Source organism: Sinohyriopsis cumingii, unplaced genomic scaffold, assembly GCF_028554795.1.
Source record: "Sinohyriopsis cumingii isolate HCF-2022 unplaced genomic scaffold, ASM2855479v2 utg001176l, whole genome shotgun sequence".
Classification (NCBI taxonomy): domain Eukaryota; kingdom Metazoa; phylum Mollusca; class Bivalvia; order Unionida; family Unionidae; genus Sinohyriopsis; species Sinohyriopsis cumingii.
Window position 1 is genome coordinate 4,282,354 of NW_028315968.1, and position 72,089 is coordinate 4,354,442.

General features: G+C 40.0%; 1 protein-coding gene and 1 long non-coding RNA gene across 2 annotated transcripts; one reads left to right on the forward strand and one right to left on the reverse strand.

The window, feature by feature from the left end:
- Nucleotides 1-1,127: 1,127 nt before the first annotated feature.
- LOC149772794 (uncharacterized) lies at nucleotides 1,128-3,577 on the forward strand. The gene is made up of 2 exons (XM_089947295.1): nucleotides 1,128-1,295; nucleotides 2,258-3,577. The coding sequence occupies exons 1-2, from the start codon at nucleotides 1,223-1,225 to the stop codon at nucleotides 2,758-2,760; spliced, it is 576 nt and encodes a 191-aa protein (XP_089803421.1). The 5' UTR covers nucleotides 1,128-1,222; the 3' UTR covers nucleotides 2,761-3,577.
- A 12,235-nt stretch (nucleotides 3,578-15,812) lies between these two features.
- On the reverse strand, nucleotides 15,813-49,071 carry LOC149772795 (uncharacterized). The gene is made up of 3 exons (XR_016417593.1): nucleotides 48,989-49,071; nucleotides 39,976-40,150; nucleotides 15,813-16,165 (listed from the first exon to the last, which is right to left on the reverse strand). It is a non-coding gene; the product is annotated as an uncharacterized LOC149772795 (long non-coding RNA).
- Between the last annotated feature and the right edge of the window lie 23,018 nt (nucleotides 49,072-72,089).

A 72,089-nucleotide genomic window follows, 5' to 3' on the forward strand; every position in this document is an offset into this window, starting at 1 on the left:
TTTGCTAAGCGTGACGAGTCTTGATATTAAGTACTAAAAGAATTAGGCCAAGTCAACAGACTCCATGTATTTGGATAATATATTGTACACACGCAGGGTTCTACTTTATGTGCACTATTGGTTATTCGAACCAGAGACATAGAAGTATGGTATGTACACGTCCCTGTACATACCTAGCATTCTACTTCTTTTATACCTGCCTTCCAGTCCACATACCTACCTTTCAACCTACGTATCTACCTAATTATAGTCAAACAAATGATACATGGGTTGGCTAATTGCAGATAGTGTAATATATGAGTTTTATGTTAGTTTTGTCGAAATGAACTTGTTACTTGGGAATGGAAAAGGTATTGCATTTAATTTAGAAAGGTCATTTCTGAGAAACAGGTCATGAGATTAATAGAGTATATTTTCTTAAAGGCACGTCGTACATGTAGGTTATAATCATCTGAGAGGTGGTCAAATCATTTAAGAGCATTACGTGTCTTATCACAATGTGTCTTCTCCAGATGAAGATATGATTGAATGAGTTTGGATTAACGTCGTTTTCGATCTTTTGGTCATGTGCGACTAGTTAGAATTGGTTGTGTGCACGGCGCACTAATTATTTCGCTGTGAGGTGTTACACAAGGTCCGGTGCAGGCCAAGTTTTACAAAGGCATGTCCAGCTGCGCAAATTTAAGCGGCAGGGTCATTATTTTAAGCGCCAATGCTGTATATTTATATCAAATTCCGAACAGTTGTCCTAGTCGGTTTAGTCACATATTTTAATTGTAATAATCTATACTTCGAAATTTACATAATTTATTCCCACAATTTATTCAAAATCAAATTGTAATAACTTCCAATTTTTTTCATCCCATTTTTGCGAAATTTTCTGTTTATGCTAATAATTCAATTGTGCTGTTAATGCAATATTTTTCCATAAAATATACCTGACTTTACTTAAGTGGCTAATTCTAATGGGTGGGCGTAGAAAGTGCTTTGGATATCGTTAGTTTATTTGATTTATAAATCTTTTAGAACTTTGCTATTTAATAATTTGTTATAATTTTTATATCATTTATAACATCATATTTCCAGTCACGTATAATGCGTGGATATGCATGCAAACAGCTTAATTGCTTTCAGTAATTACCGCCTCACGACAATTAAGATATCCAACTGCACAAGAGGAATGAAAACCGACCACACCTTGTGTCACTGTTGAGGTAAAAAGATGGAGGCAACATTTAGTTGGCTTGGACTGGGAACACTTTTAATAACGGCATCTTTTCTCACAATAACTGAAGGTAGGTATATGTTAATATAAACATGCTGAAAGACACAATCGATAGCAAATACTAAAAGGTTTTCTTTGTTATCTTCAGCGTTTATTCGCGAACGTTCTCAAACTTATATTTTCTCATCTTTAGTTATGTGTTTTCTCTTCTAATTCGCTTGTCGATTCATTAACTTCTTATAGAACCGTGTCTCTGTAATTCAGAATACCAATTTCATTCAGTGTTTTGCAACACATACAGACTTGTATTTTAATGCAGCTTTCACGCCTTTAATTATTTCAGAAAGATTGAAAATTAAACACCGTTTGTGCTCTACGAACATTTGCACAGTTATCTTGCCTAAAACCTAAAACTTTCTTGGAATACAGAAGTCCGTAAATTATGGAACAGTTAAAATCGTAAGCGATTGCACCCTTTATTTACAGAATGCTGCACATTTACGCAAATGCTACTAAAGACAGCATATGCTATGATATCCCGCACTGTTTTCAATCTCGATCTCGAAATTTTTAGTCATCCGCTAATATACCGTAAAAGAACAGACCTTCTTAAAACTGATGTCAGGGTGCTTTTAAAAAATCTCACTATATCCACGATCATTTTGGTAATTAATCCAGGTTAGATAACTCCTTTCAACGTGGAATCTTGCTTTGACATCTGTTTTTATGTAGTTACTAATCTACCGGCTGTCTATATTATCTACAAAATTTTATTTTATAAGTATTTAGTACTAATTTATACCACAAATGTGTTTGGAGTGAGTGTAAAAGCTCAGGAGAGGAGAGTGACTTTACTGTGGCCAAACCGAATGATTCAGAATCTTTGATGGTTATGCCACATTGTTAACACTGCCGTTATTACATATCCTCTTGGACTTAGTGCTCAGTTTGTTAGATATTTGTATGCTAGCTGACACGTACTGTAGCTGTAACTTAAATAAAAACTTATTTGCATCTCTTTTAAATTTCCAGCACAGCTTAACCTTCAAGATCCTCTTGTACTGCAGATATTGGCCATCCTTAGGCTACATTTACATAACAGCAACACAGCAGGGGGCACAAGTAGTCATGGAGGAGGTCACACTATATCTGACGCTAGGGTTATAACGCCCCAGTCATACAGCTCTTACCATCCGACATCACACCAAGATCCGTTTAGTACACATTCACAGGCACATTCAGGATACGAAAGGGGCAGTGAAACGATTGGCAGAGGTGGTGAAAGAGAAACAGCTGGACAGGGGACTCCCAAGCACAGATCAGCTCAGGATAATATGATAACGTCCTCTACAGGCCAACAAATGAGACCATCCAAGGTTCAACCCGACCCTTGCCCTCAGTACATTCTTGACTTGGAATGTCATTGTCTACCAGAGTGTACATACATGATGGGATTCGAGGAGACTTCAAGCTGTGGACCCACTGCGGAATTCGTCATGTGTTGCCCCTCACATCTGGCTGGAAGATGCTGGTAGACGGTTACCGTTGCATGGAGCCAGGCAGCACATGTCTTTTCTTCTACAGTGCTCTGTGGAAAAAATATCGGTAGATTCTGAGCCGATATGTATTTGTGTAACACGTATTTGATGTAACCATATATTAAAGGCTTAAAGATTCCAAGGAACAAATCATATTGAAACATCATAGCAACTGATTCAGGGCAGACTCAATGCTATAGTTAATTCGAAGTTGTAATGTCCGAATTTCGATTCTTCTGTGAGATATATTCAAAGAGTGTGTACACCTGAATAACTTAATAAAAGTTTAACTTCCATGATGGTTGGCTAAAAATGAATAGAAAGAAACGCAAAATGGTCATATGTTCCATCACTTGTGCACTAAACTTAATACAGAGACTCGATTCTTTCAAAGTAGATATATTCTGTCAGGTGAGTAATGTTATTAGTTTCACCCATATCTTATTTGTACACGGCAAGTCAACGTAAGCAAAATGTTCTTTAAAAGACATTGTAGGTTAGGCTCTCGTTACCGTGTTTCTATCGTAAAAAGAACATCCGATTTCAAACTATTCAATTGTTGTATCAGCTATTTATATGACGTAACTATTGTTAAACCATATGATGGAACATTACGTTTAATATTGTTTCCTGTAACACCACTTGGTCTGTTTCGAAATGTATGCTCTGTAACGTACCTAGGAGTGATAGTTGTACACTTCGAAAAGGAAATATTAGCATATCTTCACGTACAAATATTTCAAGCAACACATTTTAATGTCTTACTACGAATGGTTGACAGACGATGTTTGAATAAATTACCATTTTTGATTGACGCTGCCTCGTTTCTTTCTGTTTACACGGCCATCTAATCAAGAGAATTGGCGTGTTCTAGTGTTCAAGTATTCGCGACATTTTATCTTTCGTTTTATGACACGACATACTATGACGAAGCAGCACGAGACTGATTACACATGCGAGTATTTGAAGGAAATATGCCAGACAGGCGGGTGTGCTATAATTATCAGTGACGAAGATTATTTATCTCAAACTAGATAATGCAGATACATTTTATACAGCGATTTTTTTTCTGTTCTCCTTCTGCGGTTAGTCGACAGATTCTTTTAACCATGGGTCATCTAGCTGACATTTTCCCGACATGTATTAAGTATATCAGGTAATATTTAGAAATGTTATTGTGCTTTTGAACAATATTTTGTTTAAAGCAGAAAAACAACCTTGATACAAAAACAATTGCTTGCGGTAATTTGTTTTTCTCGTATCTGTTTAATTCATGCCTCGTAAATTAAAATATATGCAGGTAATGTAGTTCCAAATACACGATACATAAAATTAAAGTATCTTAAAAATCTGCCAGGAATCTTTTATGATCAATATTATTTAATATATTTCAAAATGATTTAATTGCATTTCCAATTGATTTACCTTCACGTCTTGGGCACTTCAATGATATTCATCAACGGCTGTAAAGAAAGGCGATATGTGAAAAATTAGCTATTTACTTTTGAGTTTGAAATCATTTTAAATGCTGCCATTACCGTTATGCTCTGGATCTTCCTAAATGGATCGTGCTAATATTATCTTTTATATCGCTGGAAAAGCGAGGTGGGAGACGTAAGAACTTGCATGCGCTTTGCCATTTCCTTCTTCATTTCTCAAAACAAATCTGAGCGTTCAGGTATGCCGCATATTACCTGAAGATTTGGGGAGAGAATAAATTCAGTGATTGGTCTAGGGGCGGGGACTGAATTAGGTGGTTTGTGGAACTTTGGTGTCAAAAGGACACATAACGGCAAGTCAAGTGCCAAGATTTTAATTTAGTGTAACAAATAAGCACAGCAAGTTCATAAAAACTGCCCGGAGAATATAAACTAAGTATATCTTACACTTGTGACCACATTAACATATCACATTGTCAACAAGAGCGAGTCAAGCAAACAACCCTAATTAACCTACATAATGCGGGCACTTACCGTGGGAAGCACACGAAAATTATATTTATAAAACAGAAGGAAAAGAATTCGACGATATACAAAACACGTTTGTGTAATATAAACGGAAGGCCAAATTGTTACATGTATCACTCACCTGGCATATTTTACTGCAGATTACAATGTAATTATGTGTACGTTTTCAGTTGTTATCACCTTGAAATCGTTCACTCTTACTGATATCAGAAGTGTCTGAAGAAAAGCTCTATCAACAGACAGGGTCAGTGTTGAAGATAGATTCAGTACGATGTCAATGACTACGGTCCATTACAGTGTTGACGTTTCTGTATGGCATACATAATCAACTTCAGTTTTACTCAGTTTCAAAATCAGTGATGCCTTTGTCGGATAAGCTTGTAATTATTGTTTATTTTCATGAAACGTTTATCTCTGATAACAAACTCGATCTGTTCAACATTAGATCGTCTGATTGATATGATTGTCAAACTCGTGTGAGATTTTGATGATACAAGTTACAACTAATTATGTTAAGCAACAAAGCCCGCTAGAATGGTAACAAATAAAAATATCAGACGCCATATTAATCAGAAATAGGTGCACATGTGACACGTACTCTGAGATATCGCTCCGATTAAACATTAAGCCCAACAGCGGTAATAAACAAGTGTTAACAGACCTACGATGGATGATAGACGATGGTAGAAGGCAATACTGAATCCCTTCACTTTATCCCTTGTGAGTAAAACACATTATCAAGAGGACCAAGTGAGTCTGAGATAACTCGCCTGGCCGATATCTGCATAAACGTGGACTTTGAGAACAGCTGACCATGAAAATCTGAATTAGTAGGGTTCTTTCTGAAATATTTCTTCAAATTTTGTCGGGTGGTTTTGAAAACAGATGTTTGAAGGTTTATACATGGTTTTATTTATATTTGATATAAGATGAGCATAATTTATTAAAAAAGAAAGGCCGAATGCCAGGATACTTTCTGTCCGGTCTAGTGGATTCTGCTGATCTATTTATGAAAGAGTCATTTAAAGGGGTTCTATGTTTGGTAGTGAGAGCCATATTAGATGGCATATCGGCAGTTTTAAAAACAAAATTCGAAATGTTTTTGTGTGAGTGTGCTGTTTTCAAGAAATCATTTGAAGTTTTCTCTAATTTCAGTAAAGTCCACCATATTTGATGGCAGGTTGGCATAACTTGTAACAGCTTAAAAGACCATTATGACAGGATGATTTCTGCCAAGTTTGGACAAATATTGTGGAGTGATGTTTGAGCCGTCGTTAAATGCATTTATTTATTTTACAGTAATAACATACCATATTCGTTTACACAAACCTGACTGGCTTTTAAGCAAGAGTGTTTACATTGGGATTCGATCTAATTCTAATGGCGTTTTACGGTGGGGTGGGTGGGGTAGTCGTAGTATAAAAATTAATCTATACGATAATGGCTGTGGAGTGGATAATAGACTGATATCATTAAAAAGTCGGTCTTACTATCAGACTGAATTCTGTCATTTTCTGCTGAACGGTGCTTTAGTGAAAAGCTTGTTAAAATGATTATATATATTATGGAACAATGGCCATATTGGATTACAAATCGACATCAGTTGTACGAGTCTGACATGCCTGGAATGCCGGGAAATATTCCACAAAATTTAGTCAAGTCCATTTGAGCTCATTTTGAGAGAAGAAAGATTTAAAGATTCTTGTATTTATAGTAACAGCGGTCATGTTAAATGCTAGATCTGCAATATTTGCCAAAACATTAAAAGCTCTCCATTATATATGGTCTTATCGATGCATGTATGTATGTATGTATGCATGCATGTCTGTCTGTCTGTCTGTGTGTGTATGTATGTATGTATGTATGTATGTATGTATGTATGTATGTATGTATGTCCTGCCATTAACCAGTTACCTGACCATTTTCCTTACTGCTGCGTAAGACAGCAAAATCATAATAACAGCAGGACCAAATTCCTTGTGGATTTCACTTTATGTTGACCAGGAACACTATCTGAATAGGCTGATATCATATTGCCAAAGCATATATGCTACATCGTAACGGCTGATATCATATTGTTAAGCAATACAATGCTTTGAAAACACGATTGCTAGATTAAATGGAGATGGCATTATACTATAACAGTGATCTTAAAAATTTGCAACACATGATAATTTTATATTAATTCCGCAACAAAACTATAACATTATTTCAGTAGTAAGAGAAAAAGTATATTTGTTGATATGTTGGATGGGATTAAAATGCAGTCAACGTTAACTATGATACAATACAACATTCCAGAAAATACAAATGACCTTATCAACATGGACTACGCGGTTTTGAACTAGATAAATGACAATGCAAATATAATAGACCTGGAAGCACATGACTTACTAGACTAGCTGAATGAATGAATGAATGAATGAATGAATGAATGAAATGAAGGAAGGAAGGTTATGTAACAGAGTGCAAGAGAAATTCCAGTGGGTAATTCGTGTGGAAAAAAATGCAGCCTAAATAGCACCTGAAGACTACTGGTGTAAAAACTCAAACAATACAGGTTCTTGAGAATATCGAGATGAGGGTGATGACCAAATATGACCAGAATGTAAGAAAGCTGAAAACTATCGTCGGTCCAGGCATTCACAGAAAGTTATTCACTTTGCAATAGGAAAGATAATTAACGAGTTATCTAAACAATACAAATATTGTCAAACTGAAAATATAACAGACAATCAGATTTTGAAAGGTATGAAATGAATCCTTTATTAAAACCTTAGAAACATATTAAAATAAGCTGCGTCGCAATACCTACCATAGACACATAAATGGCTGTGACTGTAATAATTGTTGATATGTTTATGCCACATATCGTAAAGGTTTTGAAGTAATTGGTAGATAGTCATATTGTCACAAACCACGGGTTTTGGTTGACCGAACGGTGTCAAACCCTCATGTCCTTCTGTTAGAAATCACAAGTTTCCGCTAATTCTAAAGACTTCCATACACCTTCTGTTGTAAATTAGAAAGCCCAACGTGTCCATTCTATAAATAATTTTACTCTAATCATTACAAGACCACATATCTCACAACTTTCGAAATGTCTATCAACTGTACATCTTCATGGTTTCTCTTCATCAACTTTTCGTACCGTCAGCGTTTCATGCAGTAAAACTATACAACTCACCCTAACACAGGGAACTATTTTGACTAGGCCAGTAAAATCATGGTTTTGAGTCACATTTCGCCTGTAAAATTGCATCACGTTTGCCACCATGGCGACATAAACGGTACATGCCGACGACGGAACAATCCCTATTAGTTTATTACATTGTGTGATTTACGATAATAAATACTGCACCTCGAGTCACACAACAAATAAACACCACTAGAGTTTAATAGGGACTATGTAACTCAGGGACGCTCATGCGGATCTGACCTGAATTTACCAAACGTAAACCACTGCATCATGGAAACTGACACTTCACTCCGTGACGTTTGCTCTGAGTAATTGGCTAATTATTTCGGGCTAAGGAATATTTCCACAGGACCGAGTTACCATAACCAATCAAGTAATGACAAAAGTCTAAGAATTCCTTAAAACGGGACGCTATAACCAAATGAATACTCTAAATTTATTACAAAATGGTTGACTAGATAAAATGCATTATCAGCATATAATGGCTTGGACAGCTTGTAAAATTGACTGAGTGCTGTCTGAATGGCATATTACATCTTTTTCCATTAGTTGGTTTATTTCCTCAAAACTTTATACACTGCATCAAAGATGAAAACGAAATAACAAAGCGCATAACTGTAGGCGAACTCCTAACATACTTCAAACAATAATGAAGCTATAGGAACAATTAATTCTGATAAAAAAACGTTCATTTTTTATTTCGTGATTAATTTGTTATTTCGTGATTAATATAGGTATTCAAACCATTTTAAATAGGACATTTATTGGCATATATGTCAATTATTTACCGAAGTAACGTCATTCTCATAATCTGCGTTTTCTACATAATATTTATTAATCTTGTTTTATCTTATTTATTTACAATTTTCATCTTTACCGGTACATATTGTTAGTCAGCTTTAGAATAATGTACATCTTTCATTGGTATTATTAAAAGTAAAATCAGAGTGCAAACAAATCTTGGAATGTCATAAAACTGCTTGTGTATTCAACGATATCGTAGATTTTGAAGAGTATTCCACTTGGTGAAAAAATAGAGTCATCACCAAGAACATTATTATGTAATTCAGCCCTTTAAACATTAATAAAATTATGGACTGTAACATTTTCTATTATTTTAGTCGTATTATTATTCACCAACTATTAGTTCCTCAAATAAAGTTTAACTGTCTTGAACAGTGGGGGTAAAATGATTGTTACTTGTTCTATTTTGAACCTGTGCACCCAATTTACAGATTATATCAGGCTTAACAGACTGGAACCATCTTGATATTCCATCATTACTTCATGGACTGGTACTATTTCAGTATTCCCTCATTACTTTATTGACTGGTACCATTTCAATATTCACTCCTTACTTTAATGACTGGTGCCTTCTTCAGTTACTCTATTAACTTCTTGCACTAAAAGTATCCGTCCTCTTGATTCATATATTTCTATTTTATTTATTAATCTTATTGTATATTTATTTGATCAGAAAATACAACCAAAATATTAAGTGCTGTACATGTTGATCATTCATATGCTGTCCGTTATATGCTTGAAATTCTACTCGTTTTCGCTTATGATAATAATCTGCTATGTTCTATCATTAGTTTCATTGTTTCCTTAACGCATGTACATCAAGGCCTGTATGAAACTTCAAAAGGTTTAAGGAACAAATTAAATTGCTTCATATATGTACTATTACTGGTGGAATTAAATTTGTCCCCCCCCTCCCCCCCCCCCCCGGCCGAGAAACCTGAAAGGTTGTACCAAAATCTGGAAGGCTCTTCTCTAGGAAAATCAAAACTCTACAACTAAATAATGGCATCGTCTAGTTTAGATGACGTTTTGAAGATCTCATCTCATTCTGTATTATGTATTTAGTTTAGCCATGATTGCATATAAGTGACAAGGTATTCTATGGGATAGGTTTTAAATCGTAAGTCCATCGTTGGAGGAAAGATGACGCAAACGGAAAGCATCGCATTAGAAATTAACTCTTAGTAGCATAGAACTAGATAGTGTTACTTTGAGAAATATATCGTGATACTTTCGGACTTTGTCTTGTTTTTTTTGTGGGACTTTGGTCCTCCAATGTTTGTCGGTACGCGCCAAGTTTATCTAGGGACAACAAAAGTGTATTATATTTATGTTTGTGACTTATGTGTCAAATATTTACATTCTGAACTGAATTGGCATTTCTAATGCAAGTACATTGGGTGCCCTATTTTCTGCTTTCCACATGCAGGTGTAATATTTTGTTGAGTTATCTCTCTTTAATCTTTTCATTTCCTCCATCAGATTCATAAATCAGATTCATCTATGAATTTGGCAATATAAAATTTAATCCTAAACACACACACACACACACACACACACACACAACACACACACACACACACACACACACAGAGTATATCTGTATATCTCCCTCGCTATTGGAACATCATCACTTTCAAGACTGGACTTAATTCAGAACAATATTGGAATTCATTCGGAATACTCTATACTTTTGGACATGTACCATCATTTTAGGACTATTTGGGATTTACTTCACAATACTGTTAAGTTGTTATTAAATCTTCTACTTGAATTCCAGGGAAATAAATTATCTGTTGAATTTTATAAGACCTGTTGATTTTCGTTCACTTCTGTTACTTAGTTTAAGACCATAGAATCGTAACACTTGACAAAGGGAGATGATGGATAGGTGGAGGGGGGGGGGACTAAGAGTCAGTACGTATCTTGCCAAATTACTGTCATGTCTTGGCAGAGGGAGATGGGGGATGGGTTAGGGGTATAATGAATCAATATTCAGGTTACCCGATTACGGCACCGTCTTCGCAAAGCGATATGTGGGTTTGAAGGCTAAAACGAGTTAGCTTGCATATTGCCCAATCACTGTCATTTCTTTCCAGACTAAAATTTGTTCATTTGTAAGTTCCTTTATTCATTTGTTCTTTCAATTATATATATATATATATATATATATATATATATATATATATATATATATATATATATATATATATATATATATATATATATATATAAGATTACATACATACATACATATTGAAGAATACATTTTTTATGCTTATTAAGAAAAGCCAACAAATAATACAAATTAAATATATGTAACAAGTTACAAAACAAAACACAACGCGAAGACTGGATAAGAATATTACATACATACTATTATGATACTCTGCCAGAACAGTTCCTTTTATATTAGGCTGTACAATAATTGAAGCAGACATTTCCTATGTGATGCACTTGTTTACCTAGAGTCGGGGTCTGAAGTTTTGTCTTATATCTTGAGGTTACAATGTTTAACTAGAGTCGGGGTCCGAAGTTTTGTCATATATCTTGAGGTTACAATGTTTACCTAGAGTCGGGGTCCGAAGTTTTGTCTTATATTTTGAGGTTACAACGTTTACCTAGAGCCGGGGTCCTAAGTTTTGTCTTATATCTTGAGGTTACAACGTTTACCTAGAGTCGGGGTCCGAAGTTTTGTCTTATATCTTGAGGCTACAATGTTTAACTAGAGTCGGGGTCCAAAGTTTTGTCTTATATCTTGAGGTTACAATGTTTACCTAGAGTCGGGGTCGGAAGTTTTGTCTTATATTTTGAGGTTACAATGTTGACCTAGAGTCGGGGTCGGAAGTTTTGTCTTATATCTTGAGGTTACAATGTTTAACTAGAGTCGGGGTCCGAAGTTTTGTCATATATCTTGAGGTTACAATGTTTACCTAGAGTCGGGGTCCAAAGTTTTGTCTTATATTTTGAGGTTACAATGTTTACGTAGAGCCGGGGTCCGAAGTTTTGTCTTATATCTTGAGCTTACAATGTTTACCTACAGCCGGGGTCCTAAGTTTTGTCTTATATCTTGAGGTTACAATGTTTACCTAGAGTCGGGGTCGGAAGTTTTGTCTTATATCTTGAGGTTACAATGTTTACCTAGAGTCGGGGTCTGAAGTTTTGTCTTATATCTTGAGGTTACAATGTTTACCTAGAGCCGGGGTCCGATGTTTTGTCTTATATCTTGAGGTTACAATGATTAACTAGAGTCGGGGTCCGAAGTTTTGTCTTATATCTTGAGGTTACAAGAATGACTGGTCTACGTCAGCTACAATATGTTGAAATATGGAAGCCCATTACCTGATGTTGCAGAAAATGGCTTCTACCACATTGTTTATAGACCATGAAAATGTTAATCTACTGGGAAAATATTTACTAATGAACCACTGTATAGATAAAGGAATATTCAACCAAAATTGTTACAGTAGCAGCCCAAAACTAGTTGGATCCATTTTTTCACGAATTGTAGCTTTTGGAGCCAATATTTATAGAAGTACCTATACTATTTCACTTCACCTAAGGAACGTTTAGGATTTTAGGTTACGAAAGTTTAAATAATAAAAAACGACACCATTATGTTTTGTCAGAAAAAGTTCTCCAGATTCTGACGCGTTTTTTTCTTGGCTTAAAACTTTCAAATTATTTCTTTGTATTGCATTTTCACATATTCAAAGAAGCAGCGAATCTCAGAAATGTACCAAATCATAGATCCAGTGAGCATATTGGCGCTGCTGGTTTATTGAAATTCCAGCGAAAATTGTGATGACATCGGTTAACCCACAGATGTCGCTAAACAAGATCAGATTAATTCGTAAGCATGAGACGTTTTACGTATGCGATATTGACACAATGGCGTTATTGAGGTTATAAGAAGTGCACAAGCTGTAATAAAAATAGGTCTCTTTTCTGAATTAGGCCACGAAATAGATTTTTGTAAATGTTTATTTTCATGTTCAATTCTTTTCTAATTATGACATATATAAGCCCGTGTTTCTTTTGGGGTGGTGGGGGTGGCTCTTTTGCTTTTATAAGGTTTTTGGCTTTCGGCACCAGATCCATTTCATAATTAAGATGAAGATATCCCAAATACATTCCCAGTGCATCATAGTTAAGACGAAGATATCCCAAATACATTCCTAGTGCATTACATAGTTAAGACGAAGATATCCCGAATACATTCCCTTTGCAATTTATAGTTAAGACGAAGATATCCCAAATACATTCCCAGTGCATTTCATAGATAAGGTGAAGATATCCCAAATACATTCCCAGTGCATTTTATAGTTAAGACGAAGATATCCCAAATACATTCCTAGTGCATTTCATAGTTAAGACGAAGATATCCCAAATACATTCCCAGTGCATTTCATAGTTAAGGTGAAGATATCCCAAATACATTCCCATTGCATTTCATAGTTAAGGTGAAGATATCCCAAATACATTCCCATTGCAATTTATAGTTAAGGCGAAGATATCCCAAATACATTCCCAGTGCATTTCATAATTAAGGTGAAGAAATCCCAAATACATTCCCAGTGCATTTCATAGTTAAGACGAAGATATACCAAATACATTCCCAGTGTATGTCAGAGTTAAGGCAAATATATCCCAAATACATTCCCAGTGCATTTCAGAGTTAAGACGAAGATATCCCAAATGCATTCCCAGTGCATTTCATAGTTAAGGTGAAGATATCCCAAAAACATTCCCAGTGCATTTCATAGTTAAGGTGAAGATATCCCAAATACATTCCCAGTGCATTTCATAGTTAAGACGAAGATATCCCAAATATATTCCCAGTGCATTTCATAGTTAAGACGAAGATATCCCAAATACATTCCTAGTGCATTTCATAGTTAAGGTGAAGATATCACAAATACGTTCCTAGTGCATTTCAGAGTTAAGACGAAGATATCCCAAATACATTCCCAGTGCATTTCATAGTTAAGGTGAAGATATCCCAAATACATTCCCAGTGCATTTCATAGTTAAGGTGAAGATATCATAAATGCATTCCCTGTGCATTTCAGAGTTAAGACGAAGATATCCCAAAGACATTCCTAGTGCATTTCATAGTTAAGACGAAGATATCCCAAATACATTCCCAGTGCATTTCATAGTTAAGGTGAAGATATCATAAATACATTCCCTGTGCATTTCATAGTTAAGACGAAGATATCCCAAATACATTCCCAGTGCATTTCACAGTTAAGGTGAAGATATCACAAATACATTCCTAGTGCATTTCATAGTTAAGACGAAGATATACCAAATACATTCCCATTGGGAGCATGCAAAGAACAAAAAAATAAAGGAGGCCGTTTGGCCGGCATAATAGATCCTCAAATTTGTTTAATAAAAAATCTGTGATAATCTTAATTAAAATAATTAATAATCGTAGATAATCTTATTTGCAATAATTAATAATCGTTGGCCCCCTGTACTTTGCATATTATAAATCTCATGTTAATTATGACTCATAAATTAATAATTTCCATTTTTATGATTTCTAAAAATACATTAAAAGAAACAAACTGGTTGATAAAAAGTTTGCTAACAATCAAATATGCCATTTATCTGAGACCCTTTTACTTAAAGGGCTTAACTTTGAAGTGTCTCCTGCGTGTTTAGCAATGTTTATAAAAATGAATATAAAAATATCCATCAGCCTTGCATACAAGCGTTTCTAATTGTATAAATACATTACCAATACTTACACGTTCTAGTGTCAGTGGATATTGTAAAATAATTTCTCGCTGTGCGACCAAACTGAGACAAATGGACTGTTTGTGTCTGAAAAGGCTATGAATCGTTACGGATTGCCGATAAACTTCTCATTAGGTTCCCAATCGAATGGCAAGGTGCTTAATTTGACATGTACATGTAGCTGATTAAAATAAATGCTGGATAACATGAACGACAGACAGTATCAACGAAAGATTTTTCATTTGAGAGAATCTTCAGCGCCGGCTCATTTCAAATAAAATATATGGAACGAGTCGAATAATTTTGAGAGCAAAGATTTTAATTATTGGATGTTTCATTATTCTATTTTTTGAAATGACCACAAATGTGTGATTATATGTTTCGCATGATTAAAGCCATCTCATTTATTTGACCAAGCCGATGAATTTTGTAGCTTTATAGATGGATCAGTCGTTACACTATTCTTTTTCATGGCATTATTTTTAACGGCATTATGCGTTATTACACGAGTTTCATGGATAGAGGATATCAAATGGGGAACGATTTAATAACGAATTTCATGTCATAACAACACCAATACCCTCCTCCTTATGGCGCTGCATAAAAACAAAGGTAATGTCTTGAAAATGTATTTCGGTCATCTACCATTAGATACAAGTATGCCAGTAAAATAATTTCATTTAGTCCATCGTGAGTAATTTGTGCATAATCTTTCTTAAACTCTTCTGCATGAAAGGATGGAATTGGTCAAATTAAGAATGGTCAAAGTAAGGATGGAATTGGTCAAATTAAGACGCATAACAATAACGGATGCTTCATCTGCTATCTCAAGGAATATAATCTTTGTAATCTCAAAATAAAAACAAAAGCCCACATTACATCAGGAATACTGATCATTTGAACTTGTAATTGGAGTGACGTTTTGAGGAAAGTAAGAACGCCACCTGATTAAAAGTTTGTGAGCAGTGAAAAACAAAACACTAAACATCTCTACTTTTTGCATCAAGTGACTCTGATTTAGTGAAGTTAGTCTATTATCAACAAACTTTAAAATGGCAGCAATAAAATGGTCACTAATATTTCGACAAACGCTGATTTGGCATTATATAACAAAGGTAAGTTTAATGTCAAAATTTCACGGTACTAACAGGACAAAAGTTTGTAAGTACTACCTGGATTTAAAGGTACTCTAAAATAGAACATTTTCCCACTAGTGTGCAGAAGTTCATTCTATGGAAGTTTAATACAGAACTGAAAATAAAATATGACTTCTTTCAGAACAGGTGTTTCTGCTAATGGAAATATAAAAGACATGTTTTACTGTCACGACAAATTATTCACACTTTATTATCTAGGTCAATTTGAAGCATCACAGCCTTCTGTCACAATATATAATTTGTCATAGCACACCAATAAGACATGGTCTCCTATCACCAAACTGTAAACTGAGGTTTGTTCCTTCTGTAGTGTATCCCGTGCATGCTTCAGTGCACGTGTAACTGCTACAATGTACATGACTGAATATATTATTATTGCAACAGGAGCACTAGTTGAAGAAAATTCAATGGCATTCCAGATTGCCTTAAGGGACCATGTACATTTACTAGCAAATTCTTCGAGGTCTTCCACTTAATGCTTCTCTCAGCGTGTTCATAATAATGGTTTCTTGTAGTTATCATTCAGGCTGGAATATACAAAAAAAATATTGTAGTATAGAAATAATTTGAAAACATGATATCTAGTAACTAACAATATTTTATCAACTAGAAATGCATTTGTAAAACACTATTGACTTGCCACTCCTTTTGCAATAACAAGAGAAACCATAGTCTGGTGTAGCTAATAGACATTTACCCTTAGCAAACATATCATTGCTCTTTCCACGTGTGTTTATGAAATGAAAGCAATCTGATGCTAATTAATACCGAAAACCACCAGTATTTAACTCTTATATATTGTTAAAGTCACATTTTTAAGATATTATGAAAACAAGGATCTTAAATTTTGATTGAAATCGGTCATGTCATCGGAGTGGTCGGTGTCTTACAATTCAATTCAATAGCTTACTCTCACAGGCAACTACATGATCAAAGTCTACATTCAAATATTGTAAGTTTATTCTATGCTATATTTCCAACTTTAACCAAACACATAAAGGTCAACTGTGCTCACAATTCAAATTGTCCAAAATAATTTTAATTTTAAATGGAATCGTTTTTGTATCTAGCTGGGTAGTAGTACAATAGAGGTCACAATTCATATGCCCACTTTATCAAATAAATGTTGGCATGTGTTACGATTTAGAAAAGCTGAGAGTGTCTGTAACATGTGTACTAGAAGCCGTGATGTGATGTGATTTTTGATTTTTAACGTAGCTTTAACAATTTTTCAGTCATATTGCTACGATGTCTGCATAGAATTTCATCGGACATGATAGGTGTGCCTAGATTTTCACCAGGATAGGTCTGCATATATTTTCATCAGGATAGGTCCGCAAAGAATTTCATTTGATAGGTTAGGTCTGCATATAATTTCTTCAGGTCAGGTCGCACAGAATTTCATCTGACATGACAGGACTTCATAGAATTTCATTTGACAAAATAGGTCTACATAAAATTTCTTCAGGTTAGGTCAGAATATAATTTTATCTGACAGGTTAGATTGCATAGAATTCCATCAGCACAGGAGTAGTAAATAGGGTCACTTTAGTGACAATGGGAATTAGCATTACAGAGACCCCTGGGTCGTTTTAGCGACAATGGAAATTTAACATGGAGAAAAATCGTGGGTCGTTTTAGCGACAAGGGAATTTAACATGGAGAAAAATCGTGGGTCGATTTAGCGACAAGGGGAATTTAACATGGGGAATAGAGTTTGGGCTTGTCTAGGGACAAGGGGAATTAAACATGGGATTTTTTTTTTAAAAAAAATTTTTAAATTTAAATTTAAATTTAAATTTAAAAAAGGGGTAGGCAATTGAAAAGGCTATCTCTTTTCGAGAAATATGGGTGGCCCTGAAAAGGGCCTTTGGGTTTATGTTAATGTATTCATTAACATAAAGGGCACCGCATTGGTCTTCTTCTTGTCCTTAGGCTACGTCTCACTGTTGGCCCGTAAATCAGCACTCTTTTCAGGCATCCTTGTCTTTCAACGTAGATCCTACGTATCTACAGGCTGGTGTTTGTCCTGTGGACAACGGTCCACTTGGACCGGACATACATGAGCATGTCCGTCCTAAACATCATGGAAGACACAAGGGTGGATGATTCAACTGTGGTCCACATCTTGAAGCGACGAGAACAGGTGAATCAATGCAGTGAACTGCGCTTATTTATAGGTAGAGGAAGGATTGAAACGGATTGAGTTCATTCACCAATCTGAACACGCGTTACAAAATTCAGTCAGCCCACATCCAATCCGAAGAGAGCAGTCTGTGACGTCACGTGGTCTATATAGATTCGCTAGTGCTTGTGTACAGTCAATCTATGCGACAGTGATTCAACATGACGGAAATTCAGAAAACGATCCATTGGGGTGCACCAGCAGGGGAGACTGCCCAAGGGAACCCGGACTTACTTTCAGAAGAGGTGAATTGGGATTTTGTGGATTTTCTCTCCTCGCAAGAATTTGTTCCGGAACCTTCGTTACCTTCTTCATTACAGCAAGTGGAGAATTTTAGACAGAGACAGAAAGAAGAATTGGAGAAATTTATACAACGACAAAAGGAAGCGGAACAAGCTTTTCTCCTACAGCAACAGCAGCAAGAAGAAGAGGTAAGAAAAAAACAACAGCAACAACAGCAAGAAGAAGTAGCAGCAAAGAAACAAGAGGGTGAAAATCAAACGGTCACGGTACTGTTGGACATTTTAGCGGAGTTAAGAAGTCTGAAACAAATGTATCAGACTTCTTTATTACGACCGAAGAGAATACGACCTTCCCGAGCTAAACACGTCAACCCTGTGACTAAGCCTACCGTACCACCCTTAGTGATTTCAACCCAATCATCATCATCAACATTACGCAGTCCAGAAGTAGGCCTTGGCCGTGGCAAAGGCTTAAGGCAGTTACAGTTGATTGCTTAAACTCACCCCTACACCAAAATAAAAAGGCCCTTTTCAGGGTCACCCACATTTCTCGAAAAGAAATACAATTTCAATTTGCCAATAACTCAAAAAAAAATAAAAAAATAAAAAAAACCACCCATTTTACCCTTATAGTACGTGTCTGTGTATGAGTGCGTGAGTGTAGCTTCTTATTTTAAAATCACAACTCAAAGACACTTACCTTGTATCATTAATTTATTCTTTTATCCATTGTTACAATCCAATTCACAGCAGAACACTTTAATTAAAAGTTCATTGACTTCTTCTGTCTCCTTGTTTAGTCTCTCTGTTTTTTGAATTTTTTCACCGTCACACTCTTTTCCTCTTCTTCTTCCTCCACCTCGCTTTCTTCCCTTCTTCTTTTTTTCTCCCGTTTCTTTTTCTTCACCTGTCTTCTTTCTTCCTCAGAAGAATCCCTCTCTTCTTCTGAAGAATCCCTCTCTTCCTCTGAAGAATCCCTCTCTTCTTCTGAAGAATTCCTCTTTTCTTCTGATTCCTCTTGTTTCTTTTTTGGGCAATCTGGAGACCAATGTCCTTTTTCTTTACAATAATAACAGGTATCTTTACTTTTGTCTTTTTTAGCCCTTGTTTTTTTCTCTTTTTTGACGGTCTGGACACTCTGAAGACCAATGCCCTTTCTTCTGACAGATATAGCAAGTATCTTGACTTTTATCTCGAAAGGAAGGAGAGTAGTCCGTGGGCTGGTCTGAAGAGAATTTTTTAATGACCCCTCGCAAAGCTCTGACGAAATGTTCGATTTGGTTAGTCTCTTCCATCGTTGTGCTCGGCTTGAGAGTGAAATGAATAGTGAAAGGACAAGACACACACCCTTTTATATACGCTGGTCTGCCATGACTATAAATTAGTCTATGGTGTTTAAACTTGAGTCATTTGACGTTTTGCACTCAAGATGAAACGATCCTATTCATTCGAGAAGAAAGAAGAAGAAAGTAAGAGGCAGAAACGTGATCTATCGCTTCGAACCAGGGCTGAAATCTTGGTACAAATTCATGCCAGTGATTTTGAAGAGGACATGAGTGAACCAGAATCCGAACCCTCTAAACCAAGTTCACCACCCTTAGTCAACCCTGAAAAGTACTATTCCATTCGAGAGACGGAAAAAGCGCTCCTCTAGAAAATTTAGAACCACGGCTTACAAATACACGGGGAAGTTTAAAGATTTCAAGGCTGAAGTGCCGTTAGAGAAAGCAGAAGTGTTTATCACTGGGGTGTGGGATTCTTTGCTCACTGCACTCAAGCGACAATGTCAACCCAAAGAAGACGATCGCTTGAGACTTTCCATACAACACGACGGTTTGAAATCCCCTGTTTGGATCGAGTTTAGCACCCCTGCAGAATTGACCGCTTCCAAAGTCATGGACAAGATTCAACACGTACAACAATCTAATGACCAGTTTGACATCACCGATGGAAAAGCCACACTGGACATGACCCACGTCTCTCCTCCTCAAGGGACTGGACGCAAAAAGATGTTATTGGTGGACGACCTTCGCAGCACCAAAAAGAGTCTCGTCCGAATTAACAACCCTCAGGACCAGATGTGTTTAGCTCGAGCCATCGTGGTGGGACGAACCTATGCCAACAAGAACGACACGGTAGAACGGAAAAGAACCTGGAAAACTATTCAACGATCCGATCGAGCCAAACAACGAAATGAAGCAGAACTCCTGTTACAACAAGCCGGACTGTCCAAAGACACACCCTGTGGCATTCCTGAAATGCAAAAATTGCAAGATGTCCTAGCTCCACGATACACCTTGAAAGCGCACCCTCAAGAAGTGCGCGGACCTCTGTTGTTTCGAGGCCAAGATTTTAAGGACGGAAAATACATTCATGTCTATTATCACGATGACCATTTCGATACCATTACCTCTATCACCGGATTCCTGGGATATATTTATTATTGTGAGAAATGTGATTATGGTTATAATAATCGAGAGCAACACGAGCATTGTGGATTGAAATGCTCAGGATGTTTGGCCTCTTCACCCTGTCTGAGCGAAGAACCAGTGCCTTGTTCAACTTGTCTGCGCACGTTTGTCAGCCCTACCTGTTACCAACAACATCTGAAAACACAAGGTTCACAGAAGAAATGTGCTTGTCAACTCCTGAGATTGTGCTCTACGTGTGGACAAGGCATATGTACCAATACTGCCAAGGCACACGTATCTCGAGAAAGAAAAAATGTCACATTTGTCACCACATCGTGGACTTGGAACACCAATGCTACGTGCAAAAATACCAACCCACACCAGAAAAAGAGGACGGTCAAAAGAAGAAATGGAATTTCATCTTTTTCGATTTCGAATGCATGCAAGAGACTGGCATTCACATTCCTAATTTCTGCGTGGCTCATCGAGCGTGCGAGAAGTGCATTCAAGAACCTATCTTCAGTCATTGCCCTCACTGCAGCAAGATTCCTGGAGGGTGTGAAAAAATCTTTCGGGGACCGAACACGTAGGCCGATTTCGCTCGATGGGTCTTAGACCCCATCGACAAGACGTGGAGCCAAGAGGACATCGAACGTTACGGAGATTGTCATCGTCATGCCACGGTGATGGCTCACAATTTCTCCGGATACGATGGACAGTTTCTTTTGAGATACTATACGGAACAAGGCACCGAGCGTCCTAAAGTGACTTTGAACGGAGCCAAAATCATTTTCATGCAAGTGGGACAAGTACAGTTTAAAGATTCGATGAGTTACTTGGCCATGCCTTTGAGTCGAATGCCTAAAACGTTTGGAATGACAGAAATGGCTAAAGGGTACTTTCCACACTTTTTCAATACGGAAGCCAATCAACACGCCGTTCTACCCCATTTGCCTGAGGCTCACTATTACGACCCCGACAACATGCGTACCGAACAACGAGAAGCTTTCTACGCTTGGTACCAGGCTCACGCCTCGGACCCTTTCGACTTTCAAGAAGAAATGCTAAAGTATTGTCGTTCCGACGTGGACATTTTACGGCGTTGCTGTGGAAAATTTCGAGAACTGTTCATGGAAGACGGAGGGGTCGATCCTTTGAAAGAAGCTTGCACCATTGCCAAAGCGTGTTCCTTAGTGTATCGACAACGATTCATGCCTGAAAACACCGTGGCTGTCATCAGCCCTCAAACGACCAACTATGTCAAACGTCAATACTCGGTCAAAGCCCTACGTTGGTTACATTACTTGTGCGACAAGGAAGACGAGTGGATTCAGCATGTCCGCAACGGAGGAGGCGAAAGGACCATCGGAACGTATTCGGTCTATGGCTGGGACTTAGAAAACCCCAAGATCGTGTACGAGTTTAACGGTTGCTTATTTCACGGATGTCCCGTTTGTTACCCTGATCGTAGCACTAAAAATCAGTTTTTGCAACGAACCATGGAAGACTTGTACCAGGACACTTGTCAGCGACGCCTAAAGTTAGAACAGCAAGGATACCAAGTGGTGGAAATGTGGGAACACGAGTACGATCACCGTATGAAAACCGATCCCGAATTTAAACGCCCCGTGGAAAGTTACCAGTTCATGGACCCGTTGAACCCGAGGGATAGTTTGTACGGAGGAAGGACCAATGCCACCTGTTTGCTGTACCAAGCCGACGAAGAGAAAGGAGAAGAAATCAAATACTTGGACGTGTGTTCGCTGTGTCCTTACGTGTGCAAATATTGTCGCTTTCCTGTAGGGCACCCACAATTGTTAACGGAACACACTGACCTAAAAAACATTCGACAATACGAAGGCTTGATCAAGTGTAAAGTTTTGCCTCCCACGGACTTGTACCATCCCGTCTTACCTCACCATTGTCAAGGCAAACTGATGTTTCCCTTGTGCCGTACTTGTGCCGAAACGTGCAACCAAGACCAACCTTGTCAGCACACCCAGGAAGAACGTGCCTTGACGGGAACCTGGGTCAACGTAGAATTGTTCAAAGCTCTGGACATGGGATACCAACTGTTAGAAGTGTACGAAATTTGCCACTTTCCCAAGACACAACAGTACCACAAGGGTGATCCCAGTCAGAAAGGTATTTTCGCCGACTACGTGGATGCCTTTTTTAAACTGAAACAAGAAGCCAGCGGCTATCCTTCCTGGTGTCACACTCCCGAAGACCAAATACAATTCAAAGATAAATACTACGAACAAGAAGGCATCTCTTTAGACCACATCGAAAAAAACGAAGGCAGGCGATAGTTTGCCAAAGTGATGTTAAATTGCTTGTGGGGTAAAATGGCACAACGACCTTGTTTACCCAAGACGGAATATTTGACACAACCTTCCCGCTACTTCCAGATGATTCACGAGAAAACCAAATACATGAAATACGTGGACGTCTTTCGAGAGAATTTGATCTTGGTCAATTACGAAGAAGATTTGGACTTTGTACAAGACGACCCTTTTGGAAATGTCATCATTGCGGCTTACGTGACAGCTCATGCTCGCTTAAAATTGTACGAAGCTTTAGAACTGTTAGGGGAACGCGTCCTGTACTTTGACACGGACAGTTGCATTTACATCCATCACCCGATTCAACATCACCCTGACATCGAAGGAGACCGTTTAGGAGCCTGGACAGACGAGCATCCCGACGATAAGATTCTAAGTTTCGTCAGTGGCGGACCCAAAAATTACGGCTACGAATACCGGAACAAACAAGAAGTGCACACGACGTGCAAAGTGAAAGGACTGACTCTGAATTATCGTACCAGTCGAGTGGTCAATTTTGGGGTATTGAAAGAAGCCTTGCAATCGGGAGAGGATGGACACTTTAAAGTGACCACCTATCAACCGAACAAGGTTGTACGTTTACCCACTCATCACATCGTCTGTCGGCCCTTGGAAAAAGTCTATCAAATCGTGTACCAGAAGCGAGTGCGACTTCCCAATCATTTCACCTTACTGTATGGACACGTTGGTATAAAACATTGGTTGTAAGAGGATAGTTACCCCACCAGAAAGATGACTTCGCCACAGCAAGAATCGAGTGAGAAACCCGATGAGAACTCCAAGTTCAAACCCTACCATTTTCCAGTCTTCTTACCTGACTATTGTGATTGTGCCCGTCGATCGGACACGTTTCAGAAATGGCCTACGGATAGGGAAGGATTACCTTCTTCGCATGTTTTAGCTAGAACAGGATTTGTCTACTTGGGACCTGAGTCAGGAATGGGATACGAGGTACAGTGTTTCGCTTGCGGACTGAAGTTACGAATGGATCTAAGTATCTATAAAGATTCAGCTATTCTGGAACATGCTCGATGGTGTCCGCACTGCCCTTACCTTTCTATGGCCTTTCCACCCACCACACTACGGTACAATGTTGACGGTACCTTAGAGACGGTACCTTCCAGAACAGGACATAAAAAACGTAAAAAAGGAAAGATGTACAAGCTGGAGACTGCATTGAGACTAGTATAAAAAGGGGGCTATGGTCAAGATCGATAGTTCATTGTGACTACCAAGACCGAGCGAACAAGATGAATACTTTGAAAGAGACATCGTTCCAGTTTGGGGATTGTAAAAAAGTTGTATCTTCCTCTAGTGTGACTAATACTGGATGGATAAGACCCAGGCATTGCGACGGAAAATGTCCGGAAGGAAACTGCGATTGTTCATGTGGTTACCATTGTAATTGCGTAACGGAGTTTGCAGACGAGTGCGATTGTGAGCCTTGCGATGGGTACGATGCTGTACGTTGTGACCTGAGCGATGCTGTAAAGCATCATGGGAACTTTAGTGTCACTACCCCTATCATGGAAAGGGATGCTGTGCGTGTCAAACCTGAGGGATGCGAAAGTGATGCCGCTCGTCCTCTTGGACATTTTACTGGGTTTAAAGGGGAATGTCGACCTTCACGTTTACCTCCCTACGGATGTCATCCAGCCCTGAGCAAACTCCTGTTCATGTCACCCAACCCTCATCGAAACGAACCTGTGAAAGACGAATATTCGTTTCCTGAACGATCCTCTAGTTTTAAAAAGGATTGGTTTGTTATGGACGATTCTATCTACATCATTGTAAACTTACTGCATCGAATTCCAGAGGAAGAGTTAACGAATTACCAACGTCTTGAACACAATGTCAACTTAGTGAAAGAGGAAACTTCTGAACGAATTGCAATGTGCAAATTAGTAACTAAATGATTTAAATTCGACACTGAAGTAAAACCATGTTTGTGCAAACAGTACATTTCTTGTGTCACACCAAAGAGGATTTAGTATGACCTATTCATGGATACTTTACAAGAGAATATTTTGGGCTTGCCTGAGGAGTTGAGAGAAAGGATTTACCGAGAGCTGGTGAAAATACAAGTGAAACGTAAAGAACAATTGCATCCGTTACGTCACCAGATCTTTAACCACTGGTACCTGAATGGTATAAGAGGACTGATTCGTCAGAAATTTTTTCAGTGGTCAGAACTTGTTGAACACTTTCAGTTTGGGGATGATGATGGACTAGACGTTCATAATTTTGGTTACATCGAGATTCACTTACTGCAACGTATTGAGGAAGACGAGTTAAAGGATTACCAACATTTGTTACATGGAATCTGCTTAGAAAAAGACGAAACATCTAGACAAACTCTGACGTTTCAGTTACAGTATGTAACATTTAAATTCCCTACTGGAGAACGAACATGTTTGGTTAGAAATTACCTTTATTGCTTCCGAAACAAAGACACTATAAAATCAAGTTGCCATGCCACGGATTATGTCACATATTATTGAACAGATTCCGTGGAAGGAACTCAGTGACCATATTCAAACCGTGGATCATTACCATCGATTATTACAAGAACTGTATCCATTCAATTTGGGACGACAAGTGGTGTGTGTCTTAGTGACTTGTTTACTGGGATTTCGTTTACCAGCCGATTCTTTGTGGACTCTTTACGATCAGTACTTACCACCTCAATGGCCTTAAATGGTCACGAAAAACTCCTTTTGCTCAAAGCCTTGCGTTTTCATCTGGATACTTCTCGACCTCAACAGGAAAAAAAGATTCGTCAACTTTTAGCTACCCAAGACGTGTATGACGATGTGTGTGTAGCTTGTGACTTACATCCCCACTGGACATATGTCCGTGCCTGGAAAGAATGGGGTTTTGAGGCTTGGACCCAAGAAGTGGCCCAGTATGCACGAGAGTTGTTCAAGGAAAAAAGTTACTTTTCAACCCGTGTTAGTGACGGTGCCAGAAGAATCCGTCACCCAGGACGGGACTGTCGTGGACAGGCCTGAAAGACCCTTTCGGGAGGACACTTGTGTGACCTTACCCCCTACTATAGAACTGGTTAGAACATTACCCAAAACATGTTGTTGTACAGACATTTGTTTTTATTCCACGTTCATGGTTATCATGTGCCTTTTATTCTTGTACTTAAGCCTTTGGCTTTTATGTATTTTTGTCTTTCGTATTCATGTTTGAAAAAAAACATTCAACAAACGTGTTCTGAAAAAGTATATAAACTCTTGTCTTATTTGTTTTCGTGTCACAAGTGACATTTCTCACACAATGGCTACCTCTGCTGTCTCTGCTCCCTCTTCCTCTACTGTCAAAGTCATCGACGAACACTTAGATCGTGCCAGTTGGGAGGCTTTGTATCTTCGCCATCCCTTTAACATGCTCATTGCTGGACCTAGCGGTTCAGGCAAAACCGAATTCGTCAAACGTTTGATCGAACATAAACATCATTTGATCGATCGGCCACCTCAACGGATCGTGTGGTGTTACAAAGAGTGGCAATCGGCGTACAGCCTCTTGCGAGAAAGTCAAGGCGATTCCATCGTGTCTGTGGAAGGCATTCCTAAAGAAGACGACGGCATCGTCTCTGACTCCCGTCAAACCCATTTGGTCATTTTCGACGACATGTTAGGAGAAGACGAAGAAGAAATTAAACTGTGGTTCACGCGCAAAGGGCATCACCGTAATGCCAGTGTCGTTTACATCACCCAAAATTTGTTTCAGCAAAGTAAAGCCCATCGCACCATCAGTCTCAATGCGCATTACGTGGTCTTGTTTAAAAGCCCTCGAGATAAATCGCAAGTGCAAGTCTTAACCAAACAGTTAGGAACGCCTTGGCTGACTCAGGCGTACGACGATGCCACTCAAACTCCACACGCCTATTTACTCGTCGATTTGAAACCTACGACCCCCGAGGATTTGTGATTTCGTACCCACTTGTTTCACCACTGGTGCCAAGACGGAGGGCCTGTCCTGTACACGTCTCCGTCCTCGACTTCATTTCACTCCCCATAAAAAAATCTATAAAAACCTCAGACCCTTTTTCGTCTGTCTCACACAGTGTGAACATGACGTCCCTTCAGTCGCATCTTCCCGTCAAATTGATTCGTGCCTTGTATGGCATCAGTCGAGAAAAAAATCCACAAACACGAGCCCGTGTCTTAGAAGCTAGTCTCAAAGAAGTCTTACGATGGTTCACGGTGACGGCACGTCAAATACTCCAAGGAATCATTCAGATTCCTCATCAAACCAAACGCTTTTTGGATCGAAACAAAGTCGCTTTGGTCCAACTGGCCGATCCCCGCATCGACACTCAAACCAAAAAACAAATCATTTTGAAACTTGGAGGGAGCGGTACTCTAGGAGGGGTCATCATTCGCTCTCTCTTAAGATGGGATCCTAATGCCCCCAAAGTTACACCCAAGAAAAAAGTTCAACAAAGCCCGAAGAAGAAAAAGAAAAAGACCAGGTCCCCAAGAAGAAAAACTTCTCCAGTGGCGGGACCCTCCTCTTCTCAGACACCACCCCGGAAAAAGAAAAGAAGCCCCCAGAAAAAGAAACAGAAAAAAGTCCCCAGAAAAAGAAAAGTCCACAGAAGAAAACTAGTCGCAAGAGAGGCACTTCGGCCAGGACGCAACCTTACACTCGCAAACCACGATCTGCCACGGCAGTGACTGCGTCTCCGGCAGCCTCACGTTTATCCACTTCTCCGTTAATGACACCCAGAACTGAAGAGTACTTGGAGACGTTGATCACACCAAGAACTTCTCCGTTGATGACCCCCAAAAGAACTTCCCCAGTGGCAGGACCCTCCAATTTAGTGGCAGTGGCTGCTGCTCACAAAGTACCTTCTCCCAAAATCAAAGTCCAAGAAAGATCGGGCATGTTACAAAGTTTACTGGATTTGTCCAAGCAAGAACTGGCTCGATTTAGTCCGTTACGTACCCCTGCACGACGTGTCATGGCTGTCCTCAAACTGATACGACGTAAAGACAATCAGTGGCGACGCGTTCCAGTATAAAAAAGGCATGTGACCAAGTTGGGTATCAGTGTTTTTTGGTGCTCCTGAAGACTCAAAGATGTCACCCTCCAGAAAACCCCAAGGAAAGAAAAGGAAAGGACTGCCACCACGTTTAGCCAAACATGGGGACATGTTATCTGTCCTGTCCAAAGCTTCTCCACCCCTACGAAAAAAAATCATTCAAACGGCCTCCAAAGAGGTCATCGATACCGTGTGCGAATGTTGTTTGAACGTCTTGAAAGGCACGATTCCTTTGTCCAAACACCAGAAACAATGCTTAAGCAAGCATCGTCACGTTCTTCGCCAAATGGTTCGAAAGAAAATTCCCATTCGTCAAAAAAAGAAGATGTTGGTCCAACGTGGAGGCATTTTGCCTCTCTTGTTAGGCCCCATACTGAAAGGAGTCTTGGGAACCATGTTGGGAGGACTGGTGGGAGCAAGATAAAAAGGCCTTCGGAAGTCCCAAGATCTCAGAATCGACCCCTGACAACCCCATGGAAGGACGAAAACTAGCTTTAGTACCTTACAAACGATGGATGGAATACCATCGGTGGCAAGAACAACGCACCCCGCATTTACCTCCCAATCCCAATTTGAGCGAGATGTCCCAGTTACAACACGAATTGCAGTCCTTGATGGATCGCCAAGATTTGTCCGAAACAGAAAAATCGCAAAAGTACGGTCAACTCTTGGAACGACTGCAACTCTTTCACCAGAAAGCTTTAGACGAAACAGCTCTACCCACTTTGAAAGATTTTAAGACCTTGATGAAAAGTCCAGCACCATCACCAGTACCAGTGACCAAGACAGAAAAAGGAAAAGAAGAAGAAGAAGAAGGGTTTCAAACTCCACCAGAAAAAGTACGCAAGTTAACAACACCACCTACCTCCAGAATTGGATGGATTAAAAAGATGATGGCCACCCCTTCTTCATCACAAGAGAAAAAGAAAGTGAAGACAGAAATGAAGACAGAAGTGAAACAAGAACCGATATCCCCCGCTCAGACATCCTCCTCCTCTTCAACACCTATTGCCGGTCGCACACGCAAAGCATTGCAATCCAAGAAAGTACCCCAAGAGAAAAAGAGTAGCATCCTCCAAGAGTGGGTGTCTTATTAACACACAAACACAAAAAAAATGGAAAAAGTCTTAGCCAGCATTTACTACGATCCCTCCCATCCTGCAGGTTATGCAGGAGTTCAAAAATTGTATCGTGCTGCCAAAACTCGACTGAAAAGTCTCCGTTTACCTCAAGTGCAACGATGGTTACAAGAGCAAGCTACCTACACTTTACACAAACCCATTCGACGCAAGTTTGCCAGAAGTCGCACCCGAGTGGAAGGCATCGATCATCAATGGCAAGCCGATTTAGCCGATGTCTCTCATTTGGCCAGCTACAATCGTGGCTACAAATATTTGTTTTGTGTCATCGACGTCTTTTCCAAATTTGCCTGGGTCGTGCCCTTGACTTCCAAATCGAGCAGCGAGTTAGTGCGAGCCCTGCAACGGGTGTTGAAACAAAGCGGTCGTCACCCTCTTCGATGGCAAACGGACAAAGGCACCGAATTTCTGAACCAAGCTTTCCAAAAAGAATTAAAGAAACGTGACATTCATTTTTTTACCACCGAGAATCCCGAAACCAAAGCCAGCATCGTGGAACGTTTTCAACGCACTTTGAAAGAACGCATGTGGAAATATTTTACGCATCACCACACTCTGAAGTACATCGACATCTTACCGCACCTGGTGCAAGCGTACAACCAATCTTACCATCGAAGCATCGGACGTGCCCCGCAAGACGTGACTCCCGACAACGAAGTGCTGGTGTTTGAGCGTCTGTTTGGTACGTCCCCGACGAGGGCTGTCCCCAAGAAAAGTGGAATGTTGGCCGTAGGAGATTGGGTGCGCATTGGCAAAACCAAACGCACTTTTGACAAAGGTTACTTACCTAACTGGACGACCGAACTGTTTCGTGTCACTGGACGAGTGCATGGCCGTGACCCTGCCGTCTATAAATTGGAAGACATGAACGGAGAAGTGCTCAAAGGAACGTTTTATTTGCCCGAGTTACAACGTGTCACCAAAAAAGAAGACGACGTGTACGACATCGAAAGCATTCTCGAACGCAGAACCCGTAAAGTGGGCAAACGACGTGTCAAAGAAGTCAAAGTACGTTGGAAAGGATATCCACCCAGTTTTGATTCTTGGATCGACGCTTCGCAAGTCATCGACTATAAAAAGAAGTGACCATCATGCCCTTTCACACAGACGCAGCTACGTCGACCACTCCTCCTTCACCTAGTTCTTCTGTGCAAGATTTACAAAAACAACCCTTGTGGGTGTGGTGTGGAGAACGTGTGCCTAAAACGCAAATCGTCTTTTTCTGCCAAATCTTCGTGGTGTATTGTGTCATCGGGGCAGCCATTGCCAATTTGAGTTTGCAACAAGGAGACAAACAATTGTGGACCATTTTATTGAGCAGTTGCATCGGTTACCTGCTTCCCAATCCCTCCCTGAAATTCTCCTCGAACGGGAACCCCGGGAACCTTGTGTCCAGTGCCAGTGTCAGTCACCACTCCAACAACAACCACAATCAGAACCCCATTTTGGGCGGAGACACGCCTCTGACGTCCAGTAACCCCTCGGACAGCCACAGAACTCTGGAATTATGAGTCACCAAAACCAATTTTACTTAACCTTACCCAGTGACAGTTCCATGGAGGTGTTTCCCCACAACACGTTGTGCTGTTACACGGCCAAATTACCTCAGGCCATCCCCTTAGATCACGAAGCCCATTGGGAAGTGGCTTTAGTAGAAATCATTCACCCGACCCAAGTCCTCAATGTCCTTCCCAATCAAAATTTTTTTGATGTGGAAGTTCATGACGAACAATTGCAACAGTGGATGGATAGCAATGTCAAATATGACAAGAAAACCCGTACACAAAATCAAAAGTACACCACCTATCACTTGTTCATTCCCCCAGGCTATTATTTTAGTGGTCAACATTTGGTCAGCACCATAGCCACCAGGTTTAATGGCGTGTTTCTGAAAGCTTTGGAGCATGCCAACAAAAGTGTCACCATGGAGTACCACAAAGCAGCTCGTCGCTTCTCGATGACATTTGAACGAAGTAAAATCATGTCCATTTTATTTTGTCCTGAATTGTATGACATGTTGGGCGGAGACATGAACATGAGAATGGCCATGATGAAGAAAAGCGAATTACACTGGTCAACAGTGAAATCATTACTGACTTGAAAAGGCCCTAATCTGTAGTATTTTGGTGTGCCGAACACGAATATAACCGTGAAAAATTTGTATTGGCTCTCGTTTTGAAGATATTCATATACCTCATTTTCTATGTTTCACTGTGTAAATTTCTCCAGTAGGACTGCAGCAACATCCGGAATAATGATGTAACATTGCATAATACCATCATGCTCACATCATCCACAGTTGATTGCATCATTTTCTGATGCAATGCAATACTAATGCCATGCGGCTGCTGAAGTAAGTTGACGTCAGCAGTGTACTATACATGTGTAGGCCTATTATACTAATGCCAGGCGGCTGCTGAAGCTGACGTAAGCAGTGTACTATATAAAGCCCAATCAGATAGGTTCAGCATTTAAAATATTTTAGACGTTGTGCGAGACAGTTCAAGCTACTGTTACATAAAACTTATTATTTTATCCATTTACGTACAATAAAGAACAGTAATGCCTCGAAAGTGTGTTAATACCGCGGACAATTTTTGCTATATTTGTGGGGAAGTGACATTTGCCAACCAGAAGAAAAGTATCAATTCTCAAGTGAAGAAGGCATATCATCTTTACTTCGGATGCAAGGTTGGTGACCAAGACAAGCCTTGGGCTCCGCATATATGCTGTGCTACATGTACAACACAGCTTTCACAGTGGTTGAATTGCAAAAGGTCATCAATGCCGTTTGCAGTCCCAATGGTGTGGAGAGAGCCAAGCAACCACCTAAATGACTGTTACTTCTGCTTGGTTCCTCCTCTTTCCGGCGGAATAACGAAGCGAAAGAAGTCGAGAATAGTCTACCCAAACATTCCGTCTGCATTGAGACCAGTTCCACATGGTGAGGGACTTCCTATTCCAGAACCTCCAGCAGAATATTCTCTTGATTCATCTGACGAAGACAAAGGTGAGTCGACCTGTTCTTCTCCTGGTCCATCAGCATGCAGTGATCCAGATTTTCACTGTGGTGCATCATCAACCCCACACAGAATAACACAGGAAGAACTAAATGACCTGATTCGTGATTTGGACTTATCAAAGAACAAGGCAGAATTGCTAGGATCAAGACTCCAACAATGGAATCTTCTAGAAGAAGATGTCACAATTACTGCATATCGAAAGCGCCACCAGCAATTGGAGCCTTTCTTCAGAAAGGAAAGTAATCTGATATTCTGTTCCGATAGTGAGGGCCTCATGAATGCTTTAAAAATCACTCATGACCCACAAGAATGGAGACTATTTGTGGACTCTTCGAAACTGAGTCTCAAGGCTGTGCTTTTGCACAATGGAAACATTCTTCCATCTATTCCAGTAGCGTATGCTGTCCACATGAAAGAGACATACGATAACTTAAGGCAGCTACTGAATTCCATTGAGTATAACAAGTACAGCTGGCACCTCTGTGGTGATTTGAAGGTAGTTGCCCTTTTAATGGGACTGCAGCAAGGATATACAAAATACATGTGTTTCTTATGCGAGTGGGATAGCCGAGCAAGGGAAATGCACTACATGAGGAAGGAATGGACTCACAGGCAGAATGTAGCCATTGGAGAGAAGAATATCCAACACCCAGCTCTGGTTGAGGCTCAGAAAATCTTGCTACCACCCCTTCACATCAAACTAGGTTTGATGAAGAACTTCGTGAAAGCCATTGACCGGACTTTGCCAGCATTCCGATACCTGCATGAAAAATTCCCTCGACTCAGCGAAGCAAAGATTAAAGAGGGAGTTTTTGTGGGTCCTCAGATTCGAGAGCTTTTCAAAGATGACCGGTTCAACAACTTGCTGGAAGGTGACGCGAAACAAGCATGGAATGCTTTTCGCCTAGTTTCTACAAACTTCCTCGGAAATGTTAGGGCAGAAAACTATAAGGAACTAGTAGAAGACATGTTGATGAAGTATAAGAAACTTGGCTGCAATATGTCTCTAAAGATTCACTTCCTTCATTCCCATTTGGATTTCTTTCCTAGCAACTGTGGTATTGTTAGTGATGAACACGGCGAACGTTTTCATCAAGATATCGCAACAATGGAACAAAGATACCAGGGAAAATGGTCCACTACAATGCTGGCTGACTACTGCTGGACACTCCTCAGAGATGCTCCCGAACAGCTGTACAAGAGACAGGCGAAGAAATCTAAGATGTAGTCAGTGACTTGATTTTTTATAGGTAGGCTATTACAGTTGACCTTTTACTATTGGAATGCATTTCGTTATGTAAACATTAATTTCTTGCAGATTACAAAAAAACTAGAGCCAATTTTGCAATTTGACTGTCATATTCGTGTTCAGCACATAAAAATTGATAAGAATTGACTAATTTTATTTCAGTAACATGACTTTTGTAAAAATTTGTTGTCCAGTGTTACCCATCGTTTACGACAACGAGTCTTTTAGCAAGTTATTTCGTACCCCAGTAGAACTGAATCAAGGACTGAATTTGATGTTCGTGTATTCCGATGTGGTGGAGTACAACGTGGTGGGACACACCTCTGTGCCGTTACTGCGTGTCATTCCTTTCAAAGTGGATTCTGCCACGAACGCTGATGATGAAGGTGGAAACACTTACCACGTTCACCGCGAATTTGTCCATCCTCACTATTTGCCTGTCAGTAAGTCGTATTTGGACACGGTCAACATTACTATAGAAGGAGATTTGGGACAAAATATTCCATTCACCAAAGGAAAAGTCACGGTGAAACTCCATTTTCGAAAACGGTTCTCTCACGATTCGTAAGTCATGTATCCAGTGTACCGAGGGGTTGCTCGACAGCGAGGACACGGTTTAGGAGATATGTTAAAATCGGCCTTTCGTTCGGTGGCCCCGGTGTTGAAACCGATGGTGACACGCGGATTGCACGCCTTGAAAGATGCGGCACAGACGCAAGGCAAAGAATTTCTCCAAAATGTCATCATCGACAAACAAAACCCTAAAGAAGCCTTCATGAGGGCAGGCAAAAATGTCTTGCTGCAAACGGGCAAAGACATTTTAGGCCGACGAGACACACCTATAAATGACCTGCACGCTACCGAGTCAGGCATTCAGCAAGGACAAGGCAGAAAGAGACGACGAAGAAAACACCCTTTCACCAGACTTCAAGCTAGAAAGGCCAAGAAAAGAAGAACCGTTCGAGACTTAGACGTTTTCGATTATTGAGAAAGAACAAAAAAAAAAAATGATGCACCGAGAGTCTTGCGCTTGTTCCAAGTCGGAACTGGATCTGTTTGCCATGCCCCCCACCATGATGACCATGCAAGAATCCCAGTGGGTGGAATTTCACCCCGTCTCCTCTTTGACGGATTCCGCTCCCATCGAGTTTGAAATCAAAGGACAGCCCGAAGATTACATCGATCTGAATAGCAGTTACTTGTACCTGAAAGTCAAAATTCTAGATAAGACTGGAGGTGCTATAGACGATGAAGCAGTAGCTCCCGTCAACAATTTCATGCATTCCTTGTTCAGTGGAGTGGACTTGTACTTGAATAACAAACTGGTCAGTAGCAGCATGGATACTTACCCTTATCGTGCCTACCTGGAAAATCTCTTGACGTACGTAATAGATGCCAAGAACACTCATCTCAATGCCTGTGTGGTATGGGAAGCTGACGAACCTACCAAGTTTGAAATATTGGAAACTGATGAAAAGAAAGACAACAATGATGGATTTGTAGAACGAAGAAAGAGAAACACGGGAGTCGACACAAGTTTAGAACTGATGGATCGTTTGCATTTGGACATGTGGTTGCAAGAAAAGTATTTGCTGAACGGGGTGGATGTCCGCCTGAGACTGAATCGTAGCAGTACCGCTTTCCATTTATTGGCTGATAGTGACGGTTACAAAACCAAAATCCAAGAAGCCAGACTCTACGTACGCCGTGTGGAAGTGTTACCTAAAGTGGGAAATGACATCAGTCAGACGTTGAGCAGAACGACCGCCAAGTATCCCATACGACGCGTGGAAGTGAAAACCTTCACCATTCCCAAGGGACAGCGATCCATGATCGAAGATCATCTGTTCCAAGGACAGTTACCCAAACGTTTGATCGTTGGTATCGTCGAGAATACAGCCTTCAACGGAGCTGCCGAAAAAAATCCTTTCTACTTTCAACACTTTGGCGTGTCCAAAATCGAAGTCAGTCGCGATGGCAAAACCTTGTGTACCCGACCGTTTGAACCTGACTTTACCAAGAAGAATTACTTGAGATCGTACTTCTCCCTGTACGAAGCCACCGGACAGTTAGGAACCAATACCAGTCACGGTATTACGTACGAGGATTATGCAGGAGGCTACGCTTTGTGGGCTTTTGATTTCACTCCAGACCAAGGCAGCGACGAGGGACATTTCCACCCTATAAAATCCGGCCAGATTCGTGTGGAAATTCAGTTTAAAGACCGAGACCCTGATGAAACGGTGAACGTCATCCTGTATGCAGAATTCGATAATACGATAGAAATCAACAGTTTGAGAGAAGTCATCCTAGATTACTAGAAACCATGGAAGACTGTTGTCCCTCTTTACCTAGTGGAGAAACTTTGGACATGAAATGTGAGGAGACTGTGGAAGAAGAAGTGATCATGATGAAGTCGAGATGGCCAGAACAAGAAGCCCATTTAGTCTCCTGTTTTGCCAAACACTTGGTCGAAAAAATGACGGAATTGATCAAGAAAAATTGCTATGGATGTCAAAACGATCATCCCAGTCCAATTCAACACGATAAATGCCTGATGTTGAGTCAAGAAGAAAAATTGGACGAGTATCTGGACGAAGCTTGGAGTCTCATCTCGAACAAAGACGTGTTGCATCAGTGGTATAAAGACTTGCGTGAACATTCTTGTCCACCATTAACCACTCAAGAGATCCATCGTATCGAAGCTCTCCTGAATCAGAGTGAGGAAACAGAACGAATAACCGTTTATTCGTCAGACATTTTCAAGCAAAAAGTCAGAATCGAATTGACGACTTATTATTACCTGTGAAGACGAAAAAAAGCACACACAAAACATGTATACCTGGGAACTTTATTACCTTTTGAACCACAGTTCGTATACGGCTTCTTGGAATCCTGTCGTCTGTGCTAAAGATGAACTCCCTCATCGCAAACCTAAAGACCATCAAGCTTACGTAATCAACACGGACGACAGTCATCTCCCAGGAACCCACTGGGTAGCCGTCTACTTTCCTCAAGAAGGATGTGTGGAATATTTCGATTCGTACGGATTGCCCCCTTTGGAAGACGATATCATTGACTTTATGAGAAGAAATGCTCAGACTACCCGATTCAATAACGTGAAATTACAAGGCACAGATTCCTTGGTGTGTGGACAGTACTGTGTGTATTTTCTGCATCATCGCAGCCTGGGCTATTCCTTAGAACATTTAGTGACTCATTTTGATCCTCGTTCTTCTGCTAGAAACGATGTGAAAGTAGATCGATGGTTTTGTGACCATTATGCTTATCTTTTGTCTCAAGCTAGGAAACGTAGTGTCCATCAATGGCCTAATGATTTCCAACAGTGGAAATCACAATTTCATTCACAACGTTGTCAGCCCTGTTTAAAGTAGACTGTCAATTGAGAAAAAAATGTTTGTGATTTGAAAAAATTGTTTGATGTTATATTGTTGGATTATTGTTAAAAATGTTAGAGTTGTTGTTTAGTGTTAAGTGATTTTTGAATAAAAAATGTTGTGTTTTGAAAAAAATGCCTTTGTCTTTTGTTTAGCTATAAGAATGTTGGATTGATGCTCTTTCATTTCTTACTATCCCTCTGATGACACTCACTGAACGTTGCGGCTCGAAAACCGTGTGGGGATGTTTTCCTTCACGTCCGCGCTTTGACTTTAAGAACTGGGGTTGTTTCCAGTCTAACCATCCATTGTTGACACATCCTCCTAAGAAGATGTGTTCCAAACTAGCTAAGCTCAACGAAGCCTAAGTGAATTTGCATAGGGTCAGACACAGTCTGATACCGAAGCCAGAAGAAATAGAGAATGTGAGAATGTTAAAAGTCACTGAAGACCTGATAGAAGAGCTCTTCAGAGAAGAAATGAACAGGGAAAAAGAAGAATGGACAGAGAAGTACAGACTTCAGACAGCAGCAACAGCAGCAACAACAACAACAACAACAACAACAGCAGCAGCAGCAGCAACCTGAAGCTGACAGAGGCTTTGTCGATTGTCGTATCGACACCAAAGAGTTCTTCTCTTTCCGAAGAAGCAGACCTATCGCCAGAAAGTCTATCCTCAGAGGACATCGCATTCTTAGAAACTAAAAAAGAATGCCATAGCAAACAAAAAAACAGCCCTTTTCAGGGCTACCCAATACTCTAGAAAAGAAAAAACGATAAATTTGCCAATGTGTGTAGGTAGAGTAGTGTGAATATAAACACTAACTCTTTTTTAAAAAATGTGAGGGTATGCGTTTGTGTGTTTGTAAGTGCTCAAGTACGTTGGTATGGATAGTAGATTAAAATGATGTCTTTTTTGGCATTTGAGGTGTATATTTGGGGTTAGATTGGATTGCTTTGCGTATGTGGATAGTGTATTGAAGTGATTTATAAAAAATTTTAAAATAGTGATGGGTAGCATAAAAAAGTGAGTGAGTGTTTCTTTTAGGTCCGTGCGTTGTTGTTTTTTTTTGGTCATGATCTAGGTAAGATCAATTTTATGTTTTTTTGGGGGATGTTTTCCTTCACGTCCGCGCTTTCACTATAAATTGAAACTCGTTCGGCAGTCTAGCTACCCTTGTTGATTGATCAACACAAGAATGAATAGCAGAATAAGCAAACTTCTTGAACTCCAGATACATCTGGAATATGTCAGGCGCCTGTTAAATGAACTGGCCGCGGAGGCTATAGTAGAAGAGGAAAGAATAAAGAAGGAAGAGGAGGAGAGAAGACAGAGGGAAGAGGCGGAGGAAAAGAAAATAGGAGAGAGGATGTCGTACAATATTCCCGAGACAGAGGATTGGGGTGCTGAAGTGAATCATCCTCCCTCTGTGCTCCCCAGAAGAAAGGTGAAAGGAGACTGGGGAAGAAGATGCGTGTGTGGCGCCAGGCCAGGAAGGTGCCATCATTAGATAAGTGCATCTGGAGTTCAAAAAAAAAACAGCCCTTTTAAGGGCTACCCAATACTCAAGAAAAGAAATAACCATCAATTTGCCAGTGTGTGTAGGTAGATTAGTGTGAATATAAACACTAACTCTTTATTAATAGTGCGAGTGTTTGTGTTTGTGTTTGTAACTGCTCAAGTAAAGTTAGTGTGAATAGTAGTTTCTTTATTGTTTCTTAGCGTATGTGAAGAGTATAGTTAGGGTTTTATTATATGAAATGAGAAAAGTGGGGATGTTTTCCTTCACGTCCGCTCGTTGTTTGGTCATGATCTAGGTAAGATCAATTTTATGTTTCAGGGGAATGTTTTCCTTCACGTACGCGCTTTAAGTATAAGAACCCACAAAGTTTGATGTTGGAACCATTCTAAGGAATAACTGAGACAAAATGACTCAAGTATCAGTTCTATTTAATCTATTGAGAGACATCTGTTTCTGGATAATGGATGTAGAATATGTTTTAGGAAGAATAGAAGAGGAATGGAGGCATGGAGATATGAAAGACTCTGTAACGAGTCAAGTTCAAGGCCTAAAGACAGCAAGAGATATCATAGCAGGGATGATTGAAGAAGAAGTCAGTAAGTCAAGAGGCTTCATTAACCCACCTTACTTCACAGTGGGAAGTTTGAAGGAAGCACTGGATAATGTCATCAAAGTCCGGTGCTTCCTAGAAAAAATATTGTACTGGACAGAGTGGAGAAATGTAAAATGGGGATTGGAAAAGGTGAAGAAAGGGGAAGATCTGATGAGAAAAGTAATGGAGGAAGAAGTAGAGAAGATTAAAGAGAAATGGAGGGAAGAAAGAAAAGATGTGGAAAACAAAAAGAAACAGGCAGAGTTTGAGAGGTTGAATCAGAATTGGATAAAAGTTCAGGAAAAGTTTAGAGCTCTAGGTCATCCTGACTGGATGCCAGAAAAGGAGAAAAAGAAGACAGGAATAGTGACAAAAGTGAGAAGATGGTTGAAGAAGTGGAAGTGTTAGAAGAAACCCAAAGGCCCTTTTCAGGGCCAGCCATATTTCTCGAAAAGAGAATGACTTTTCAATTGCCTACCCTTTTTTTAAAAATTTAAAAAAAAAAAAAAATAATCCCATATTCAATTCCCCTTGTCCCTAGACAAGCCCAAACTCTATTCCCCATGTTAAATTCCCTTTGTACGTATATTGACCCACGATTTATTCCCATGTTAAATTCCCCTTGTCGCTAAAACGACCCACGATTTTTCTCCATGTTAAATTCCCTTGTCGCTAAAACGACCCACGATTTTTCTCCATGTTAAATTTCCATTGTCGCTAAAACGACCCAGGGGTCTCTGTAATGCTAATTCCCATTGTCACTAAAGTGACCCTATTTACTACTCACAGGTCTCTGATTGCTTAATTTGTCATATACCCTGAAAGTCATTGGCATGGGAATTTTGCCAGCTATGTCCATATTCATAGAATTCACAGCGTTATGTTGTGTACAATAAAGCCTGCTCCTAAATACTTTAACTCAAATGTATATCATCCAATCAAATTGTTTCCTATTAAATATCACCACCCCCACCCCCCACATCACTCAAATGTGTGTGTGTGATTTGGAATTTTAACGTAGCTTTAATAATTTTTCAGTCATATCGCTACGATGTCTGCAGTGTGGCAGTTTATAGTGATGTCTAGCACTGGGACATCATGCCGCAGACATGTAGCATGATGTCCCACACAGTCACATTATCATGAAACCAGGCCGACCATTCCTAACACTAACCTCTTAATGCTGAGCGCCAAGCGAGGCATCTGTTAGTACCATTTTTTAAAGTTTTTGGTATCACTCGGCCGGGGATCGAACCCATGACCTCACGCATCTGGGGCGAATGCTCTAACCACTAGGCCACCGGAGCGGTCCCATCATTAAAGGACCTCTGTACTCCTGTGCAGTGCATCTGGAACAAAGTGTATTTGAAATGTGTTTAAATTTAGTGTGAAATAAACATGCGATGTTTTATTAAGAAAGCCATATCTGGATGCAATAATATGTTTGTAAAACAGATGAACTATAAATGACCTCTAGCCTGGGGTTGGTTAATACACATCTCTCTCTCTCTCTCTCTCTGGCGCGCGCGCTCTGTTCCTATTGTTGTGTAATTTGCAGTGTAATGTGTAATTCTCACCCTTTGAAGTCCGAAGCACAAAATATTCGTATTAAAAGTAGGTCGAAAATACAAGACTGGTTTTTATCAAACGCAATGGGAATGACCTAGGTACTGAAATAAGCAAAACCAAAACAGTCAATAAATAAATACCAGATAACAAAGAACAGAAACATTTTAAGCGAGAAAAAATCCAAAACTTGTTGGCAATACCATCTACCATTAGAATTTGTACGGTTTGCAAAAACGGATGGATTTTACTTCAACTTGAAATAACTAGGTAATCATATGAGTCTAACACATTCTTCATGAATATATGTTTGTGTTTAGTACGGATTTGCTATGATATATTTTTACAGTGGTACTTACCATAATACTTTTTCTCTGTACCTGTACGTCCATAGTTTTTGTCAGTATGGATGTTCCCAAGGAATCTTGTTATGACGTAAATGATATTAACATAATGGTTTTACTATTCATGACAAAATAGTTTTAAAATTATCTTTATTTTAAAGAAAAACAACCGTTAGTATACGTCACAAATTAATGTTGAACATTACAAATATAATTACAGTTATGATCTTATAATCACATGGTTACACACGTGTCACGTACGTCATTACGGTGACCCTATGTAATGTTGCGAAACATATTCGGGCCAAATGCAAAATACACCCAACCCGCAAATGCCATGTTTAAGTTATTTACTAGCATATCCGAATGTGCTACGTACATGTACTCTTGTGTAAAACTGACAAGTATTCAACTATTTTTAGGAGCGCACCTGTTGTAATTTCTCAAGTCCACATACTGTTTTCTCGTTTGTTAAGTAAGTGTGTTTTATATTTACTGGCCATCTATAATAAATATCTTGCCCGGGTGTTGGCATACTACTCAAAGTTTCTGCCCATAGTATCAATAGTGTAGCTAGAAAATTATAGACTTTAGCATCGACACTTCCAATTTGATCAACCGACTGTCTAACGTCAGCACGATGTCTTCCACAGTATCACCTATTGTGTAACTTTCATCATCCCCCATTAGTTACATCTTTTAGGTTGTAACTTTTAACATAATTAACATACACATAGCAAATTCATCTTCTAAAAGGTACGGGCCATTTAATTTTCGGGGTGGGGTTGGGTTGGGCTGTGATTTTTTTAAACTGAGTTATTTTCTTTTCTTTTTTGTCAAGATAATTAAAAAAAATTTCTCCTTCAAATAATATCATGGATATAATATGGTGTTATTCCAAACAATATCATGGATATAATATGGCGTTATTCCAAATAATATCATGGATATAAAATGGTGTTATTCCAAATAATATCATGGATATACTATGGTGTTATTCCAAATAATATCATGGATATAATATGGTGTTATTCCAAATAATATCATGGATATAATATGGTGTTATTCCAAATAATATCATGAATATAATATGATGTTATTTTGCTATAAATCAGAGGAAGATATTTTTCCAGATATAGACATTTGGATATTAACAAAAAAGAGTCAGGCTCCTGCTCCAGAACTTTGAATTATTGATCCCTAATATAACTGCGGTATACCTTCGTACGTATTGCAGTAGGTTTAGAAATACCAACACAGCACAAAATTTCTGTGGTACGCAGCTCTAGTGTGTAGTTAAATGGGCTACCCGTTTATATACAGTTATATGTCCAGACAACTCCTTTGCTTCGCAGAGAGCGAGGTTAATATGGGAGTTTCAGCTAAAGGAAATGTTTTTATATTTCCATAACTATTTGATGAACTTTGATAGCTTGTTGGTAATATGTTGCTTCTTTCCAAGAATAATGATTAATTTCATTGAATGATCGTACCCTGCATTTGCAATAAATTTCTACAATTCAGTGTTCTTCAATATGTCTTAAAAGATAAGTTTGGGAATGGATATCGAAGGAAGCCATAATAGCGTACAGGAGTGTTATTATTAATTTCTGGATGTTATGAACTTAATGAGATAGTCTTCACGATTCCAATAGTCATAGTGTCATTGTCAGGGTTGGTTGAAGTTTCAATTTGCTTTTAACATCTATGGGAAAGTTATGAAAACTTGTATCTGATGGGTTGTTTCCCATCTTTTCACGCTATTTTTAGGTTTTTAGGTTATTAATACATGTACGTTTTCTTAATGAAGAGTCAAGCTGTGCAAAATATATTTAAATTTAATTTCTTTACAGCTGCATTTATAAAGCAATAGACAATTATCTACAGCATGTGTGATTCCCTTTTTATTTTTAGCATCTGTCACTGATGTGTGACTCTCTTTCCATTTTAGACCGCTCCGGTGGCCTAGTGGTTAGATTGTCCGCCTCGGAAGCGGGATATCATGGGTTCGATCCCCGGCCAAGTCAAAAGAAAGACTTACAAAAATGGTACAGTCAGCTGCCTCGCTTGGCGCTCAGCATCAAGAGGTTAGAGTTAATACTGGTCGGCCTGGTGTCAAGATAATGTGAATGGGTGGGACATCATGCTACGTGTCTGTTTCATGATGCCCCAGTGCTAGACATCACTATAAACTGCCACACTGCAGACATCGTAGCGATATAACTGACAAATTGTTAAAGCTGCATTAAAAATCATAATCACACACACACACACAAACACACACTCCATTTTAGGATCTCTTACAGATGTTGAAATAAATGTAAATTGCATAAGTTTGTTACTTAAACCACCAGTTAATTCGATGGTGCATACCAAAACACAGTCGACTAAAACACTAAGCTTGCAAATAGGGAATCCACTTGTATGGTCGAAAAGAGCAATCTACAGCAAATTCTAATGAAGAAACAAGAATTTTATAAATTAATTATTTAAAATCTTGGTGATAAAGTTGGCAGTTTATGACCCTACTGTCTGATGGCAGTGTGCGACATCACTGTCTACTGGCAGTGTGCAGTATTGCTGTATGTTGGCAATGTGTGACATCACTGTCTGTTGGCAGTGCGCAGTATTGCTGTCTGTCGGCAGTGTGTGACATCACTGTCTATTGGCAGTGTGCAGTATTGCTGTCTGTCGGCAGTGTGCGACATCACTGTCTATTAGCAGTGTGTAGCTGTACTGCAGTATTGCTGTCTGTCGGCAGTGTGTAACATCACTGTCTATTGGCAGTGTGCAGTATTGCTGTCTGTTGGCAGTGTGTGGCTGTACTGCAATATTGCCGTCTGTTGTCAGTGTGTGACACCACTGTCTATTGCCAGTGTGCAGTATTGCTCTCTGTTGGCAATGTGCGACATCAGTGTCTATTGGCAGTGTGCAGAATTGCTGTCTGTTGGCAGTGTGTGACTGGACTGCAGTATTGCTGTCTGTTGGCAGTGTGTGACACCACTGTCTATTGGCAGTGTGCAGTATTGCTGTCTGTTGTCAGTGTGTGACACTATTGTCTGTTAACAGTGTGCGGTACTGCTGCCTAATGGCAGTATGTGGCGCTAATGTTTGTTGGCTGTGTGGAATAACTGTAAGAAGTTTGTGGCACCACTGTCTTTTGGCAATGTGGAATGACTGTTGGCAGTGTGTGACACTACTATCTGTTGGCAGCGTGTGACGCTGCTGTTTGTTGGCAGTATGTACTGCTTTATTTTGGCATTGTGTGGCACTGCTGTTTGTTGGCCATGTGGAATGACTGTTGGCAGAGTGTGGGACTAATGTCCGTTGGCATTGTGGAGCGATTCTGTTGGCAGTGTGCAGCACTGTTGTCTGTTATCATAATTCCTTACAACAGTATGAAAATACACCGTTCCCGTTCACGATAATAACAACTGCTCTTTATGGGATTCATGTGTGACCAGTTTTATCAGTATTGTGTTAGAAAATGTATGCTTAAAAAATCAAATGAAGATAACGATTACCTTCATTATTTTAACTGAGACTTGATTCTGAGAATTCTGCAGCGGCATTCGTGTACATACACGTTTACGAGTGCAGCAGTAGACTATTCAAAACTCAATCATGACATGGATTACGAATTATGAAAGCAATTATCTTAATTTTGTTGTGTTATGCAGTACTTAAAGCCAGTGACTATGGACAGTAAACAAATATACTGCAACACACTGCCATTTACATATCGTAAGAAGTTTTTTAAACCCCATGTTGATATAGATCTCTCTTCCTGAGCAGTATCAATAAAAAGATTTATCAGTCTTTTAGTATACAAATTCAAAGGTCCCTGAGCCTAACGATTGTATTGCAATACCTTCACTTTGTATGATGTCATCACAATATCAATTAAAACTACTTCTCCGCGAATTGTACTGGAGAAACATGCACACCAAACGTCAAGGCAAAATTAAATTTCAAAGAAATTTTCATTTTATTTCAGGAAATCATTGCACGTAGACTGTTGTTGTTTATGTCTAACAAGCAAGTATTGCTTGAAAGGTATCCAGACTGAGGACATGGTGGTCAATCAAAACATGTTACTCTGCATTATTGCTCTGTGTTGCCGTGGATTAGAAATGTAATGTTGTCAGCCAGGTAGATGGGAGGGGGTGTATCTAAAAAGTTAGTGATATAGTCAATCAGTATCTTTAGCATAAATCGTCCCTGTGCTGAACCAGACATGAGTAAATTTGGATGGCGATATATGATATCGTAATTGGGATAGCGATATATCTTTATCGTAATTGGGATGGCGATATATGATGTCACTAATACTCAGGGCAGGACTACCCATTAATCACTCTAAGCACGTGCTTAGAGCACGAACCCAACAGGGGCACCAGAAAAAAAATCAAATTAATAGTTTCTGATAAAATAGAATGATCTTCTATCTCCATGTTCGAGTACAGTGTATCCCTCGGGGGTACAAGACTGAGAGTCAAAAATCTCCTTGGTGTCAAAACTGGGGGTCACACTGAGTAAAAAACAAACTTTGGTATCAAAACTGTGGGTCAAATTAAAAATTCGGGTCTCTGAAGCGCAAATGTGGGTGAAGGGAAACACTTGAGAATTTTGATTCTGAATGATGGAAACACTGGTATCTTCCCACCGTTTTATAGTTTTTAATACTTTTTTTCACATTTTGTAGGCAGGACGTGAGCCACCATACTTTTTTCAGTGCCTAGGGCTCTAGAAGACACTGCTAATAATCTAATGAACTGAAATTATATGATTATTAAGATGGCAGTCACACTGGATGGCCAAGCTGCAGCGTTTTCATTTATTTATTTAAGACCAACTGGACATAGGGGACCCGAGTGACCGAGTGGTCTAAAGCGCTTTCCGTTACGGATGACTACCAGCTCACCTCTGCGTAGGTTCGAGACTCGGATTCGACCAGTGTGGGTATGTGAGAAAGCTTGCTAGTTGCTTCTCGTGGGTCGGTGGTTCTTTCCGGGGTTTTCACAGGTTCTTCCTTCACCATTAATACTGGCCGCCATATATAGCATATCGTGTGCTGAAAATGGCGTTAAACTGTACAACAACAACCAACAATAAAGATTAAACTGTGGCAAGTTTAATTACTTTCTCCCAAGTGGTTAAGGAGGACTAGTGCTAGGAAACAACTATGAATAACAGATGGCGGTCCATCACACACGGTTTACCATTCTTCCTCTAGTGGAGTTAAAACTTGCACCAAAGTAGACAAGGTACCTGTGATGTCAAACAATTAACTAAAACTTTTTTTTATTTAAGATTAGGATTACACAATTTATTTTGCTAAGCTCAAGTTCAAAGTTGATGCAAAATCAGTTTAGACGATAGTACACGGGATAGTCATTGCCAACAGCAGCTGCATAAAAGAGTCTAAGTACATATAATATACATGTTCATCGGGTTCCATATAATTATCATGACTCGTTTTGTGCACAAAGATGACGCAGTTCAGATCTAAGAGTCAAAAATGTCTCCAAGTTTTATGAGAGTCGTCCCTTTATACGTTTCTCTGCTCAGAGACCAGGGTACTCAATTGATGCATCAAGTAAAGAAGGTTAATGAGTGCAGGTTAAGTGCAGTATCATGGGATTGCTGTACAACATTTGATCTTGTCTCCAAAGTCAAAATCTGAGTTAGCCAGATTGTAGACTTAATTGTCCTAGCTTCACAATGACTCATTCATGCACGAAGAGAATCCATTAATGGGTGCAGGACATATTAGCAACAAAAAAAAACTTTCTGAACAAAACCCTTATTTGCAAACTGTGTATTACTGCGACAATGTTGCAAAGGTGAAAAGCGCAATTATGCATGTCATAGAATAAATGGTCATAACTTTATGATATATATATATATATATATATATATATATCAGTGAAAGAAAAAGGTTTAACTAATGACTAAACTCTTCATGCAAATTGTTCTTTATCGTGAGATCAAACGCTCAAGCCATCAGCCTTAGGTTCTTACCAAATACATAATAAAATCCACTAAGGGTTTAGAAAATAGATGTAAAAGAAAAACTTTAATCCAACAGTAAAAGGACTATTGAAGATAATGCTGCCAGCAGAAATTATGTCAGCTACGTCTTGATTTTGCCTAACTAGGGCTTGAAAAAAATGGTAGTCTACATTAAACACAGACAAATGGTATAAAATAGGAAATCTGATACATAAAAGATAGAAATACATTTGGCATAAATTGATTCATTTAAAGAAATGAATAAAATAAGAACTTCACAACAAGGGAAAAGATACAATAGTTGGTTATGATACAGCAAGGCTAAAATCGGGTGAGTAAAAGTGACTGAACTATATGTAACAACACAAACTCCTGAACAAAAAATTCCTTGCACAGAACACAAACTGTCTTACCTTACAGTAAACAATTCCTGAAAGGCTTATGCCCCAAACACTTTCCTTCTTATGTACAAGCTTTGCGTTGAGAATTCACAGCCGCCGGTTCATAGGACAAATGTTCCATATTCAGACACTGCCTGTTGTGGCACAGATGACTGATATGAAATTTTGGATCTAACAACTCTAGTGGACTTTCTAGATAATAAAGTAATCTCTGTACACGCAAGTTGTAACGTTTTAATTTAAAGGTCTTCTTAAGAACTGGATACTCATCCTTGTCTAAACCACCTTTCCACTGTGTACAATCAGAGGAACTGTCACTATTTTTAGTTCTAAACCGAGCAATTGACTTTAATAACTTTTGTCCATAACAAGCCTTGAGGGTACTGTTGTAGATGTCAGACATGACGAACTTTTAGTTGTACACTGAAAAATACTAGAAAATCTGTAATTACATACTGGAACTGTTATGGATATCAGACATGATGAACGTTTAGTTTTACTCTGAAAAATACTAGAAAATCTATAATTACAACTGGAACAATCAGGTATGAACATTACCATGCATTTGAAAATTTGTTGTTGTTGTTGTTGTAGGGTTTAACGCCATTTTCCAGCACATGATAGGCTATACATGGCGGCCAGTATTAATGGTGGAGGAAGAACTGACCCTCGAGAAGCTACTGGCAAGCTTTCTCACATACCAACCGTTCCGGTGGCCTAGTGGTTAGATTGTCCGCCTCGGAAGGGGGAGGTCGTGGGTTTCGATCCCTGGCCAAGTCAAAACAAAGACTTACAAAAATGGTACCAACAGCTGCTCCGCCTGGCGTCCAGCATTAAGAGGTTAGTGTTAGGACTGTTCGGCATGGTGTCAGGATAATGTGAGTGGGTGGGACATCATGCTACATGTCTGCGGCATGATGCCCCAGTGCTAGACATCACTATAAACTGCCACATTGCAGACATCGTAGCAATATGACCGAAAAATTGTTAAAGCTACGTTAAAAATCGAAATCACATCACATCACACTTCTCACATTGGCTGAATCCGAGACTCGAACCCACTCAGACAGAGGTGAGATGGCAGTGATCCGTAACGGAGAGCGCTTTAAACCACTCGGCCACTCGGGGCCCCCTTTGAAATTTGAAAGATTGTTTCTATTTTACGTTTCTGTTTTGGGGGCTGGGGAGTAAGACATTCAATTGTTGATATTTACCTGGCCACTATTGCATTGCTTTCGTTTTCTGAATCGCAAGTCCCCACATCAAATGTTATAGTGATATATATATATATATATATATATATATATATATATATATATATATATATATATATATATACACACACACACATTTTGTGAATCTTTTTACATGACTATATTACATGTAATTATTTTCATGATCATAAATTGTAGTGATTATAGTAATCATCTAAAAAAAAAAGATGTCAGATTAGGGAGAAGAACGTGGTCTACTTCATTTATCACCTTGCCAAACATGTAGACTTATTTCTATTCCAAATTGAGTAATGACAAGTGGAGGGAGACTGTATACACAAAGGCAATAGGAGGGAACGTCCCCACCGATTCTTTAGCAAACTTGTTCGTATCCACCAAAACGAAAAGACTGTCATCGTCCAGTACTCGCTCCAGTGGAGAGACAGGACTTTCCCTCCAATTGTTTCTATGCTCCTATGGAGACGATGTAATAGATATATTCTCATTCTGCAGCCCATCAAAGGGGGAGTGGGGGGTGACGGGGTGATGCCTAAGAGGAATATCCTCCTCCTAATATTTGTAGCAATAACTAAGTGGATTATGACTCGATTACAATCCAAATTTAATTGAAATGCCAAAATACATACCTACACGAAGGTAATTTGCGCCGAGCCAATTTGCACGTCTACCGCGTAAAATCTTCCCATGTAAAGAGTACTGATAACGTAAGAGTCAGACTGGGAGTGCGTTGTTTTTGTTCTAGTGTTTTAGAACATTCCATGTTTAGTGGAGGAGATGATTTATTAGCTTGGACGTGGAAACATGCGTCCCTGAAAAAAAAAGATAGTGACTGGTATTATATTACTGCTGTTGAAATAGATACATTTCAGCATACCATATATACCCAGCTTAAGATCGACTCAAATGCAAACATCACAGACCCTGATTTGTCTCGCATAAGCAGAGGCAGATCAGAGTTATGAGTGACAAGTAGCAGAGACCGGAAATGTCGGCATATTGTTACAGTATGATCCGAGTTATACACGAGTGTGATTAGGATTTTTAAGGTAGCTTTAACAATTGTTCAGTCATATCGCTACAATGTTTGCAGAGTGGCAGTTTATAGTGATGTCTAGCACTGGGGCATCATGCCTCATACATGTAGCATGATGTCCCATGCAGTCACATTATCCTGACACCAGGCCGACCAGTCCTAACACTAACCTCTTAGTTAGTACCATTTTTGTTAAGTCTTTGGTATTACTCGACCGGGGATCGAACCCACGACCTCTCGCTTCCGAGGCGGACGCTCTAACCACTAAGTCATCGGAGTGAGTAATACACGAGAACAATTCAGTGCAGAATTTAATCCATGAAATTAAATTCATGCAAAGTCTCACGAATAGATAGAAGGACATTGTTATGAGAAGAAACAAACGACAAACACCATCTTTACGTCCGCATCACTATTTAACTTGACTCTGGCTGCAGGACAACAAAATTGTGGAATTGTGCACCTGAGACATGTTGAACTGGTAATGCTCATCTTCTCGATTTATCTGCCTAATAATCAAAGAGCCGTTGGCTAATAAATATGGGCGGGGAGAGAGGGGAGTGTTGAAAAGTACTTTTAACACGATACTAGCTTAGGATATGGGAGTTAAGTGCCTTTCCGATTGATACATTAAGAAAAACGACGAGGGCTGGCCTGTGCGGGATTCGAACCTTAAAGCCCTTCAATTACGATATTATGTTAATGCTGTTGGCTGCACATGTTCTGAAAATATCTGTTTTAACGGGTCTCTAGTTTTTACATCTTCACTCAAACTTGACGACACGTTATCATGTCTCTTTTTCATTTTGCATTAATGGTGAATGATATTTGATATTAATTAAACATTTTATTTTAAAAGGCGAAAGGTCATACTATATGACGCTTTCGGTCGAAACTGCTAAAATTTTGTTCAGTGGTTTATGATTGTCTGCATAAATCAGAAAACCTTTAATCTAGGGTGATTTCTGCCAAATTTTGTGAATTTCTCATTAACTTCTTTTGAAAAAAGTAGCGTTAAGGATTTTCTATTGTCATATATGCTCTCATGTTAGCACCCTTTGCAACAAAAATACTTTTTGTTGTTGTTGCTTAAACAAAGCCTTTACTTCATTTGGCTTTCTCAAGAGATATCGAATTCTGTCTAGTGTTTGTTTACAAGAGTCAGTTTACTATTTTTAGTAACGGCAGTCATACTTTCCTTGCAGATTGGCATTATTAGAATATAAATGATTTCAAAGCTCCAAGTACAAGTATGCTTTGTAGGACATTTTTCAAATTCTGTTGGTATACATTTAAAACAGTTAGAATTCGTATAAATCTATTTCTGTTTTTATTAACCGCAACCATATCTGATAACAGATTTGGCATAACTGGTTAAAAGAAATTCGAAAACCCTTCTCGCGAGAAAGCTTTCTTCCAAACTTGGTCAAATTCTGTTTATTGGTTTGTTAGAAATACTTTTTTTAATTAATTGTTTTTGTTAAGAACCGCCATATTCGACGATGGACAGGCACCATTGCACAGATTTTAAAACCCTTTGTCACATTTGCCGGAACAAAACGTATTGCACGAAAATTATATTTTACACACCAACTCTCGACCTGATAGAACTTATAAGAACATGAAGTCCATGATGTCCAGTAAATGTGAAGGAAAAAAAAAATGGAGAGAGATATCTATCTTCACGCTGCCATATATGCTTATTACATGCAACCTACACGATAAGTAAAGAGTCGCGTATCACGGTGACGCTGATGGAATACTATCACTCCTGGACAGTTTAATGCATTTAATTATCATAGATGCAATTAAGATAAAGGCTGTCAGAAATAAACAGCCGCCACTCCAAGAGTTTTGTGTCTGCTATTCACTTGGGAAATTGTATAATTACCATATCACAAACATTTACAAATAGACCTTACATAACTTAAATTTAATGAAGCAAAGTAAAAGACAGCAACGTTCAACCAGCTTTGACCACAACAGAGCTTTAGCACCAGGCAAATTGCAAAGAACTCTATTCTCTATTCTGTTTGGGTCATTAAGTGAGGAACTTTGTAAATAAATAAATCATTCTTGGTACTACACAGATCCATAAACAAACTTAAGTTTGAAAACGGGGCACACCACTATACCAATTAATGGCATTATGTATTTACAATAAACAGCAGGGGAAGTAGATGGCTAAATTAAAACCATCCAATATTTCATGAGTAAAAAGTTGCGTATCAAGCTGTATCGAAAGTAACATTCAAAAGTAAAGGAAAGCTCTGAAAGTTAGTTAAGGGGGGACGATAGGAGCCACAATTTCTCTATATTAAGACGGAGGAAGCTCAACGTGAAATTCATCGGAAACGTCATTAACATCTAACGCGTACCAAATTTAGTTCCAGTCGAAAAATCTTTGACAAAGTTATGCTGCATGGGCAAACATGGGCTATTCAGTGCAGAATTTAATCCATGAAATTAAATTCATGCAAAGTCTCACGAATAGATAGAAATGTGGCCAACCACACTCCTTGAAATGACCTTATAGAAAACCTTAAAGACACGACTGAGGTAGGGCATGATGATAAAACAGTTGTGCCAGTTGCTCTCTGGCCTATACATATGGCTTTGCACCTGATTTGTCAATCATGTATCTTGTTGTTTTCACATCGATGCTTAGTTTAAAAAAACTAGCACCGGTAAAACTTCCCAATTTGAAAACTACATCTTTACGTATGGCGTGAGAGTGCGTATAGACAGAAGGACAATAATTATGCTATAATATGCATCCACTGCCATAGTAGGGCATTAAAATTTCATGCTAACTTCAGTTGAAATCCCACAATCCCTAGTAAAGTTATACTGCAGGATTCTAAGACTTGTGGGAATGGGCAATCAGGAGCCATAACTCCTATAAATATCCCAATCCCACAATTCCTAGTAAAGTTATACTGCAGGATTCTAAGACTTGTGGGAATGGGCAATCAGGAGCCATAACTCCTATAAATATCCCAAAAGTCCTATAAATATCCCAAAAGTCCAAAAGCTGAAAATTAAACTTGTTCAAGGCTTCATCGGTACAGAGCTCCGTGCAACATTTGGTTCAGAGCCATCTTATGCTGTTCTGATGGCCAGTTTCATTAAATCAGATAATTTCTTTGATCGATTATGGTGAAATTTAGTTGTGTATCATTCCAACTGTTTCACACATCAGGATATTTGAAATTGACCCATTGCACCGTGTTTAATTCACATTCCAGCTTCTCAATAATATTTGAAGGTAATTTATAATACGACACGATTTATTATGATTTGGACAAAAGGGAAATTTTTGTACTGAGAAACAAATGCAGAGATTATATAGGAACGACAATTTTGATGGGAGTCCATCTTGCGCCAGAAATGGCGTTTAACCCTAAAACAACCATAACGACTCTTCATCCCCGTGTAAGTGTTATATTTTTACATAATTATACAGGGATGGAGAGAAACTATGTTGAAGGAATGGCAGCTGAGGCAGAAGAAGCGACAAGAAGTGGAAAAATGAAGACGCTGTACGACATCACCAAAAAGCTGTCTGGCAAGTACAGCAAAACAGAGAGACCCGTAAAGGACAAGCAGGGAAAGACCATAGCAAGTACAGAGCACCAAATTAAGAGATGGGCAGAACATTTTGAAGAACTGTTGAACAGGCCAGTCCACTAAATCCCCCAGAAATCCACCCAGCCAATGCAGATCTCCCCATAAGCTGTGACAATCCCACCAGAGACGAGATCAGGAAAGCCATCACCCAGCTGAAGAACGGCAAGGCAGCTGGACCTGATGGCATCCCAGCAGAAGCCCTCAGAGCAGACTTGGATGCTTCAATGGAAATGCTATACCACCTCTTTGAGAATATCTGGGAGGAAGAAGAAATATCGACTGACTGGAAGGAGGGACACCTCATCAAGATCCCAAAGAAAGGCGACCTCAGCAACTGCTCCAACTACAGAGGAATCACACTCTTATCAGTACCAGGGAAAGTCTTCAACCGGGTCCTCTTGGAGAGGATGAAGGAGGCCGTTGACCAACAGGTACGAGATGAGCAAGCGAGCTTCCGGCAGAACAGATCGTGTACGGACCAAATAGCTACTCTTCGCATCATAGTCGACCAATCGTTGGAGTGGAATTCTTCACTCTACATCAACTTTGTCGATTATGAGAAGACATTCGACAGCGGGGACCTGATCAAGAACACTTACAACGGAATGTCCTGCAGAGTCATTCATGCAGAACAGCACACATACATCTTCCATGAGCAGACTGGCGTGAGGCAATGCTTCTTGCTGTCACCGTTTCTCTTCCATCGACTGGGTTATGAAGACTTCCACCAATGGGCGGAGAAATGAGATCCAGTGAACATAGTCAGCTTGAAGACCTGGACTTTGCCGATGCCCTAGCACTCTTTTCCCATAGTCAGCAGCAAATGCAGGACAAGTTCTACGTACTAGCAGCCACGTCAGCACATGTTGGCCTCATCATCTACAAAGACAAGAGCAAGATCCTTAAGATCAATTATACCAGTAACAACCCAGTCACCCTGCAGGGAAGTCCCCTGAAAGAGGTGGAGTCCTTCACGTACCTGGGCAGCATTATCAACCAGCAGGTTGACACAGAAACAGATGTCAAGGCAAGGATCGGAAAGGCGAGAGCAGATTTCATACAGCTCAAGAACATCTGGAGCTCCAAAGAAATTTCCTTAACTACCAAGATCAGACTGTTCAACTCCAACGTGAAGTTAGTCCTACTGCATGGATCAGAGACCTGAAGAACCACCATGTCGACAATAAAGAAAGTTCAGACCTTCAGCAACAGCTGCCTATGAAGACTTCTCTAGGTCCGCTGGTCAGACACCATCAGCAACACCAACCTGTGGCAGAAAACCTCCTAGCTTCTGGTAGAGGACGAGATCAAGAAAAGAAGGTAGGGTTGGATAGGATACACCCTACGCAAGCCGCCAATCAACATTATCAGACAGGCATTATAATGGAACCCTGAAGGCAAGCGGAGAAGGGGACAACCAAGAAACACCTGGCGACACGACCTTGATGCGGACATCACTAAGATGGGTCACACCTGGAGTCAGCTTGAAGGGATGGCACAGGACAAAAGCCTCTGGCGATCTTTTGTGAGCGGCCTATACCCCGGCCGGGGTGACGGGCAAAACTATACGGGGAAGGGGGTGTTCAACAATGTCTAAATGAAGATCAAGGGATTTATGGGGTGGGGTCCTGACATTTAAAACCGTGGACAATATGAGTTGCGCGCGCGAGTGTACACACACACACACACACACACACACACACACACACTATCACGCAGGCGAGTCAGTGTTTATAGTCATAGCACTCTACATTCACACATAGTAAACATCCTTTAGTTTAAGGTGTAGGGCTTTTGTTAAGTGATAAACATATTCATAATATTGGCAACTTGATTAGTCTCTCTTTTCTAGAGCTTCGGTTAGCCATGCCAAAGTGCTGTTTTTTTTTAAAAAAATCGCCAGTTGCAACTGTCAATGACTGACCTCCCAGGTCGAGCACCACATACACAAGTCCGACTCCCATCATTGTCCCAGTTGATTCTTGTTGTTGGGATTGAGGATGACGGATGCGTGGTCTCATCTCAATTCTCACCTTTAGGGATCTGAAAGCTCATTCAGTCTTTCTCTGCGGCGTGCCTGCAGATGTTGTCGTTGAAGCTGAGGTTCTCACTCCTGCCGCTGCTTATCTAATTTCTTGTCCTAGTTTTCTGTATGGGGGACACCTGATCTCGGTATTGCTATCGGTGGTGGTACTTGGCCTTGTGGTAGTAGTGATGTCCTCACCACTGGCTTGATCTCGCACACGATGAGGTGAGGCAAACTCGTTTTCTTATTTTTCCTTCACCTGTTCTTTCATTTTCGTCTCCTCCTCCTCTTCAAGCCTGTCACTTTCTTCTATTGCATCCTTGATTAGCTCGTCCAGGAGGCGACCGGAATATTCCAGGTGTATCTGAGTTTCAACAATTTGGCAATTCTACTCGAAATTGATCAGTGAACGATGGGTAGCCAGACTGACTGACTGACCTTTGAATTAGGGTCACATGAGCCTACCAGGTATGCGCGACTAGTTGGTACCACCATACGGAGATCAATCATTTATTCGTGGTACAAGGAAATAGTGCCTCATCCCACAGCCTATTAATGCACTCAAAAAGTACTATTTACTTCAGCCTTCGTTGGGCAATACGTTTAATTCGAACTGTGTGTAAGACTACCATGAGTGGTAATGGACACAACACATGCTCAATATACATAATTTTGACGTATTGTTGGCTTGGATAATGCTCTTACGTGCTTGTCGAGGGATTTGATTTAAATAACATGTGAAAATCTGTTAGAGTCACGAAATTTTTTTTAATTTTTCGAATCTCAAATTGTTTTCAGAAGCACATAGTGTGCTTACCTCTTATTCGAACAAATAAAACAAGTCTGAGAGATTATTAATAATTTTGATTGTCCAGGTATGAATTGTGGTTTTGATTGAGTATGCTGGTCAAAGGAACATATTAGGTTATCAGTATTGTTATAGAGTCGAGATTTCAACCAAAATTGAAATCTCTTATTGTAATTGGTAATATACGGTAGCCCTAATAAAAGCTGAGGTTTCACCATAGAAAATAGATACAGGAACGGCTGGATGTTTTCTGGAGGGCTGAAGCGTTCCCTTTTGCGTCCTTTGTATCCCTCAATACCGTACAATTCTCCGAGGACTAAGAGTTTCCATTGACAGTGTTTTAGAATAGGTTTTGACTGCGCGCCGTGGAATTTCAGAAGCTCATTTATTAGCATCGCAAGAACTGGTAGCGGGCAGTCATAAAACTGTTCTCCTCGAGTGATGATGTTTACGATGGATTCTTTTGTATTTTCATATTCTGCATAAATAATACCCAATTCATCAAATTGGTCGGCAACATAGTTGATCATGTCTGTCGGCTGGTGTGTGACTTTGGTTTTGGTTTTGGTTTAGTGTCTTTTTTCCTTTGTTTCTTTATTCTGAGCTGGCATATGTTATTTACTTTTGTCTGATGGTGCTCTGGTGTTTCGTCTGGTAGCAGTTGCTGACAACTTGGTTGTATTTACATTTGTTGAAAATGAAGTAGCTTGTTTTTTTGGTAGGCTCCATAATCTAGTTTTGATTTTATGAGACCTCTGTATATGGTTATTAGGGTTCCTTGATGGGATTCCCATGTGGCTCCTTTTAGGTTTTTAAGTAGTTTTAGGTCTTTATTACAGCTATTTATCAGGTTTTAGAGATGGCAGACCCATATTAGTTATTCATCACACTACATACCTTGAAATGTTACTACCTTAACATATTTGATAGGGTTATTTTGAATGAATAGTTTTGGATATATTAGATTTTTGTTATATTTTGGGGAGAAGATGGTCGCTACTGATTTTTTTTTTGATATTTTGAATCACCAATTGACAGCCTATCTCCCTATCCTATCAAGACTTCACTGGATTTCACTAATTATTAGGTGGAATGTCAGGTTGCCTGCTCGCCAAATGCCACTATGATCTGCAAATTGTGAGATATCTATTGTTTGTGAGTAGATTTTGATCCTGGTCATTAATCCTGATGTTGAAGAGTGTGGGACTGAGTACGCTCCCTTGTGGTGTACCATTTTCTAGAGAGAATGACTCAGAGTAAATTTCCTCCACACTATTAATAATTTTCTATCCAATTAACATTCGTCCTCTTATTCCATAGTTGTTGAGTTTAGCTATATGGCCTTTAGTCCAAACTAGGTCGAATGCCGTTAGAGTATTTCAGGGAAAGCTTTGGGGTGAAGGTAACCGATGTAACTGCTCAGTAAAATGGTTCACAATTGTTTGTCTCCTTAGCGCAAACTCAAATTGGCAATAGACTTCATCGGTCCGATGGGTGACACGAAGTTAAATGAGTGTCCATAAGAGGGCTATTGTTGATGTGGTGACTGTTGGAAGGGTGGATGGTGTTGGGTGGACGGCTCTCGTTGTTGCCAGTTTAGTTTTTCAGGGATGGAAAGGGAAGAAGGTGACTGATGAAATGTTCGGTACCCTTTCCTTGGTCATGAGCTGCAATTTGGGCAAGTAAAAGGTTCCTTTAATACTTCACCGTTCATGTCTTCTGATTTAAAGACACCAGGATGACGGCATTGCACTCGTTCTGTGACACGAAACAATTCGGTGGTCCACTTGGGTAAGTAACATTTGTCGAAAGTGCGTTTGGTGATGCCAATGCGCACCCAATCTCCCGTCGTCAACGCTCTACTTTTCTGGGGAAAGCAGTAGTCGGAGACGTACCGAACAGACGCCCACTTCTATGTCGGGAGTCACTTATTCCTGTAGACATCCAACGCTCTGATGGTAAGATTGGTTGTATGCTTTGATTAGGTGCGGTAAGACGTAGATGTATTTGAGAGTGTGTTGAAGCGTAAAATATTTCCACATGCGTTATATCAAGGTATGTTGAAAACGTTCCACGATGTTGGCTTTGGTGTTGTGATTCTCGGTGGTCTTACTGGAAAGCATGGTTTAGAATATCGGTGCCTTTGTCGGTTTGTCGTCGAAGAGGGAGACGACCGCTTTATTTTACCACCAGTTTTAAAGCTCGCACTAACTCAATGCTCGATTTCGAAGTCAACGGTAGCACCCATGCAAATTCTGATGACACGATACACATATTTGTAGCCACTGTAGTAGGTGGTCCAATAAGAGATGATATCGGCTAAAATCGGCTTGCCATTGATGATCGATACACTCAACTCTTGTGCGGTTTCTGGAATATTTTCTTCGAGTGGGTCTGTATGAGATGTACTTGGCTTATTCTTGTAACCATCGTTGCACTTCAGGTAAACGGAGATTTTTCAAGCAGGTTTCGGAAGCACGATACAATTTCTGAACGTGCAGGATGGAATGGAGCGTAGTAAATGCTGGCTAACACCATTTTTTAACAAGTCACCCACTCTTCGCTGATGCTAATTTGGATGGGGCTAAATGGTGGTTTGGAAAAGTTTTTCCGTTTCCGACGTGCCACAGGAGTCGAAGGCAAGGGTGTTTGTGGTAGTAATGGGGTGGCTTAGGTCTGCTTTTTTATCACTTCTGGTCTACTTTCGTTCTTTTTCACTTCTTTCGAAGGATAAATTGATATGATTTTTGTAACTATAGTTTTCAGTTCTTCTCGTTGAGGGGTGATGGAAAGGGTAAACAAGACGTTTTAATCTTACTAAGGATGGGAGCCGCTGACAGTCTTTGAAAGACATATCGTGTTTGTTCTTCCTCTGGTATACGCAGGGCTGCATCTATCTTGGTCACTGGGATGTTGGTTGTGATAAACTTTTCATCAGGGCCTTAAAATCTTTCATAGTCGGTCGAGCTTTTTGGTCTAAAGGTTTCTGGTGAAAGAGGTGAAGACTCTTCCACACTTGACACTTGCGATTCTTCCGTTCCAGACAAATCCATGCGATTAATCAACGATTTCAATTCGTTTTGTAACTGGGACATCTCGGTCAGATGAGGAGTGGAAATTGCGTTGTTATTGCCAACGATGGAATTCCATCCATCGTTTGTATGGTCACGAAGTCAGTATTCATTTTTCCATCAGGTCCTAAAGTACACGTCCGAGATCGTTTCACCCCAGATGTCCTTTTTATCTTCTTGGTCTTTTCTTTTATATAGGACCGCCTTGTGAAGCATCGGCTCTCGAGAGTCATGAAATAATTGTTCCCAATACTCCTTTTACCAAGGGTCCTAACAGCAGGTGCACAAATCATCCGCGTTGCACCAACGTCTTTGTCTTTTAACGGATGGGTATTTTCTTTTGGACAATTTGGATATGAACTTGTCGATGCTTGGCTAGGAATGAATTATGTTGCTTAGACAACGGTATCGTTTGCACACGGTATCAATAACGTCTTTCGTGTCATTTTGAATGAGTTGTTTTCGCTTCGGTGGATGGGCCTTGGACAGGACCGGCAACACGTCCTAATGTTTGGCTAAACGAAGAGAGAGTCCTTTCCTTTCTTTCAATTTTTATGGTGAAGAGGGATGAAATTTGGGGCTGACATCTTTGTTTTGTTCCGGTGCACGCACATTAGAATACACTGACATTGATGACTTGGCACACGTACTTTTATCTTAGTTATTGAAATTTATTTTTGGAGTAGATCAAAGAGTTTGTGACCAGTCTGTTTAACGAACTATTTTGCTATTCCATTAAATAATACTCCATTTACGTAATCCTCATTTTCTTCGTGCGATTGAGTCTTTTCTTAGGTGAGCGATGTTGGGCTAGACGTTTGTTCGGATATTGGGACAAACGACGAGACTGTCCTTATCTTTCTCTTTCTGAAAATGAGAACGCCGATGGTGGTGTGCACTTTTGGTGGAGACATCGTTTTGCATTCAGGATCACAAAAAACACTAATACCCTTGACTGCCGTGGGTCTTATTTATAGTGGAATGCGTGGCCACTAATTGTTCGTACTTCGTATCAACATTATTACAGGCAACACTCGAAACGGACGGTGTTTGCTTGGATAATTCCATTAAAATCTATAACATGCCCGATATCTCTTGGACTTTGATTTTATAGGCAGGTATCTTGCTAGCAGATGTTACTGAGTGGGGTGACTCCGTTGAAGGCAATGTATATTTGTTCATCAAATTAGTAATGACAAAGTGACACATCGGACTGGGCTGACATCACTAGCAACGGTGAAGTGGAAAAACATGAGGCTACTGGAGACATGGTCACAGTCGCAGGTCGTCGCTTGCTGATGTAAGGTGGCTTTCAGGTCGCAGTACCTCTCCTGCGGGTAGAAGCTCTTTTCTTGGGTCTTTCCTTGGGACCTTTCTTGGTGTGCTTTTTTTTCTGTGTTTGTGATCTGGTCTTAACACCACTGTTCGTTTTCTTTTAGGTACCTTTGGACCGAGAGTGGTTTTTTAATCGTTGATCACTGCTTAGGCATTGGGATCCAGTTCTGAGAGGGAGTATATGAAGACATCTCCTAGACAACCGCTACCTCCAGGTTTCAAACGTATTTGGTTTGAGTGTCAATGCGAGAATCTACCATATGCGTCCAGACTACTTTGTTCTGTCAAAAGCTGTTTGGTTTTATGTGGAATGTGAATGATGCTTTGAAATAATTGACATGCTGTCTCCGTACACCAGAGCAAGACCTCTTCTAAGAAACGAGCATGCATTAGTGGATATTTGTTTGCGACGGATATCGTACAACGGACCAATCAATTGGACGGGAAGATGAGACTGAAGGGACGTTACGTTGACGATGTGTGAGACAGACCAGAAATGTCTGAGGTTTATAAAAAAAATTTTGATCGATGGGGACATGTACACGAGATGGCCTCGCTCTTGGCATCAGTAGTGAAACAGACGGGTATGAAATCGCAAATATTTGAATGGCATCGTCGTACGCATGAGTCAGCTTAACTGTTTTGCTAACATTTGCACTTGCGATTTATCTCTAGGGCTTTTAAACAAGGCTACATAATAAGCATTGAGTATAAAGGTGCTTTGGGTTTTACGCTGTTGAAACACATTTTGGGTAATGTAAATGACGTCGGACATATGTGAAATAAGCAACCGTTAAAGGTTTAAACGATCTTGAGGTTTTCAATACCTCCGCTGTCCACCGAATAATTTTCAACAGTCTTTTCGTCTCATCCGCGTCTAGAATGTTTCATCACTTTGTCTTCATTTTTGCACAAGTAATGTAACCAGCGTTAGCTTTGACTGAGTATCTACGTTTGACAAAATTGGTCGGTTGAAGGCGGATGACAGTCGGGGTTTTTCTCAGGCATGAAACGTTTGCGGTATACCAAGGAGGACTCCTTGGCAAAGGCAAAGGCTCTTTTCAAAGAATCAGTCCCTCCGTGTTACCTGAACAGTTCTCGAAATGGTCCACATTAACGATGCAAAATGTCCTCGTTCAATCGACAATACTTTGACATTTCTTCCTGAAAGCTGAATGTGTCCTCGTGTGCATTTGGTACCCAGCGTAGAAAGCTTCTCGTAGTTCCGTGAGCATATTGTCGGGGTTTCATTTGCGAGCATCAACATATGTGGCACGACAGCGTGTTGATTGGCTTCGGTATTGAAAAAGGGCGGAAATAGCCTTTGACCATTTCTGTCATTCCAAACGTTTTAGGCATGTGACTCAAAGGCATGGTCATTCTTTAAACTATACTGTCCCACTTGCATGAAAATGAATTTCGCTCCGTTCAAAGTCACTTTAGGACGTTCGGTGCTTTGTTCCATATCATATTTGAGAAGAAATTGTCCATAACGTTCGATGTCCTATTGACTCCACGTTTTGTCGATAGGGTATAAGATCAATTGAGAAAAACCGGTCAACCTGTTAGGGCCCTGAAAGATTATTTCACCTCTTCAAAGAATCTTGCTACTGTGAGGGCAATGACAAAAATAGGGTTTTGGAAGCACTTCTCGCACGATGATCCACCAAGAAATTAGGAATGTGAATGCCAGTGTCTTGGATCCATTCGAAATCGAAAAGATATGAAATTGTCTTTCTTCTGGTCATCTTCCTCCTCCTGTTGGAAATGGTATTTGTGAATATAGCATTCGTCTTCAAAGTCCACAGTTTGGTGACAAGTGTGACATAATTGCTTTCTTGAAAATACGTGCACCTTGGCACTGTTGGTGTGTATCACGTGTCTGCAAATAGAACATCATTTCAGTAATTGGCAAGTACGTTTCTGCTGTGAACCTTGCATCTTTAGATATTGTTCGTAACAGGTTCGACTGACAAATGTTCGTTGACAGGCTGAGTAATAAACTCGTTAATGTCCTTGGTCAAGACAAGATTTAAAAGACAAACATCCTGGACATTTCGATTCTTTTACCATATTCACATTTCTCATAATAGTAAGCGTGTCCCAAAAAATGCAGTAAAATGTTAATTACATCGAAATGTTCATCGTGACGATAGACATGAATCTGTTTTCCATTTCTGGTATCTTTGTCTCAAAACAACAGAGTTCCACGCCCTTTCAAACTGTGACATGGAGCCAAGACGTACTGTAATTTGTGCATTACAAGAATGCTATAGGGTACGTCATTGGACAGTCCAGCCTGCTGTTACTGGAGCTCTACTTCTATTTGTTCATCTGTTCGGTTCGATCGTTGAATACTTTTCTAGGCTCTTTCCCATTCTGCCGTGTCGTTCTTGTCGGCATACGCTCGTCCTACGACGATGACTCGAGCTAAACACTTTTTTCTTGAATTCTGTTAATTTGGACGAGGCTATGCTTGCTGCTGCGACAGTTTTCCTCCAATTACACTTTTCTGCATTGTATGGTCCCTTTGTAAAGACAAACGTGGGCTATGTACAGTGTAGCATTTCCGTCGGTAATGTGAAACATGTCGTTGGACTGCTGAATGTGTTGAATCTCGTCAATGACTTTGGGAGGTATCAAGTCTGCTGGTCTGCTAAACTCGATGCAATCAAGTGACTTCTAACTGTCGTGATAACTCGAAAGTGTCATGCAATCGTCTTCATACGTTCAACAAAGATTCCAACAAATCGGTGATGGACCCTTCTGTTTTCTTCAGCGGTATGTCTGACTTGAAATCTTTAAATTTCACCGTGTACGTGTAGGCCGTGGTTCTAAATTTTGTAGTGGAGCGTTTACCCGTCTCTCGAATGTGGTAGTACTTTTCTGATGGTGATGGTGGGCTTTGGTTTGGCGTAGACCCTCTGGGTCTGAATGCAGACCTGACAGTGTGGATTCTGGCTCACTCGTATTATCTTCGAAATCACCGACATGGTTTTGACCCAAGACTTCAGCTACTGTGCAAGCAGAGAGGTCACGTTTTTGCCTCTTACTTTCTTCTGCTTTCTCCATGAAATGGTGCGATCTTATCATAGTGATTACAAAATATCATCTGACTCAATTCTAAACGCCATGGTGTATATATATATATATATATATATATATATATATATATATATATATATATATATATATATATATATATATATATATATATATATATATATATATATATATATATATATAGAACGCTGATATCAGAATGTCTACACCGTCAAAGCAAGAGAGGTGTTAATTGAGACAAAGGTCAAGATACCGGTTTTGATTGTCAAGAGAAAGGACATTGGTTTACATACTGGCATACGAAGAAAGTGAACTATAAATGAAACAATATGAACAGGAGGAGAAGGCTTCCGAACATGAAGAAGAACCCTGCGATAACGAGGATGAATATATATCCACCCACAAAGAGAAGAAAAGACGAGAAGTGAAGAAGAATAGGAGAAGAGAAAACATGTGACAGTGAAAGTAAAGAAATTCAAACAAAGAGAGTGAAAAGTAAACAAGAATCCAAAGGAACGTTTTAAAGTTATCGCCTGTGAAATTCTATTGTAGCTTCTAAAAGAATAGACCATAAACTAAAACTTACGTGTCTCTTGGATTTGCTATTTTTGTAAGAATAAAAGGGATAAACACTCATGTACTCATACACGTACATCATGGAAAAAAAAAGGAATTTGAGTTTCATTTGACTTTGGCAAACGTTGAGTAGTCTCTTTTCGAGAGAGGTGGGTGGCCCCGAAAAAGACTGCTGTGTTTTGGTTTATTTAACAATCTCATGAATGGGAGTTAATGCGCTTTAACTGCCTTACCCCTTTGACACGATCAATGCCTACTTCTTCACCTGCTACTGTCGATGATTTGTTAGAAATCACTAGTGGTATCTCAGGCGTAGTGGGATGTAGTTAACTGCATAGGAGTGTTTGGCCCTAGAATTTAGTTTTCTCTTGGGTGGTATTAAAGAAGTCTGATACATTTGTTTCAGACTCCTTAGCTATGCCAAAATGTCTAAGAGTAGCGTCACCATTTGCCTTTCACTGTCCTTTTTCTCTCTTAGAGGAAAAAAAAGAATATACAATAATAACACTATCGTCAATTAATTTGTGAGAAGCAGTGATTTTGTTCTCATTAATGAAATTTCAAAGCTGAATCCGAGAAATAACAATTACAAATACATGCTCTTTGACTCTAAATTGCTCTGAGTACGTGTAGCTAAAATATCTCAAAAGAAAGTTACAATTGATTTTGAATTTTAAATTTACTTTGGTTACGATTTTTCTTAGTCTTTCGTAATTTAGTTTCACGTATTTGAGAAATCTTTAGTGAAACCTACCGGAGACCAAAAAACATCAAAGTCATCATAGCCAGGGCGATGCTAACGCCAATCACTAATCAAGACCACCCTAGTTAATATGGCCCCTGTGGCGATAAAAGGTGCAAAACCTGTAAACATTTGATGGAGACCAGGACATTTGCTAGCACAGTGACTGGAGTAAAACTAAACATACATGGTCCAAACAAAACGTGCAAAACAGGGAATGTCATTTATCTCATCATGCGTAAGATATGTAGCCTTCAGTATGTCGGTGAAACTGAAATCTACACAAAATAAGCAGCCTGCATAGATCAAATTGGATGACAAATAAGCTATACAGAAACCAGGTCGCAGAACACGTCTCCTCCCCTGGCCACACTTTCAGTGATATAACACTTATTGTAACTGCTCAAAACGCCAAGTGGAGTTCCGAAACCAGGAAAGAAAAGGAATCTTACTGGATACGCCGCCTTAGAACATTGAAACCAAGCAGACGAAAAAAGGACAACCATGCACAAACAAAAAAATATTTTCCAGCCGACACGTTTTCTTTTAAATAGTTCTTTAAATTTGGTTAATAGCCTATGACTACTGTAATAACAATGAAATATCCGGGATATAATTTTCATTTATATAAATTTCTTTAAACAACAGATGTTGTTATGGCTCATCAATTTTTAGTTCAATACAAATATTTTCCAGCGTCTGCAACAAGCTAAAACTTGTTGAAACATAATAATGTTAAATGGTTTTATTCCTGTAGAAACAGCCATGTAAAGTTTCGCAAACGTAAAAAAACTTTTTTTCCCTGTTTTATCTGTTTGTTTTGTCTATGTTTTGTATTTGCCTTTGAAAAAGACTCATAAAAGAGTCGAAAGTGCTCATGCTAGTCAGATATTGATCTCGCAGAGGTGTCTGCGAGAGATTTATTGATAATAAAATATATAATTTTGATCCTAGCAGATTTTCGTCTCTGTTTTGCATAAAAATATACCTATAAAATATTGCGTTATGTTAAACTCAATGAATACATATTTAGTTAGGGTCTTCCATCTATTGTTATTAGAGCACCCAATACATAAGTAGTGAATGGGGTCACCCTAGCGTCAAGGGGAATTAGCATTACAGAACCCCTTGGGTCACTCTAGCGTCAAGGGAAATTTAACATGGGGAAAAATCGTGGGTCATTCTAGCGTCAAGGGGAATTGAACATGGGAAAAAGTCCTGGGTCACTCTAGCGTCAAGGGAAATTGTACATGGGGAAAAGTCTTGGGTCACTCTAGCGTCAAGGGAAATTGAACATGGGATTTTTTTTTTTAAAAAGGGGTAGGCAATCGAAAGTCATTCTCTTTCGAGACCTATGAGTGGCCCTGAAAAGGGCCTTTGGGTTTATGTTAATGTATTCATTAACATAAATGGCACCGCATTGGTCTTCTTCTTGTCCTTAGGCTGCGTCTCACTGTTGGCCCGTAAATCAGCACTCTTTTCAGGCATCCTTGTCTTTCAACGTAGATCCTACGTATCCACAGGCTGGTGTTTGTCCTGTGGACAACGGTCCACTTGGATCGGACATACATGAGCATGTCCGTCCTGAACATCATGGAAGACACAAGGGTGGATGACTCAACTGTGGTCCACATCTTGAAGCGACAAGAACAGGTGAATCAATGCAGTGAACTGCGCTTATTTATAGGTAGAGGTAGAATTGAAACGGATTGAGTTCATTCACCAATCCAAACACGCGTTACAAAATTCAGTCAGCTCGCATCCAATCCGAAGAGAACAGTCTGTGACGTCACGTGGTCTATATAGATTCGTTAGCGCTTGTGTGCAGTCAGTCTATGCGACAGTGATTCAACATGACGGAAACTCAGAAAACGATCCATTGGGGTGCACCAGCAGGGGAGACTGCCCAAGGGAACCGGGACTTACTTTCAGAAGAGGTGAATTGGGATTTTGTGGATTTTCTCTCCTCGCAAGAATTTGTTCCGGAACCTTCGTTACCTTCTTCATTACCACAAGTGGAGAATTTTAGACAGAGACAGAAAGAAGAATTGGAGAAATTTATACAACGACAAAAGGAAGCGGAACAAGCTTTTCTCCTACAGCAACAGCAGCAAGAAGAAGAGGTAAGAAAAAAACAACAGCAACAACAGCAAGAAGAAGTAGCAGCAAAGAAACAAGAGGGTGAAAATCAAACGGTCACGGTACTGTTGGACATTTTAGCGGAGTTAAGAAGTCTGAAACAAATGTATCAGACTTCTTTATTACGACCGAAGAGAATACGACCTTCCCGAGCTAAACACGTCAACCCTGTGACTAAGCCTACCGTACCACCCTTAGTGATTTCAACCCAATCATCATCAACATTACGCAGTCCAGAAGTAGGCCTTGGCCGTGGCAAAGGCTTAAGGCAGTTAAAGTTGATTGCTTAAACTCACCCCTACACCAAAATAAAAAGGCCCTTTTCAGGGCCACCCACATTTCTCGAAAAGAAATACAATTTCAATTTGCCAATAACTCAAAAAAAATAAATAATAAACAGCCCATTTTACCCCCCCTATAGTACGTGTCTGTGTATGAGTGCGTGAGTGTCCGTTCTTATTTTAAAATCATAACTCAAAGACACTTACCTTATATCATTAATTTATTCTTTTCTCCATTGTTACAATCCAATTCACAATTCACAACAGAACACTTTAATTGAAAGTTCATTGACTTCTTCTTTCTCCTTATTTAGTCTCTCTGTTTTTTTGAATTTCTTCACTGTCACACTATTTTCCTCTTCTTCCTCCTCACTTTCTTCCCTTCTTCTTTTCTTCTCCTGTTTCTTTTTCTTCACCTCTCTGCTTTCTTCCTCTGAAAAATCCCTCTCTTCTTTCGAAGAACCCCTCTCTTCTTCTGAAGAATTCCTCTTTTCTTCTGACTCCTCTTGTTTCTTTTTTGGGCAATCTGGAGACCAATGTCCTTTTTCTTTACAATAATAACAGGTATCTTGACCTTTGTCTTTTTTACCCCTGTTTTTGTTCTTTTTTGACGGTCTGGACACTCTGAAGACCAATGCCCTTTCTTCTGACAGATATAGCAAGTATCTTGACTTTTATCTCGAAAGGAAGGAGAGTAGTCCGTGGGCTGGTCTGAAGAGAATTTTCTAATGACCCCTCGCAAAGCTCTGACGAAACGTTCGATTTGGTTAGTCTCTTCCATCGTTGTGCTCGGCTTGAGAGTGAAATGAATAGTGAAAGGACAAGACACACACCCTTTTTATATACGCTGGTTTGCCATGACTATAAATTAGTCTATGGTGTTTAAACTTGAGTCATTTGACGTTTTGCACTCAAGATGAAACGATCCTATTCATTCGAGAAGAAAGAAGAAGAAAGTAAGAGGCAGAAACGTGATCTATCGCCTCGTACCAGGGCTGAAATCTTGGCACAAATTCATGCCAGTGATTTTGAAGAGGACATGAGTGAACCAGAATCCGAACCCTCTAAACCAAGTTCACCACCCTTAGTCAACCCTGAAAAGTACTAATCCATTCGCGAGACGGAAAAGCACTCCTCTAGAAAATTTAGAACCACGGCTTACACCTACACAGTGAAGTTTAAAGATTTCAAGGCTGACGTAGCATTGGAGAAAGCAGAAGGGTTTATCACCGAGATGTGGTATTCTTTGCTCACCGCACTCAAGCGACAATGTCAACCCAAAGAAGACGATCGCTTGACACTATCCATAGATCACGACAGCTTGAAATCCCCTGTTTGAATCGAGTTTAGCAGACCCGCAGAACTAACCCCTTCCAAAGTCATGGACAAGATTCAACACGTATAACAATCTAATGATCAGTTTGACATCACCGATGGTAAAGCCACACTGAAAATGGCCCACGTCTCTCCTCCTCAAGGGACTGGACGCAAAAAGGTCTTATTGGTGGACGACCTTCGCAACACCAAAACAAGTCTCGTCCGAATTAACAACCCTCAAGACCAGATGTGTTTAGCCCGTGCCATCGTGGTGGGACGAACCTATGCAACAAGAACGACACGGTAGAATGGAAAAGAGCCTGGAAAACTATTCAACAATCCGATCGAGCCAAACAACGAAATGAAGCAGAACTCCTGTTGCAACAAGCTGGCCTGTCCAAAGACACACCCTGTGGCATTCCTGAGATGCAAAAATTGCAAGATGCCCTAGCTCCACGCTACACCTTGAAAGTGCACCCTCAAGAAATGCGCGGGCCTCTGTTGTTTCGAGGTCAGGATGTTAAGGACAGAAAATACATTCATGTTTATTATCACGATGACCATTTCGATACCATTACCACTATCACCGGATTCCTGGGATATGTTTATTATTGTGAGAAATGTGATTATGGTTATAACAATCGAGAGCAACACAAGCATTGTGGATGGAAATGCCCAGGATGTTTGACCTCTCCACCCTGTCTGAGCGAAGAACCAGTGCCTTGTTCAACTTGTCTGCGCACGTTTGTCAGCCCTACCTGTTACCAACAACATCTGAAGACGCAAGGTTCACATAAGAAATGTGCTTGTCAACTCCTGAGATTGTGCCCTACCTGTGGACAAGGCATACGTGCCAATAGTACCAAGGCACACGTATGTTCAAGAAAGAAAAAATGTCACATTTGTCACCACATCGTGGACTTGGAACATCAATGCTACGTGCAAAAATACCAACCCCCACCAGAGAAAGAGGACGGTCACAAGAAGAAAGGCAATTTCATCTTTTTCGATTTCGAATGCATGCATAAGACTGGCATTCACATCCCTAATTTCTGCGTGGCTCATCGAGCGTGCGAGAAGTGCATTCAAGAACCTATCTTCAGTCATTGCCCTCACTGCAGCAAGATTCCTGGAGGACGTGAAAAAATCTTTCGGGGACCGAACACGTTAGCCGAATTTGCCCAATGGGTCTTAGACCCCATCGACAAGACATGGAGCCAAGAGGACATCGAACGTTACGGAGATTGTCATCGTCATGCCACGGTGATGGCTCACAATTTCTCCGGATACGATGGACAGTTTCTTCTCAGATACTATACGGAACAAGGCACCGAGCGTCCTAAAGTGACTTTGAACGGAGCCAAAATCATTTTCATGCAAGTGGGACAAGTACAGTTTAAAGATTCGATGAGCTATTTGGCCATGCCTTTGAGTCGAATGCCTAAAACGTTTGGAATGACAGAAATGGCTAAAGGGTACTTTCCTCACTTTTTCAATACGGAAGCCAATCAACACGCCGTTCTACCCCATTTGCCCGAGGCTCACTATTACGACCCCGACAACATGCGTACCGAACAACGAGAAGCTTTCTACGCTTGGTACCAGGCTCACGCCTCGGACCCTTTCGACTTTCAGGAAGAAATGCTAAAGTATTGTCGTTCCGACGTGGACATTTTACGGCGTTGCTGTGGAAAATTTCGAGAACTGTTCATGGAACACGGAGGGGTCGATCCTTTGAAAGAAGCTTGCACCATTGCCAAAGCGTGTTCCTTAGTGTACAGACAAAGATTCATGCCTGAAAACACCGTGGCTGTCATCAGTCCTCAAACGACCCACTTTGTCAAACGTCAATACTCGGTCAAAGCCCTACGTTGGTTACATTACTTGTGCGACAAGGAAGACGAGTGGATTCAGCATGCCCACAACGGAGGGGGTGAAAAGACCATCGGAACGTATTCGGTCGATGGCTGGGACTTAGAAAACCCCAAGATCGTGTACGAGTTTAACGGTTGCTTATTTCACGGATGTCCCGTCTGTTACCCTGACCGTGACACTAAAAATCAGTTTTTACAACGAACCATGGAAGACTTGTACCAGGACACTTGTCAGCGACGCCTAAAGTTAGAACTGCAAGGATACCAAGTGGTGGAAATGTGGGAACATGAGTACGATCACCGTATGAAAACCGATCCCGAGTTTAAACGCCTCGTGGAAAGTTACCAGTTCATGGACCTGCTGAACCCGAGGGATAGTTTGTACGGAGGAAGGACCAATGCCACCTGTTTCCTGTACCAAGCCGACGAAGAGAAAGGAGAAGAAATCAAATACTTGGACGTGTGTTCGCTGTATCCCTACGTGTGCAAATATTGTCGTTTTCCTGTAGGGCACCCGCAATTGTTGACGGAACAGTTCGACCTGAAAAACATTTGTCAATAAGAAGGCTTGATCAAGTGTAAAGTTTTACCTCCCACGGACTTGTACCATCCCGTCTTACCTCACCATTGTCAAGGCAAACTGATGTTTCCCTTGTGCCGTACTTGTGCCGAAACGTGCAACCAAGATCAGCCTTGTCAGCACACCCAGCAAGAACGGGCCTTGACGGGAACCTGGGTCAGCGTAGAATTGTTCAAAGCTCTGGACATGGGATACCAACTGTTAGAAGTGTACGAAATTTGCCACTTTCCCAAGACACAACAATACCACAAGGGTGATCCCAGTCAGAAAGGCATTTTCGCAGACTACGTGGATGCTTTTTTGAAACTGAAGCAAGAAGCCAGCGGCTATCCTTCCTGGTGTCACACTCCCGAAGACCAAATACAATTCAAAGAGAAATACTACGAACAAGAAGGCATCCCTTTAGACCACATCGAGAAAAACTAAGGCAGGCGATCGTTTGCCAAAGTGATGTTAAATTGCTTGTGGGGTAAAATGGCACAACGACCGTGTTTACCCAAGACGGAGTATTTGACAGAACCTTCCCGCTACTTCCAAATGATTCACGAGAAAACCAAATACATGAAACACGTGGACGTCGTTCGAGAGGATTTGATCTTGGTCAATTACGAAGAAGATCTGGACTTTGTACAAGACGACCCTTTTGGAAATGTCATCATTGCGGCTTACGTGACAGCCCATGTTCGCTTAAAATTGTACGAAGCTTTAGAACTGTTAGGGGAACGCGTCCTGTACTTTGACACGGACAGTTGCATTTACATCCATCACCCGAGTCAACAGCACCCTAACATCGAAGGAGACCGTTTAGGAGCCTGGACAGACGAGCATCCCGACGACAAGATTCTAAGTTTCGTCAGTGGCGGTCCCAAAAATTACGGCTACGAATACCGGGACCCACAAGGAGAAGTGCACACGACGTGCAAAGTGAAAGGACTGACTCTGAATTATCGTACCAGTCGAGTGGTCAACTTTGGGGTATTGAAAGAAGCCTTGCAATCGAGAGAGGATGGAAACTTTAAAGTGACCACCTATCAACCGAACAAGATTGTACGTTTACCCACTCACCACATCGTCAGTCGGCCCTTGGAAAAAGTCTATCAAATCGTGTACCAGAAGCGAGTGCGACTTCCCAATCATTTCACCTTACCCTATGGACACGTAGGTATTGGTCTGTATATAAAAAAGGAACCGTAGGCAAGATCGATAGTTCATTGTGACTACCAAGACCGAGTGAAAAAGATGAATACTTTCA

Excerpts from the sequence above, each read along its gene's own strand:
- LOC149772794 (XM_089947295.1), top strand. The coding sequence starts at position 1,223 with ATGGAGGCAACATTTAGTTGGCTTGGACTGGGAACACTTTTAATAACG. Across the intron at positions 1,296-2,257 it reads TTTTCTCACAATAACTGAAG|CACAGCTTAACCTTCAAGAT; the intron begins GTAGGTATATGT and ends TTAAATTTCCAG.